Here is a 72,089-nt window from a genome sequence, read left to right on the forward strand (position 1 = left end):
GCCCTGCTCTGATGTCCCTTCTCGTGCAGTATCCAGCCGTCTACCTCTCGTACTTGCCCCTATCCTTTTCCAAGCCTCATGGCCTCCACCTGCAGGCCTTCCTGCCCCTACACCCACCTAGCTCCTTACTTCGAAACCCCCTGAGATTAATTATGCTAGTGTTCTCATGGTTGAGATTAACAGATCCCTGTGGCTATTGATACTTTGCTCCTTATTAAGATTTTTATTGTTTATCAATATTACTACTATTATCAAATAAATATTATTATTGAATTAATAATGTAAGATATTCTTTAAATTATGTAATTGATATTACACAAATATTAAATTACATTTAATATTAAATAATAATTAATACTTATTATTAGTTACATTTAATATTAAATAATAATTAATACTTATTATTAATTATATTGATAATAATAATAGTTAATATTAAACAATAATTACTAGTTATATTGATAATAATAATATTTTTATTGTAATAATATTTTTATTCGTGGTGCCCAAGTGAACGCATGGACGCCATCAAGTACCACATTGTGAGCACCAACCTATACTATTCTTATGGACGCCATCTTTCTTTCCAATGATACGATTCTTATGTAAATTACATAGTTGTATCGGAATTATTAGGGTTAATGCTCTGTTTATGAAGCTTTGTTTTGTTATGTAAATTATGTTGCAGGATTGTATCAGTTCAAATCTGGATGCCACCATCCCACCAAGACACTTGGTATGCCATGCAATGCCATTAAAGTTCAATATGCGTGCTAGATACCTCTACTTACCTTTACTTAGTTCAAATGGCATCCAGGTCTTGCATAATCTAGCTTGGTAGAATTTTTGATAATGATTTGGAGACCTCTTTGCCTGCTCCTAGGGTTTTTTTAATATACTTAATTAATATTATATATATATATATATAGATAGATATTTTAAAAATCCTTTTATCCCATACCATATTAATTTTAATAATTTTAAATCTTAAAAATGATATAATAATTTTTTAAATAAATATAAAACACATTAATATTTCAAAAGCCGGAAAAAAAAAGCTAACATGTTTTCTACCGTTTAGAGGATCTATTTTTCTGACTACCGAAATGGTAATAAAAAGTAGAATTAAAAGAAAGTGAAAAAGAGTTAAAAACGGGACAGTTGCAAAAGCGTTCCCAGAACCGTAACGCTACAATTATTGTCGACGGAGATGAAGAAACAGGTGGGCGGCGAACGTCTAGACGCAAGAATCTCCCATACACGACCATTGCCACGGTTAACTCATGTCCTCAGACTTGTGAATATATATATATATATATATATATATATATATATATATATATATATATATATATATATATATATATATATATATATATATTTGATATATACAAGTACATGAGAAATTAAAAATTAAAAAATCTTGATTTTCAGATTAATAAACACTAATAAAAGGGAGCGCTAAAAACTAGTAATGAAAAATAGCCATTAGCCTACCAGAATTGGAGGTGCTGAGGTTGCCCAGGCTATAAAAGCCTTAACTCTTTTCGTAGAGAACGCAAATAAATAGTCTCGACGAATACAGTAACAGTTGGGGATGAATTGTGCGATTCTTGATATTTAAATTTTCAGGTGGATAATATGCGATGCAAATAATGTGATCATCATTTCCATCTTCTGCGTCAATGAAAATTGAAGTCGTAGAAGATGGAAATGATGAACACAATATTTAGTGATCATCTCATCATCTCTTGCGTGCATAGTTGCAGTGCCTTCAAACCAAATCCAAATCCTGTTTCTGAGTAGAGCACGGATTCTCTGTGTCCCGGGCTACCTAAATAGAGTTTACAGCAGCAGGAGAACCGACTCTCCGAGCACTTCAGTTCCACGCAATGCGGGATAAGTCAGCACTCCAGTGAGATTCTTAGTCTACCTCTCTTTAGTCGCCACGTAGGTCATAGATAGTGATATGGTGTTGTTTAACTACAGTTTCTTTTTAGTTTCACATTCACTTTCTCTCCTCTCCGCATATTTGTTACTTTTAGATATCTTTAAGATAGAAAGCAATTTTATTGCCCCATTCATCGCACCTACTACTAGTTTACATATAATTTATATGCATAATAAATAATTTTAGTGTCTGTTACTACTGGTTTAAGTGAGTTTTTAGTTTCTTATATGTGGAGGAAGTATTAGATATAGAAAAAATATATGAAATATTACTATTGGTTTAGGCTAGTTTATTTGCTTAGTTTTTTATATTTGGTGGAAATATTAGATATAGAAAAAATATATGAAATAAATTATCAAAGTAAAAAGGTTGAAATAAAATTAAATTAAAAGTTAGGTCTAGGACAGCCCCTTAGACCTAGGTTTCTCTCCCGGAGACAACAAGGATACCATTCCAGTAGAAGGTTTTCATTTTCACTCTACCTCCCGAATATTTAAGTTTCATGCATTATTTTTGTTTGTATCAATTTTCTAAAGCCCAAGATCCAAATACTCTTTTTAGTTTTCTAGACTTAGTTGACCGGTTTATGTTTTGGACAAAGACACTTGAAAAAATTGAAATTTTGCATTTGTTCAAGCTCGTCTAATGGAAAACCATATCAATTATAAATTGTAACCTACATTAACAAGAAATACAAATTTTAACTTCATCAAAAAAATAATGGCAGAAGTGTCCTCAGACACGTAATTTTATTAATCAGAAAAAAACAGTTACATAATTGATTTTGCAAGAGTTTACACCCGAACAACACAAACACTCTTGCAATGATCTATTTATAAGCTCCATGTCCTAACTACCCCTAATTATGGATCACTTATTAAATAACAAGTGTCAATTTACAATAAATGCTATTCAAACCAACTAGCTAACTAATCTCCTAAAATAGAGCCTAAGATACGACACATTTGGAGAGTCATATCTAGTTACAACAATATGCTAATTCTAAAAGTCTCCATTAAATAATTAAATATTCTAGAATAATAATTATTAATTATTTTATTCTAATTTTATAACCTATGATAAAATTGTATTTTTGGATCATCTAACATTCCCCCCTATGATCCAAAGATACATTACAACACATACCAAGTTCATCCCTGAACTTAGTAAATTTTATTTTGCCAAGCGGTTTCTTGAAAATGTCGGAGATCTGATCTTCGGAAGGACAATAAACTGGTTTGAGGACATTTTTGGCAATGAGAGACCTGATATGATGATACTTGGTGTCCACGTGCTTTGCCTTTGAATGAAAAACTGGGTTCTTGGCAAGTTTGATGGCTGACTGGCTGTCAATAAATAATGATGTAACTTCTGCCTGAGAAATGCCCAAGTCCTGCAAAATTCTGCGCAACCAAACAATTTCACATGCTGCTTCCCATGTTGAAATGTACTTTGCTTCTGCTGAAGAAGTGGCCACTGTAGCTTGTTTCTTACAACTCCAAGATACTGCTGCTGACCCCATATTCATTAAATAAATTGATGTTGATGCTTGATCATCAATACTCCCAGCAAAGTTGGCATCAGAATATCCACCAACTACAAAATTTTTAGTCTTTGTGTAAAGAAGACCAAAATCTTTTGTTCCTTGCATATATCAAAGAACTCTTTTGGCTGCATTCCAATGGCTGTCTCGTGGTTCCTGCATAAAATGTGAAAGAATACTGACTGCATAAGATAGATCAGGACGAGTATTTGTCAAATAAATCAGGCTGCCAATCAACTGTCTGTAAGTTGTACTGTCCACCTTTTCCCCCCCTTCAAATTTTGAAAGTTTAAAGTTTTGCTCCATGGGGGTAAGAACGGGCTTGCAATCCTGCATGCCAAATCGCTGAAGAACCTCTGCTGCATACTTACTCTGAGAAATGAAAATGTGATGTGGACGTTGGAAGACTTCAACTCCAAGATAGTAATGAAGTAATCCTAAATATGTCATCTTAAAACCTGCTTGTAACTCCTTTTTCACCTGTGCAATATGATCATCATGGTTTCCAGTAATGATCAAATCATCTAAATACATAACGAGAATTACCAGATATTTTCCCTGTTGTCGCACATACAAAGTATCATCAGATTCACTTCGTTGAAAACCAACTTTCTTAAGGTAGTCATCCATCTTTGCATACCAAGCTCGGGGAGCTTGTTTTAATCCATATAAAGCCTTAATCAATTTGCAAACTTTATGTTCTTGTCCTTCAATTTCAAAACCTGGCGATTGGGTCATATACACTTCCTCCTGTAAATATCCGTTGAGAAAAGCACTTTTCACATCCATTTGATGAACTTTCCATCCTTTCTGAGTGGCCAATGCAAGTGTTAATCGGATGGTGTTCCATTTAGCTGTAGGAGCAAAAGTTTCCTCATAATCAATGCCTTCCTGCTGCGAAAAACCTTTTGCGACAAGTCGTGCTTTATACTTTTCAAGTTCTCCCTTTTGATTATACATAATTATGTAAACCCATTTGCATCCTATGGGTTTAACATTTGCTGGACAATCAACAAGTTTCCAAGTGTTGTTATCAATTACTGCTTGATATTCTTCAACCATAGCCTGTTTCCATTCTTTATGTTTTACTGCTTCTTTGTATGTGGAAGGTTCAGTAAAATCATTTGCTATCAAGGCAAAATTGCCTTCACTTCTATGTGCCCTTCTGGTGATTGTTTTATTCTGTTTATCAGGATTTACATCTTTCAAAAGTTGAACTGCCCATTTCGGAAGTTGGTGCTCACTTGTTTGCGCTTCTGTAAAGTCTCCATCATTGTAAAGAGGATTAATATAAACTGATGTTCGTCGTTCAGGTGAAGAATGTGGAGAATCACTGTCAGAAGAACTGTTGCTGCTTGGAGATGCGGATGAACTGCTAGAAGACCCAGATGATGTTGTTGATGTAGATGGACTCATCTTCAGAGGAAGGAAAATCAAGTTCATACCAATTTGGTGAAGTTGGTTGACTTTTCATTTTTCCATTTCTTTTACTTCCTTTAGTTTCTAACTTGTGAAGAAGATTTTCAATTTCTTCAGCACTCTTACTCTCAATTTCATCAAAAATGACATCCCTTCTCACAATGAATTTCTCAAAAAGACGATACCCTTTCTTCTCATCAGAATAGCCAATCATTATGCAAGAGTCAAGCTGAGTTCGAACTTGACACACTTCTAAGATTTTAACTCCCAAACCAAGCTTCATAAGCTGTGATTCCATCTTTGGAGATCTGTTTCTTAAGTAGAGTTGTCTAATATGTTGGACTTAACCTCTTGAAAGTTAACATGGATCTCGCCATTCCTAACAAAGTGCGATTCATTCTTTCGACTACTCATTTTGCTATGGAGTGTAAACATTAGTAAGATGTCGTCTTATGCATTTTCAGTGCAATAAGTTTTGAATTCATTTGAAGTGAATTCTCATTATCTGTCCTGAGAGTACCTAACTTCATTTTCAACAAGTTGGCCAAAATTCAAATGCTTCTGACTTGTTCTTCACCCAAGTCATTCTGCTGAAATTATCAATGAATAGTAAGAAATATTTGCATCCACCAAAGGAAGTTTGTAGTGGTCCACAAAGTGAACTAGTTGTAGCACGCCATGAACTTCTTTCTCAATTTTGTTTGCCATAATAAGCTTCACATTTTGCATTAAAGTGGGAAGTCCTTTAACCATTCCTTGTTTCTGCAATTGACTCTCTTCAAATGTCCAGCCATCTTATAGGTGAAATACCTGTAGTTGCCCCTGTCAAAATGCCTTGGAATAACTGTCCCTTTCGGTCATGACTAAGTTTGCTGAATGACTAAACCATCTTCCATAATCACGTGATGTCCTGCTTGTCGAAACTAACAAATCTTAAAACTCGACATACCATACATTGGAAATCATTAATGCTCTAATAAGGTCATCACCAATCTTGAAAATTCCAGAGCTTCTGATAATCCAAGATCTGGCATGTCATTTCCATATTCTAAAGAATTGCAGTTGTGAAGATCTGCATAATTCTTAAGTAGACAGTTGTTTATTGTATTGCTTATGCTGCCCAATCTTTTGACTTTGAACCTCATGCTGAAAGCTTAACATGGATTTACATCAAAAGTTGAACTGCCCATTCGGAAGTTGGTGCTCACTTGTTTGCGCTTCTGTAAAGTCTCCATCATTGTAAAGAGGATGATGTTCGTCGTTCAGGTGAAGAATGTGGAGAATCACTGTCTGTTGCTGCTTGGAGATGCGGATGAACTGCTAGAAGACCCAGATGATGTTGTTGATGTAGATGGACTGGATGACTCATCTTCAGAGGAAGGAAAATCAAGTTCATACCAATTTGGTGAAGTTGGTTGACTTTTCATTTTTCCATTTCTTTTACTTCCTTTAGTTTCTAACTTGTGAAGAAGATTTTCAATTTCTTCAGCACTCTTACTCTCAATTTCATCAAAAATGACATCCCTTCTCACAATGAATTTCTCATTGGTCAAAAGACGATACCCTTTCTTCTCATCAGAATAGCCAATCATTATGCATTTTAAACTTCTTGAGTCAAGCTGAGTTCGTTTTTCTTTCGGAACTAAGGCATGACACACTGACCCAAAAACTCTAAGATGTTTAACTCAAGGTTTGAAACCAAACCAAGCTTCATAAGCTGTGATTCCATCTAAAGAAGCAGTTGGAGATCTGTTTCTTAAGTAGACAGTTGTATGTATTGCTTCTGCCCAATATGTTGGACTTAACCTCTTGAAAGTTAACATGGATCTCGCCATTCCTAACAAAGTGCGATTCATTCTTTCGACTACTCCATTTTGCTATGGAGTGTAAACATTAGTAAGATGTCGTCTTATGCCATTTTCAGTGCAATAAGTTTTGAATTCATTTGAAGTGAATTCTCCCCCATTATCTGTCCTGAGAGTACCTATCTTTTCTTTGACTTCATTTTCAACAAGTTGGCCAAAATTTTTAAATTTATCAAATGCTTCTGACTTGTTCTTCAAAAATTAAACCCAAGTCATTCTGCTGAAATTATCAATGAATAGTAAGAAATATTTGCATCCACCAAAGGAAGTTTGTAGTGGTCCACAAACATCACTGTGAACTAGTTGTAGCCTCCTGTTTGCACGCCATGAACTTGTTGGAAAACTTTCTCAATTTTGTTTGCCATAAATGCAAGCTTCACATTTTGCATTTTCCCTTTTGAAAGTGGGAAGTCCTTTAACCATTCCTTGTTTCTGCAATTGAGAAAGACTCTCAAAATTCAAATGTCCATATCTTACATGCCATAGTCTTATAGGTGAAATACCTGTAGTCACTGCCCCTGCAAAATCAAAATGCCTTGGAATAACTGTCCCTTTCATCCGTAACAATTTTCCATCTTCATAACCTGTCATGACTGTTTTCAAGTTCTGTTTGACTGAATTAATCTTGACTAAACCATCTTCCATAATCACCTGATGTCCTGCTTGTCGAATCGTGACTAAAGAGAGCAAATTTTTCTTAAAACTCGGTACATACCATACATTGGAAATCATTTTTTCTCCAATGCCAGGGAGAAAAACTTTTACTACTCCTTTTCCATAAGGAGTATGTTTTGTATCATCAGCAAGAAAAATGGAATTAAGTTGGCAATCTTGAAAATTCCAGAAAAATCACGTCGACAAGTCATGTGCTGAGTTGCCCCGGAATCCAAGATCTAGGCATCTTCATAGTCATTTCTAAGATGGGATGAAAGTTGTGATGCTGGTGAGGAAGTAAAAACATATTCTAAGTTATCATCATCTTGATCATTGGAAAATTGTGTTGAATGCTGCTGAAACTCGGGAATTTTATTAAGTGAAGTTCGACAATCTTCAGCATAATGGCCAACTTTGTTACATCTTCGATAGCAGCCCATGAGGTATGTACTCTTTATTTACATATGCCGTTAGTTTATTGTAAAACCTGAAAAATGCTTACAAGTTATGTAAAATTTGATATGGTATATAGCCCTGGGGAAATTTTGAAGTAAATTATGGTGTGGTTGCTTTTGATTTTGTTTTTATCCTGCAATGTTGAATTTTTTAGCCTCTGAATATGGCATGCTTTCTCGTTCAAAACTGCTAGACTCGTGGTATGTACCCTTTATTTATTGATGCGATTAGTTTATTGTAAAACCTAAAAAATACTTACAATTTATGTAAAATTTGATATGGTATACAACCCCTCACGAAATTTTGAAGTAAATTAAGGTGTGGTTGCTTTTGAATTCGTTTTTACCCCAAGTAAATTAAGGCGTGGTTTCTTTTGAATTTATTTTTACCCTACTGCAGTGTTGAATTTGTTAGCCTCTGAATATGACATGATTTCTCGATCAAAACTACTAAATTGGTGATACTAGTGGTATCAGCCTATGAGGTATGTACTCTTTATTTATTGTAAAACCTGAAAAATACATACAAGTTATGTCAAATTTGATATGGTATACAGTCCCTCAGGAAATTTTGAAGTAAATTAAGGCGTGGTTGCTTTATTTACTTATGTAGTTAGTTATTGTAAAACTTGAAAAATACTTACAAGTTATACGTAAATTTTGATATGGTATACAACCCTTCACAAAATTTTGAAGTAAATTAAGGCGTGATTTCTTCCAACCAGCTTGGTGAGCAGCTAATCTATTATGTGTTTTGCAGTTTTATGTTATTTGGTAATTTTCGGAAGTTGAGGATTTTGAATTTTCAAAATTGCAGTGGATAGATCAAAAGAGGTTTAATGTTATTTGGTAGTTTTCTAGAATGGGAAGTTGAAGATTTTGAGTTTTCAAAATTGGAATAGATAAAACATTTCTAAGATATTAGATTTATTTATGAATCAAAATTTTAAAAACATTTTCTTTGATTTCTCTCCAATTTTTTGCATGATGTTCTCGCAATTGTTTTAAGAAGATTTTTAGGTTGACAACCTTGTTAAATAAGGAACTTCATAACTAAGGAGCCTGCCCAAGACTTAGTAATATATCCAAATTCATGGTATGTTAAATTTATTTATTTTGTTTGTTGACTTCTATAATGCTAGTTTCTTTTGAGTATGGTAGTGAGGTGCACAACAATAAATGGCTTCTCCTAAAATCCTGATGATTGATTGAAAACTAATTGTTGTGTTGTATTTTTATTTTTATTTAATTAAGTTAAAAAAATGAAAACCAAATATTTGTTTTCTATTTTTAGTGAGGCATCTTATTTTTTTGGATCTGGAAATTATAATAAAACTAGTTTGAAAACTAACTAATGTTAGTTGTATTTTTATTTTTATTTACTTAAGTTAAAAAAATGGAAAACAAATATTACTTTTTAATTTTAATCAAACTCATTCTATTTTTTTGGATCTAGAAATTGTAATAAAAATAGAATTCGAGTATTTTAGTGAGAGGAGATTGAAAATTTTCATATATAATATATGTATAGACTAGAATAAGTTAAAAATAATGTTTCCAGCTGGACAAATGTATATACTTATAGGCCAAAACATGCTAAAAATAATGTTTCCAGGATGACAAATGTTTGAACATTTTGTCCTCTGTACATTGTTGCACATATGTTGTTATAGTAAAACTACATAAAATATTACAGAAAAATGAAAAATGTGGGTGATTACATAAAATATTACAGAAGAATGAAAAATTTATTAATTGTTAATGGTTAAATTTGTTAATGTGATCTCATAGAAAAATATTGCTTGATAATCATAATAATGAATTTCACTTGTATTGGTTAGGGATTATTCATTTTTAGAATAATCTCGAAAATTAAGCATTCATTCCTCATTAAAGGTGGTAAATAATAAAGCTCTTATAAAGGGATATGTTGTAATTTTTGTAAAATTTATTATTTAGGATTGAAAATGCTTTTTACATTTTGAAATAGGATTAGTAAAATGATATATCTGTATTCATTATCATTGTTGGTAACTTTTCATTATTAATGCGAAGAAATTTTGTACATTAGTAATACATATAAAAATTATTTAATAATTAATTTTAAATATAGTTTTAAATATTTAAACTAGTATAGTTATATAAATTAATTTATTAATAAATATTAATAGTCATTAAAAACGGTTATGTGATATTTAATTTATCAATAACAATTTAATTTATATAATGTTGAGAGTGGAGATCTCAAACACCACATAAGTTTTGGAATAGAAAAAGTGTTTGGAAACTTTTAATTTCACAAGTTAGATTGTGTATACTAATAGAAATATTCACAAACTATTAAGTCCAAACCATTCATATATATCTATATATATATATATATATATATATATATATATATATATATATATATATATATATATATATATATATATATATATATATAATAATAATAAAAATTCTTGAAAACCATACCTAGGTATTGTTGGAAACCTTGAACAATATTGAGAGAGGGAGGGGCAGAGTGTGGCGGGGAAGGTCATGAATCATTATTGTGACTTATGACCAATTTTACCATTTTTTTGTATTTTTTTATCAGAAACCTTGATTCATGCATTCATTAGTAGCATAACAGATAACAAGATCTATGCATAAGTATGAACCATAAACAAAATATCTAAGCACATAACCATGAGAACATCAAAGCAAGTAACCATAATAACAACCATAAAAAATATCACACATAAGGGGCACCAGATGTAAGGTGGAAACCCAAAGGGAGAAAACCATCATCCAATGTTTTCCTTTGCTCTTCTATTATTATAAAATTCTTCTTTTACATAGTCATCGGGCACTACTAGTGCGCAAGCTAGAACTTGTCAAACATGTGAGATGTTACTCACTCTAGGAAACAACCTATATGGACTTTGCAGGCCACCACCAGCAGTAATCCATGACTCCCTCAACTTTGCAAGAAACCACTTATCGCAACCCACCACTCCCAATAAGTGTTACCCAACCACCACTGAATGGAAGCCAGCACTCCCAAGTTCTTATGATACTACGTGAAGGATGTTGCTACACCCTTAATATGCAAGACACCAATTGTTCACTCAAGACCCTAACCTTCAAGCTCTTTCATTGACCATGTTTCACAACGTTTCATACTGGATCCACAATTTCTTCATTCAAACACTTCTGAGGTTCATTTCATAAATTTTCATATTAGACTCACATTAACCACTATGCTCATACAATCGAATGAAATATATAATAAAACAACCAATCTGCATACAAAACTATGGAACACAATCTCAGCCACAATCAATACATCACCTCAACACAGTCAATCTCCTATGGAACTCAAACACCACAGAAACATACAATAATAATCTAAACTTCACACTCAGCCATCACTGCCATACTCTAGCAGACAAACAATACATATCCAAAGACACTACAATAATAAAATCTCCAATGGAACCAGTGCAACACACACATATTAGTAATCTGAACTCTGATCCAAAGTCTCTACTAAAGAAACTACAACAATATCCTCCTCTCCATATCAAAAACATAATATTCAGAGCAATATAATCTACATCACAAACATGTTAAGCACATAGAAATACAATAACTCCATCATCCTCTAAAATATGCTTCAAATTTGAGCTCTGATATGCGCATTATCTATGTAATACTATAGCTAACATTCTCTCTCAATCCAACCCATGTATTACACACTCTCTATCAGTAATGGAAGATGAAATCAATACTCAATAATACTCCTCATCATATTTGACTTGATCACCTTCAAGAATGAAGATTAACTCAAGTCGAAATTATCTACCAAATTACATGGGCAAAAACCATAGTAAATGCCCTTGGAATTCACTAGAGTGTGCATAGAATCGAGGAAATTCAATCTAGGAGTAATGCAAGTTGTCCATTGGCAAAGTGAGTTATAACAAAGGTTTCTCTATTGTGAGTTACCCTATTTTTCAGCCCAAAACACAATCAAACCCTAGTGAATCTGCTCCAAACATCTAACACACCTTCTCCAACACCTACCAAACTTATCCAATCCTTGAAAAGTCTCAATAACACCTCCCTGTTCTCTGTAAACCTTCCTCAACCAATCATGAGAGTCACCTCATGTAAGTGTTTCTTTAACTCCATTTGTAGCTCAGCTTCATAACCATAAAACTGTAAACATCATACAAAGCATAAAACTCATACATTTGTTAACATTAATGGAAACACTACAATGCCAATTGTGTTAAAACATTCACAAAGATATATATATATATATATATATATATATATATATATATATAAATTTCCCCGTATAACTCTGTATATAAAAGAAATAGAAACGACTGGTTTGAATGGACTATTGTGGATAAAAATAACATTGAGATGTATGTCGGATGCTTTCGTAGCCAAGTCCATAAAAGGAACTTTGAGATATACGTTGAAAATAGAAAAATAAAGTGTGTGGTACGATTGTGGATGACAAGCGCTGCTAAAGGAAAATCTATATATACTTTATTCTTTGTCTGTGTTGATTGCCAGAAATAGTTAGAGCTTCACACCTCCGTTATGAAGCTTGATCAGAGAAGACAGATCAGAATTGATATTCATTACCTGCAGAAAATTGCGTAGTTGAGGAATATTATGGAATCTTACACAACTCTTCCAGGGAATCTCACTTTCTGTGAATTTGATAAACCCATGCAAAAAGACATTTTTGAGCATTGCAGAAATTATAAAACTATCTGTCAATGGCATTAGCTTTAATATAGATTTTAATATTTTGAACTTAAAATATTGGAGCTTCCACTAAGACAAGAAAACGCTAAAGAAAAAAAAAAACAAAACATCTTGTTCTAAAATATTCAAGTAAAAGAATCTTGACAGTGAAAGATCTAACCATGAAAACAAAATAAAGAAAGTAAAGTGAAAAGAAATTTGATTTTTTTTAAATAGAGGTGAAATTTTGATTTTTTTTTAAATGGAGGTCAATCATGCGAAAGGCGAGTTGATGACGGTACAGTCCGAATAAGTTTCAAAAATATAAATGGATAAAGCATAGGATCAAAGGCGATTTCGGCGAGGTATTCATCCCAGATATTTGCGATGACAGAAACGTAGGGATTCGTGCTGCAGAGGTTGCCTTTGATCCCTTCTTTGAAGAAAGAATCTTCTAAATTGTTTCTCTATTAAACGTAGGAATTCATGCTGCATGTTTTGATATTTGATTGCTGTGAACTAGTTGTATAATGAGAAACAATATGTTGCATACTGTTAATTTCGGACCTGGAAGCAAAAACTTATTCTTAGTATGTTTTTAATGGAAGCAGGAAATAAGTGATTGTAGCTTGTTCCAATTGTGTAACTATTCTTTTGATTGTAGCTTGTTCCAATTGTGTAACTATTATTTTTCCCAGCTGAGCACGACACCCGAAGCTGGAGGTCCAAGCGAGCGCACAACGAATAATCACAAATAAGAAGCTGATAGGAAGAACATCATTGTCTGCTGGTTGAACCCTGACGATGGACTCAATAACGCCTTTCCTTTCGGATCTTGAAAACACCTGATCTCTACAATCCAAAGACTTTTCATGAAGATTACTATTGTAATCACCGACCCTCAAAATTTCTATGATCCAGCGATCTACGAGTTGAAAATAATTAATATTTTTTTGTATTAATGGAGAAATGGTTACACCAGTTGTAACGTATCTCTTTAATTTAGGATTTGTTCCTAGAGTTTAGGAGTTTGGTTGCAACTTCCTGATCTCTAGTAATGTACTTAATGATGTAATTTCTCATTTGATGGATGTAGAGTGTACGGAGAGAGTTCTCCTTGTTTGAGTGCAGTCTCCAGGTGCAGTACTCACCTGTGAGCTGCAACTCATTTTGCATTTCAAGTCTGATTTTTATCTTGGTATCAGAGCACAGAGTAGGGATAGCCTTAATTTTTTTTAGGATGCATCATTGATTACAACACTGTAGTGGCGATGGAGTGTATAGAAGCATTCGTATAATTTGGTGGACTGCAGTAACACCTGAAGACAGGTCTCAGATGACTGATCATCTCTGAGCGGAAAATAGGGTTGGCGCGGTTTCGTCGCAAACAGTCGCGCCATTTTTGAGCGGAACGAAGGGTTGGCGTGATTTATTAAGAAACAGTAGTGCCATTTGGCATGGTTTTGAGAGATATAGTCACGCCAGTGTGCCAGAAAGTGCTATTGGCACGAAAAATCAAGCCCTAATCGCGCCAATTTCGTAAGATGCATCGCTTTTTTTTCGGCGCAAGTATTTCGCCGTCGAGAAGCACCAGCGTCTTTCTCTTTGGAAAATCTGTAATTTTTTTGCAGATCGATTTTTCTCGGTGCTGGCGCATTGGAGTTCCTCATCTGTTTGGTGGCAGCAGATCGGATTTACCTGGTGGTGGCGCATTGGAGTTCCTGATCTGTTCGGTGGCAGCAGATCGGATTTGCCCGGTGGTGGTGCATTGGAGTTCCTGATCTGTTTGGTGGTAGCAGATCGGATTTTCCCAGTGGCGGTGCATTGGAGTTCCTAATCTGTTCGGTGGTAGCAGATCGGATTTGCCCGGTGGTGGCACATTGGAGTTCCTAATCTATTTGGTGGCAGAAGATCGTACTTTCCCAGTGGTGGCTCATTGCAGACTTATTCATTAGAGGATCAGAAATTTTATCAGTCAAATATGAATAACAGTGATGAGTACTCTCTTAAGCCAGAAAAGACGTGGTCTATTATCAGGCCAGTAGATTATTTGCTCGGGGAGCAGCGACTACTCTTTATTTTGATAGGAATCGCCATCGCATCGACTTTCTTTATCCTTCAGCCTGGTTTTTTGTCTTCTAATGTTAATGAAAATGGAAGGTTTCGTCGCAAACAGTCGCGCCATTTTTGAGCGGAACGAAGGGTTGGCGTGATTTATTAAGAAACAGTAGTGCCATTTGGCGTGGATTTGAGAGATATAGTCGCTCCAGTGCACCAGAAAGTGCTATTGGCGTGGAAAATCAGGCCTTAATCGCGCCAATTTCATAAGATGCATCGCTTTTTTTTTCGGCGCGAGTATTTTGCCATCGAGAAGCACCAGCCTCTTTCTCTTTGGAAAATCTGTAATTTTTTTGCAAATCGATTTTGCTCGGTGGTGGCGCATTGGAGTTCCTGATCTGTTCACTAGCAGAAGATCAGATTTTCCCGGTGGTGGCGCATTGGAGTTCCTGATCTGTTTAGTGGTAGCAGATCGGATTTGCCCGGTGGTAGCGCATTAGAGTTCCTGATCTACTCGGTGGCAGCAGATCGGATTTGCCCAGTGGTGGTGCATTGGAGTTCCTGATCTACTCGGTGGCAGTAGATCGGATTTACCCGGTGGTGGCGCATTAGAGTTCTTGATCTGTTCGGTGGCAGCAGATCGGATTTGCCCGGTGGTGGCGCATTGGAGTTCCTCATCTGTTTGGTCGTAGCAGATCGGATTTTCCCAGTGGCGGCGCATTGGAGTTCCTAATCTATTCGGTGGTAGCAGATCGGATTTGCCCGGTGGTGGTGCATTGGAGTTCCTGATCTGTTTGGTGGCAGCAGATCAGACTTTCCCAGTGGTGGGTCATTGCAGACTTATTCATTAGAGGATCAGAAGTTTTATCAGTCCAATATGAATAACAGTGATGAGTACTCTCTTAAGCCAGAAAAGACGTGGTCTATTATCAGGCCAGTAGATTATTTGCTCAGGGAGCAGCGGCTGCTGTTTATTTTGATAGGAATCGCCATCTTATCGACTATCTTTATCCTTCAGCCTGGTTTTTTTGCTTCTAATGTTAATGAAAATGGAAGGTTTGTGCCCAAAAAACCTCATCGGTTTGTTTATGAGACGCCTGTTTCTCGGTTTGCGCAGTATCATTCAGGTTTGATGGTGAATTCGGGGGCTAAAGTGCCCTAGGTTTGAAGAGAAAGTCCCTGCGAGTTGTCGTGACACGTGGAGTTGGCTTTGTTGGCAGTCATCTACATGACAGGCTCATGGAAAGGGGCGACAGTGTTATTGTTGTCGACAATTTCTTCACAGGAAGGAAGGAGAATGTTTTGCATCATTTTGGCAATCCGATTGAACGGATAAGGCATGATGTTGTGGAACCCTTATTTTTGGAGGCTTGCCCCACTTCGCTTATGCATTACAAACACAATCCTATGAAGAATGTCAAAACTAATGATGTGGGAATCTTGAACATATCCAGACTTGCCAAGCATGTTGGGGCAAATGTTGAGGTTCAGATTGCTCAAATTTTCAATACATATGGTCCGCGAATGTGCCGCGATGATGGTCGGGTTGCAAGTAATTTTGTTTCTCATGCTTAGCGCAAGGAGCCTTTGACAGTCTATGGAAATGGGGAACAAACACGAAGCTTCCAGTTCATTTCTGATCTGGTTGAAGGCCTTATGCGACTTATGGAGGGCGAACATGTTGGTCCTTTCAATCTTGGGAATCATGGGGAATTTACAATGTTAGAACTAGAACAAGTTGAAGAAGGAAAGGATGACTCTAACAGTGATTGGGACATTCCATTGCTAATGGAAGAAAATAGTAAGGAAGATGAAGAGCAAGAGCAGAAACAAGAAGAAGAAGTAACAGGAAATGTAATCAATAATGCAAGCCCAGAAAAGGCTGAAATAAACAGATTTGAGGTAAGTCCCCTACCAAGGAGATCAAGTAGGAATACTCGATTACCTTCTAAATTGAAAGACTATGCATTAATGTCAAAGTTTTTAAACATTGTAGAACCTGCAAATTATGAGGAAGCAAGTAAATCTGATGCATGGAGGGCTGCAATGTATGAGGAAATAGAATCAATAAATAGAAACCATACTTGGTATTTGGTTGAATTGCCTGAAGGTAAAACCCCCATAGTATGAAAATGGCTGTATAAACCAAAAATAAATGCAGATGGGAGTATAGAAAAACTTAAAGCTACACTGGTAGCAAAGGGTTACTCACAACAAGAGGGAATAGATTTCGATGACACCTTTGCTCCTGTAGCCAAATTAAACACCATTAGAATGCTAATTTCCTTAGCAACAAAACACAAATGGCATCTACACCAGCTAGACGTTAAGTCTGCATTTCTGAATGGTGACTTGAAGGAAGAAATTTATTTAGTATAGCCTGAAGGTTTCGTGAAAAAGGAGCAGGAACATCTTGTGTGTAAATTGAAAAAGGTACTTTATGGTTTAAAACAGGCACCCAGGTTGTGGTATGAGAAAATTGACTCATTTTTTGTACAGCATGGCTTTCGTAGGAGCTTGAATGATCCAAATCTGTATACCAAGTTTAATAAACAGAGGCAAATTATTTTGATTTCTTTGTATGTAGATGATATGATCATAACAGGCAATGCTAACAATCTGATCAAAGAAATCAATGTCAAAAGTGTATGAGATGGAAAGACATCGGAAACCTTCATTATTGCTTGGGATTGGAGGTATGGAAAGACTCTAGACAAACCTTTCTTACTCAAGGGAAGTATGCCAGAAGCTTGCTGGAAAGGTTCGAAATGGAGCAGTGCAGATCAACAGCAACACCATTACAGCAGAACTTAAAGTTGACTAGCGACGATGGTACTAAAGAGGTGGATGCAACCATGTACATATTCAGTTAATGTGTTGAGCCAGTTCATGTCAAAACCACTCGAAAGTGACTGGGTCGCAGCAAAAAGTGTGTTGAGGCATCTTAGTGGTACTACTAATTATGGCATTTTGTACATTGACACTTCTGATGTTATTCTAGCAGGTTTTTTCAGATTCCGATTAGGTAGGTAACTTGGATGATAAAAGATCTATCACAGGTTATGCATGCAGCATTGGATCCAGGGTCATAGCATGGAGCAACAAAAAGTAGAGCACTGTAGCTCTGCTTGATCGAGACAAACTACTATCAAAAGAGATATGTGTTGAATATTGTAAAACTTGTGATAACATGGCTGATATTTTTACTAAGCCTCTTGGGCGTGTAAAGTTTGAATTGTTTAGAGGGATGTTAGGAGTTCAGGATAATCCTCTCTCCATTAAGGGGGGGAGTTGAAAATAATTAATATTATTTTGTATTAATGGAGAAATGGTTACACCAGTTGTAACGTATCTCCTTAATTTAGGATTTGTTCCTAGATTTTAGGAGTTTGAGTGCAGTCTCCAGGTGAAATACTCACTTGTGAGGTGAAACTCCTTCTTTTTCAATTCAAGTCTGATTTTTATCTCTACATAAAACAATAGCGCTCGACCAATGAATTTCTCTTCATTTGCAACCTTCGAATAAAGGCGATTATCTGTCCAAAATAATCAAACAGCAGTGTCCACAGATAATTTATCCATGAGGCCTCACAACTTTCCACAGAAATGCCTTCGTTTAGTTGATATCTTGTTTCAAAAAGACCCATTAGTATCCTCATAGAAATAGCCTCAATGCAGTTTTTTACAATACGCATTTCTTCATACAAGGGATGAAATTTTTTATAGTTTTAGAGAACTTCAAGCTTGTCTTCCTGGTTTTTTTTAATATTACTTGATTGAAATAAAACTCACTTTGTTTGCAAAGATAACCTCTGCAATACTCTTTTGTCATATCCAAAAACTCAGTTGTGCATCTTAGAGTAGCAATGCTGAAAGGATTCATGAGGATCGAGGAACCATAACAGTAAGCTTCTACCATTTCAAAAAATTTCGCCCCGCTGGCGAAGGCTTGTGGGAGATAAATCTCATTCCCTTCCATTAGTTGCCTCTTCAAGGAATTTCTTCTTGAAACCAAGGGAAACTAGCCATTCAAAACAATAACAAAAGATAAGGACGTTAAAATCTTTTGTTTCCAGCATTACAAAAAGTTAGTGTTCAGAACAACTTAATGAAATTGAAATTCAGTCAATTTTGAGCTGAAAATAAACTTGTGAATCTTGAAACTGTGGCCTTTATCGTACACTATAATAATTATTGTAAACCCTGTGGTTTCACCCCATGACCAGACGCTTCGTCGTAGAATATCTTGATTAACTGCATATCAAGTGTCATAATGGTTGTTTTTGAGTAAAATGTAGGCGCCACCATTGGGGAAAGCCAGATTCTTGCCATTGTGGCCTGCGTTATTAATCGCATCCCCTAAAGAGTTTGATGAACAATGGTTTCTTCATGATCTTCATATATGGTATCCACAACACCAACTCGCCAATGGATTAAAAATCCTCACGGGAGATGATCATATCGTCCATGTCAACTGATGGCAATAAATCTTTTAAAAACATACAAAATCTTGGAGAAGCATGGTTGGAATATGCAGGGGCCTTTCACGTCGTTGGAATTTTGTTTTTGTGGAAAAAATCTTATAATCCTATTTTGCTCTGAATGCAGCCACATAGCAATTTCGAAGCTTATTCTAGTTGGTTGTGATTGCATGTAGGTTGCATCAGGATTGACATGTAAAACAGAGTTAAATGAATGAATTGAGCCACTCCCTCACACCTCTCATTATCATGTATTTATGGCGTTTGCATGCCTATTGAATGTCATATCGTTCCCCTGCAATGATTTTATTTCACTTGTTTAGACATGGTCCCTTATTCTGAGTCCTAACCATTTTTTTTGCACGCAAAGCTAGATTAACCAGATTTAGAAGGTATCTGATATTCATATGTAGGCTATGTGGGTGAATATGCAGTTAAGTAACTCCCGAAATTCGTGACAGGTCAAGTCTACCCGCTAGACTTCGCTGACATTTGCGACTGTGACTATATATTGGAAATTTCCTTAGTTTAATGGGAAAGGGTATAAATGACGTTTGATAAAAATATCAACCGTCAATAATATGTTTTGCACAACTACAAACACGTTGAGAGAAACGGTCATTAAAAAATTATGAACGTCAAATATGAAAAAAATGCCCTATGATGGGCAAAATTCCTGTCAAATGCGAGAATCTCCCATGGACAATCATTTCCACGAGTAACAGCATGTCCATCAGTCTTGTGGACATATAATAAAAAGAAAAGAAAGAAAACATGTTTATATATATATAGCATGTTTATAATAAAACTATGTTTATATATCAAAAAGTAAATTTGATATATATAAATATATTGAGAAATTAAAAAGAAATTCTTGATTTACAGATAAATAAAAACTAATGAAAGGGAGCCCTAAAAATTACTAATGAAAAAGAGCCATTAGCCTACCAAACTTGGAGTTTCTTAGGTTGTTTAAGCTGTAAACGATTTGACTATTCGAGTAAATAACATGAATAAATAAGATGTGGTGTAATAGTTAAGTGGGGATATTTTGCCTTTACAAATTTTATGGTCTATAAACAAGACTATATATACTTGAGAGCGACTCCAAACAAAATTACTTTAATTGCAAAAAAAACAAAAATAATAAAAAATACAAAAATAACCAACATAATAATTTTTTTCCTTAAAAGCTCACATAATAATATGTACGCATAGCGACAATCAATCTAGTTGTATTGTAATTTACAAACACAATCAATCCACTGAACTTAAATATCAATGTAGAGCACAGCAACGGTTGGGATGAATTATGCCATTCTTGATATCTATGCGATTCTTGATATTTGAAGCTGAGAGTCCTGACACTAGTTTTTTTTAATTTTCCGCGGGATAATATGCAAAGAAAATAATGCGAACATTATTTCCATCTTCTGCTCCATCAAAATTGAAGTCATAGAAGATGGAAATGATGAACACAATATTTACTACTACTGCACTTTTCATGATCATCACAACGTTTCTTTCATGCATAGTTTCAGCACCTTCAAACCAAATCGTGTCTTTCAGTAGAGCACATGTAACAATTATATGACAATTTTATAAAAGAGATTTACAAAATACATCAATAAAAAAAAATTAGTTACATTAACATACAACTATTAGGCATTATGTAATGACCGCTGGTAACAAACGGATACACATAAATATCATTTAAATTTACTTATGGAATCCGGATAGTCTTATATGTCAATATATGTTAAGTTAAATGAACAGGTGAGGAAATCTAGATGGGGACCCTCCTCCTTAATTGTGCACATTTATTTAGGGCATATTATGTTGTATTGGCTCTTGTACGTGGTAACATGCAATGAGCAATTGGACCCTGGGACAATACTCGTGTTCGATCTCGCCATCTATTTCATTCTACCACTGTTGATCTTAACCTGGAAATCTGACAACAAAGTAAGGGTAGGGTTTGGTCCTCTAACCAATTTTTCGCACTCAAGCCTTGAAGGTTTAATTGTTACGGTTGCTCCTGTGTCTCGTAGAGCCCTGGCAATCTGACGACGAAGTAAGGGTAGGGTTTGGTCCTCTAACCAACTCTTCGCACCCAAGCCTTGTAGGTTTAATTGTTACGATTGCTCCTGTGTCTCGCGTTGCTCTGCGATGGCCGGGTCTGTCAAAAGCCACCAACATTATGTTGCGTTCTCTATGGTTTGAAATAATAGAGACATTTTAATTTGTGGTTTGAAACAATAGAGACAGTTGAACCTATCGGCGCAGGTATGCCATAGAGATTGGTAGGCAGTGAGTTTCATTTGCTCAGTTTTGAGGGTTTGACGTTTGTATGGGGTTTCTACCTTAAACTTGTTCTAAAGTTCCATCACTATTATACATAGATGGCCCAAGAGGTTCGGGAGGTCATCAGAGACAAAAAGCACCATGAACCATTTGAGAAAGGTAACCCTTTCGCAGCGAAATTTCATTGCAACAGTTTTCATTCCAGTCACTATTTAGAAAAGGTTTTTCTTCTAATCCATTTTTTTATTTCACTAAGCTTTTTAATTCGTAACTGAGTCCAATCGTTGGTCTACAGGTAGGCAATTCACCGACGATATGTTCTTAAATCAGGTAAGAACCCTCCTAGAGTATCATTCTGCTTATGTATATGAATGAAAGGTTCTAGCTCAATTTGTATCTACTGATTTTCGACCTCTATTACAGGTACGCTTATTCTCGGAAGGTTTGAAGTTCAAGACCATGGCCATTAAACCCTTAATATCTCACAGTGTCCTGGTTGATTTACACATTGGAGCTAAATCTTTTGTTGTTACTGTTCTGGGCTTAGTTGTTTAAGGGTTTCTTTGGAGGGTTTTCTCCTTATAAACGGGTTTAAGTTATTAATATATATACTAGTTTCTTTTGCTTTGTCTGGTCATATGACAAGCTCCAACTGTCAATAGTTCCTTTTTTTGAAATGTAAAGCTATGTGAATTGAATATTTATACTTGGCAATTGTCAGTAGTTTGTTTAAGGACTATGAAATTGTTTCCATTTTGATTTGAAGGATGGATTGTAATAACTTTCTTAATTATTTGAAGGAGAGGCCAAGAATGCCTATATTCGGCTTTTCTGATAGCATCGACCGCTTCATCAATTTCTCCTAGTTTAGGAATACACGCTTTCAATTTATTACTGTGTTAATATGAAGTAAATACATTGTTCCCAATTTCCTTGTGGATCGATATCCTGCGACAGTTATGCAACATTTATGTTATGTAAAATGTACTTAATCAATTGTGATAGTTTATTGCCAAAAATTCTTGTAGTGTTACCTACTATTCATTATATAGTGATTATTCATTACGTATAACCTTTGATGATAAGCTCTACCAAAGGTTTCACTGCCATGTTATGGTTAGCTTTTTTGCTTAACTCAAAATAGGGAATTGTTTAGTATTTGGATGAACTTTAATCTTCTGTTCTACTAATATTTATGGTTAATATGAAGTTTTCCAGAAAGGATATTTACGATTCGCTTTATTTTAATGATAAGTTATATTCGCAATGATACTTTCTAGGATTTATATTAGCATATTCCTATTTCTACTCTGTAAAACAAATAATTATGTTGTAACCATTCAATTAATCCATTATCAATTAAGCATTAGCGTAAGCTCCATGGTTATTAGTTCAGAAGTAAGCCTTCTATCCTACTTATTTGTTTAACCTACAAGTCAATAATAATATCTACAGTCCAATATTAAATCTTTAGAAGCTTTCTATCTTACTTATCTGTTAACCTGCAATGAAAATATATTTCGGAAAGTCTCCCATCCCAGCCACGAGTCTAAAAATCATATCCAGACTCTCCCTCGAGCACTTTCTATCTTTCACACTGGATTATATCCAGTTACAGTCAGTAGCTCCTCTTCCCCTCTCTATATTTTTCTTTCCAGGCAAAGGGTAACTATTTCTTGGTAATCGTTTCTTTTAATTAAACAAAACAGTTTTATTCTTGTTAAAGTATCATTACCAATAATTTAGGTAATGACAATATATCTTTCTTGGCCACTCAGTCAGTTAAGCGATGAATTTATGCAATTCTCCATGCTACCTAAATAGAATTTCCTGAGCTCCCTCCCAATTCAATTAAGAGGATGTCTTTTTTTATCAGGTAAGAGCAGGACCTTCTATTAAGCTTAGCTAAAATACATAATTTACAAGAAACCGCACCCGCTCTGTGAGAGTTCAACAGTTAGCAGGGCAGGCCGAACCAAACCAATTACCCAAAACCAAGAGAAACCTAAACAGGAAAACCGAGGAGAACCGCCAGACAGTTAAGGCACAAGGCCATCTTATAGTGCTGTTGTGCAACAAATGAAACTAGAAATCCTTGGAGAACCAGTCCATCGAACCGAAGGTCACAAAAGGCCACAAATGACTCGTCGTGGGTCCACAAGAGGTCTCACCACATGCTAAGCTGAAAACTATCAAATGGACTCGACGAAAATTGAAAGCATACCACTCTAATATTTTTTCAGGTCTGAACAACTAGCATAAACAAGTCCCCTCCGTTGATTAACTGACTAAGATCCAACGGTCTTCATGAATATTGGGAGGTCGAGAAGCGCGAGAGTTAACTGCCCGATGAGGGCAGTTTTCTCTCACCTCACCCTGCCATGCGTGGATTCAGATTTCTCTCACGTCACCCTGCCACGCATGGAATCAGATCCAATCTCAAAAATACCATAAACCATTCGGACCCCGCCCGATATACCACTTTTGGTTTTGGAATGGTTGTTGCGCGGAAAAACCAAGCACTTCCTTTTGCCACGTGTTGTCCTTCAATTCCGTCCCACGAGCAGATCTTGAGCCAATCCCGTCCACCTAAATTCTCAGTCAAACACCAACTAAGCAAAACAAAAATGGAAACCTCATCCTGTGGTGCTATCCGAATCAGTCCTTTCATCATTCAATCAAAAGAATTCCAGACTATGGGCAACAGTCGAACCAAGGCGGGTTAGACCATGTGGGGTTCCCCATCCACCCGCTGGTTTTCTGAGTCCCTTTGATCTATCTTATTAGTCCATAGTTCCATATCCTGGGTTGCCTGACTGAGACAGTCCTCCCATAATTTTCCTAGAGGTAACAAGTCCTAAGCATACCTAGAATCCCTGTCCTGATTGGTGACTCTTTAATTTGCCAAACGATCCGCTAACATATTAGCTTTCATTTTCACATGAATAAATCTGATAGTTTTAAGGAGGTGAGAGTACATGTGGTAAAAAACCCGCAGAAGCTTCCATTGCTTCGACACTTTATCTGGAGAGGCTCCATTGCTGATTTTCTTAACCGCTTTAATAATTAATTCCAAATCCACTTCAATTATAACATTGTGTGAACTTGAATCCACCAGGATTTTGAAGAATTTCTCTTATGCCATGAGCTCAGCCATGTTATTAGTGGCCTTCCCCAAGTGGGCATGGAAGATTTTATGTATTTGTCCTTCATCATCTCTTATGGCATCCCAAAGCCCGCTAATCCCGGGTTGCTCTTAGCTGCTCCATCAATATTAACCTTTAAGAAACCATAACGAGGGGGCTTCCAGATGTTAACACCTTTATTTATTAGGCTTACTTTCTTTATTATTCCCAGAGGACTGATAGACTAGAGACCCAAGTGAAGTATAATTCTCTCCTCTTGGGGCAGAGCAGGATCTTTAGGAAGGGTCCTCAACAAGCTTCTTATTTTGTCTTTAAGCTGCCTTAGAATTTGATCAATTATGAGTTGGGGCATGCTTGTTTTTTTCTTTGAATATCCAACTGTTGCACTCCTCCCAAATATTCCAGATGACAAATCCTGGAACCAAAATCCAGGCTTTATTAACAATCTCATTCCTTGAGAAGTTTTTCCTCCAGTTCTTAAGAGTGTTGGATATGCTGAGACTATCCCTATGAGTTTGTCTAAAAATGTAGGCCACCCAATCCCACACCGTTGAAGTGAAAGGACAAAGGTTGAGAAGGTGTTCAATCATCTCCTCATGAGCGCCACATAGGTGACATTTGGAAGGCCCAATGAAGCCTTTCTTAAGGAGATTCTCCCAACTTAAGATCTTCCTTTGATGCACTAGCCAGATGAATAACTTTATTTTCATCCAATGTGGACTTTGCCAAAGTTTCTTCCAGCCTTGATCAGGATTCACAAAGTTAAATCCTGTGACTTCCTGTTTAGCCTCTTTGAGGTTAAAGTTACCTTCGGTATTCTTTCCCCATCTTAATTGATCTGGTGAGGAAGATATCAGAATCCTTCTATGATCTAGATCCTGGGTGAGAGCTTCTGCCTTGGTCTTCAGTGGGTTTTCATCACTGTGTCCTAGATCCTTCCACTTCCTCCATTTTCCCTTATTCCTTCCTTGGTCCAGAAGTCTTTTACCAAAGCCATACTTTTGCTATTTGTGTCACTTTTGAGAGCTGCAAGTTCATCCCTATAAAGGTTTGGTTCTTGTTGCCAGTTTTCCTCCCAAAATCGAGCAAGGTCCCCTGCTCGAATTTCCCAAAAACAATGTTGCTGAACAATACTTTTATTATCCCAGGCAAGGTTCCAAATATGGGAGCCCCTGATTTGCCCAGACATTCTAACGTGATCCTTCTCCTGCCAATACTTGGCATACTTTTTTTTCCACAGCTTAGCCTAGGGGGCATTCGGTTCCTTAATCCATCTCCACCAAAGCTTGGCTCCCAAAACTCCGTTGAGGGTCTCAGGATCATGAAGCCCCAATCCACCATGGCTCTTGGTTTGCAGAGCTTGTCCTAGGCTACTAAAGCCCACTTCTTTTTCTCTTCCCCTCCACCCCACAGAAAGTCCCTTTGTATGTTTCTTATCTATTCCTTAATACCTTGAGGAGCAGGAAGAGCTAAAAACATGAAAATGGGAATGGCCTGCAAGACCGCCTGTGTGAGCACAAGGTGCCCTGTCAAATTCAGTGACCTGAATGTCCATTTTCTGACCTTGTCCTGAAGTTTATTTAGTATTGGCTCCCACACTTTCTTGCTTAGAGCTTTGTCAGTAAGAGGAATGCCAAGATATTTGGATGGTAGTTGTTCCCTTTGAAATCCAAGAATTCTGGTAATGTTTCTCTGAATAGCAATATTAGTGTTAAAAAAAAAAATATTTGGACTTGTTGAGGCTTACCTCTGTGCCTGTTGCCATAACAAAGTCATTTAAGATGTTTTTGATTGCTCTAGCTTCCCTAATTGTGGGTATGCCCTACAACATTGTATCATCCACAAATTGTTGATGAGTGTTTGCCTCTCCATCCGTGGTAAGTTTGATACCTTGAATTCGTCCTTCAGCATTTGCCATTTTGAACGCTCTACCTAGCCCTTCCATCATGAGGATGAAGAGGAACGGTGAGAGCAGATCGCCTTGTCTGAGTCCTCTGGAGGGTGTGAAGGTCCTAGATGGAGCTCCATTGAGTAGTATGGAAAAATTGGTCGTGGTAACTAATGCCATCACCCACCTTATGCAATTCTGGTCAAAACCATAGGCTTTTAGAATTGCTCTTATGTAAGACCAGCTTAATTTGTCGTAGGCTTTCGCTAGGTCCAATTAAATGATCATACCAGCTTGTTTGTTGCTTTTGAGAGAGTGTACCACCTCATGAGCTTGGATGATATTGTTGAGGATTTGTCTTCCCTCCACATAGCCTGTTTGCTCCTCTGAGATGAGAAAGGGTAGAAGTGGTTTGAATCGATTGGCTATTACTTTGGAAATAATTTTATACACCACATTACATAAGGCTATGGGCCGAAAACCCTCTGGAGTCATGGCATTTTCCTGCTTTGGGATAAGAGCTATGAAGGATGCATTCAGAGCCTTCAGTACCTTTTGGGATCTTCTTGAGTCTTCCACAACCTCGAGGATGTCATGTTTGACAGTTTCCTAGCAGGATTTAAAGAAGTTTACATTGAATCCATCCAAGCCTGGTGCTTTGCCATTCTGCATTTCATTAATCACTTCACTAACCTCCTCTTCCAATACTGGCTTGTTGAGATTATGGTTGTCTTCTCTGGTAACCAGCTGAGGGATATACTGAATAAAATGGTCAATGAACCTAGATCAGTCCTCCAATGGCTCCTTTGCAATATTGCAGAAGTGTTGTACCAGGACCGATTCCATATCATTGTGAGATACAAGCTCTATACCTTGAGAATCTTTGATCTTAGTGATTCTATTGTGTGCCCTGTGAGCCATAGTGGATTTGTGGAAGAATTTTGTATTTCTTTCTCCCTCTCTAATCCATTGTATCCTTGATTTCTGCCTTTCAAAAATTTCCTCTTGTAAGCATCAATCCTCCCATTCTTCTTGCAGAGAGTCAGTTAGTTTTTGCCGCTCTTCAGTGAAGCCCTCTGTGATGTTGATCTGATTGATCTCCTGGAGCTTCTGCTCAGTTTCTCTTTTGGCTTTGAAGATATCTCCAAATTCCTTTTTGTTCCAAGCTTTAAGACGAGATTTGATATGTTTAAGTTTCTATTGGAGCATGAACATTTTTGTACCCTGAATATTCAGCTCCTCTCTCCACCATTTATCAATGTTACTAGTGAATTTAGGGTGTGAGAGCCAGGCATTTTCAAACCTGAAAGGTCTGTTTCTTGGTGTGCCCATGAAGGTGGCTTCCAGCTGTACAGGCCAATGATATGATCCTCCAAAGGGCATAATGGAGGCTGTCATGGTGGGTCCTGTGAGAAGGAGGTCCTCTGAAATAATAAATCTATCAAGTTTGGAAGCAACTTGAGAAGCCCCTCCCCTTTTGTTGTTCCAAGTGAAGGTTCCATTAATTGTTTCAGTGTCCACTATTCCCATGTTCATAATGAAGTTCTGAAAGGCCATGAAGTCTCTGCCTAGTTGTCTAGTGCCTCCTTCTTTGTCTGAAAGAGATCTTATCATATCGAAATCTCCTGGAACGATCAAGGGCAGAATGGGATGTCTTGCTCTTAAATCTTTCAGGGAGGTGAGAAGCTTGAGTTTGTCTGCTTGCTTTTGAGGTCCATAGAAATTTGTAATCATGTATTTCTCCTTATCCCCTATAGGTTGAAATATCAAGGAGAGGTAGCTCCTGGATGCTTCAGCGTCCAAGGTTCCAAATTTCTATGGATCCCACAACGTGAGAATTCCCCCACTGAGTTATTAGCCTTAACCTCTAAATAATCATATTTGATTCACCACTTATTATGAATATTCCTTATCTTGTCCATTGAACATTTTGTCTCCTGAATAAAAACCATGTCTGGTTTTTCTTCTTTCATTCTGTTACTAAGATTTCTTTGTTTCCTTCTATTCCCAATGCCTCTAATGTTCCAGGTTGTAAGCTTCATTAAGAAAGGTTAGTAAAGGAATAACTGGTAAGATCTTTCATCTTACCTGAGTTAATCAATAGTTTTCCACATTCGTTTAGCAGCTCATTCTGTCTCTTTCTTCCTCTTTTCCTACCTAAGTTCTTTGGAGATTGTGCCTGTAAATTCTCCATCATCTTGACCCCAGTTGGCTCCTGGCTTTCATGATTTCTTTTGACTCCAGCTCCCTTCGCTTGTGACCTCCATAGAAAGAGTTGTTGTACCCTGTCATAATACTCTTTTGGCAGAGAGTCCACACCTATGTTTTTTCCTTGTTCCAGAAATTTCTCTAGATCTAGATTTTTCTTATCCAGAATCTCCTGTAGCTCGTGGTACTCTGTTCTCGCTTAACTTGGAGTCATCTCCTGGTCCCTACTGATCTCCATCAAACTTAGTGTATCATCATCCTTTTGCTGGTTGTTTACTGTGATTTCCTCCATGTCAGTTACCTTATCCACCTCCTTTGTTACATTCTCCATGTCCTGGACTGTCTCCTTGTTCCCCTCTTCTTCCTCCAGGATCTTGAAGCTGTTGTGTCTTGTATGTCTGTCCTCATTTACCTTCTTGTGTGGACGTTTTCCCCCTTTCCTTTTGCTGCCAACCTTGGTGAAACCCTCGTGATCTCTCTCCCCACTGGATTTTTGGTTACCTTCCCTATTGATTGTGGGGCAGTCTCTATATAGATGCCCATATTCATTGAATTTGCAACACCTAAATGGTATGTGCTCATAGTCCACAGTCCGCACCCATTCTTCATCATATACTTCTAAAATTATCGCTTCCGGAAGGGCTCCAGATAGATTCATTTCCACACATATTCGGGCAAAGGAGGTATATCTTCCTTTCAGAGTTGCCTCTAAGATCTTTTGAAAATGCCCCAGCTTGTTGCCTATGGTTTTCAAAGATTCTGGTAGCCAATAATCCAGAGGAAGGGAGTATAGTCTGATCCACAGCGGTACTGATGTAAATGTTTCACGTTCTGGGACAAAGTTCATCATCCACGGCCGCATGTAGAGTCCCGCCGCAGCATAGAAATAGGGCCCCCCTTCAAACACTTTGTCTTTGTCCTCTAGGCTTGTGAACACTGCTGTGAAAAAGCCCTTAGAACCCAGATGTAAATGTATTTCTCCCTTTGGCTTCCAATGGCTCCTTATCCAGACGTGTAACGCCCTCTCCGTCGGCCATACCCCCATAAACTTGCATATGATTGCATGTTCTGTCATATGATCCCTATGTGCTTGTATCGTTGGGTCGCTCAATACAACCCTAGGAATAATGCCTGACTTGGGTTTGCAGAACCCAGTTGTTCTTATGGAAGCGGGTCTTTCACTACTCCCTCCATTCTCCTTTTCTTTACATGCTTCCTGTTGGTTCCCTTTTTGATCCTGAGGTTCACTTCTTCCAGATGTCCCCTGGCTTTGTGCTTCTGAAATCTTCTCCAGAGGTTTCTTGAAATGCTTCTTTCCCACGTCCTTACGTCCTTCTGTGACTGCTTGACTGTAGGAGGGAGCAGCACTCCCCCCTGCGCTCCCCGCCATGGAACCTTGAGTCCAAAACCCTATCTTCAACTCCAACCCTACCTTTATTTATTAGGCTTACTTCCTTTATTATTCCCAGAGGACTGATAGACTAGAGACCCAAGTGAAGTATAATTCTCTCCTCTTGGGGCAGAGTAGGATCTTTAGGAAGGGTCCTCAACAAGCTTCTTATTGTGTCTTTAAGCCACCTTAGAATTTGATCAATTATGAGTTGGGGCATGCTTGTTTTGTTTTTGAAGATCAGACTCTTGCGCTCCTTCCAAATATTCCAGATGACAAAGCCTGCAACCAGAATCCAAGCTTTATTAACAATCTCATTCCCTGAGAAGTTTTTCCTCCAGTTTTTCAGAGTGTTGGATATGCTGAGACTATCCCTATCAGTTTGTCTAAAAATGTAGGCCACCCAATCCCACACCTTTGAAGTGAAAGGACAGAGGTTGAGAAGGTGTTCAATCATCTCCTCATGAGCACCACATAGGTGACATTTGGAAGGCCAAATGAAGCCTTTCTTAAGGAGATTCTCCCAAGTTAAGATCTTCCTTTGATGCACTAGCCAGATGAATAACTTTATTTTCATCCAATGTGGACTTTGCCAAAGTTTCTTCCAACCTTGATGAGGATTCACAAAGTTAAATCCTGTGACTTCCTGTTTAGCCTCTTTGAGGTTAAAGTTTTCTTCGGTATTCTTTCCCCATCTTAATTGATCTGGTGAGGAAGATACCAGAATCCTTCTATCCTCTAGATCCTGGTTGAGAGCTTCTGCCTTGGTCTTCAATGGGTTTTCATCACTGTATCCTAGATCCTTCCACTTCCTCCATTTTCCCTTATTCCTTCCTTGTTCCCAAAAGTATTTTACCAAAGCCATACTTTTTCTATCTGTGTCAATTTTGAGAGCTGCAAGTTCATCCCTATAAAGGTTGGGTTCTTGTTGCAAGTTGTCCTCCCAAAATTGAGCAAGGTCCCCTGCTCGAATTTCCCAAAAAAAATGTTGCTGAACAATACTTTTATTATCCCAGGCAAGGTTCCAAATATGGGAGCCCCTGATTTGCCCTGACATTCTAATGTGATCCTTCTCCTACAGTACTTGGCATAATTTTTTTCCCACAGCTTAGCCCAGGGGGCATTTGGTTCCTTAATCCATCTCCACCAAAGCTTGGCTCCCGAAACTCTGCTGAGGGTCTCAGGATCATGAAGCCATAATCCACCATGGCTCTTGGCTTGCAGAGCTTGTCCCAGACTACTAAAGCCCACTTCATTTTCTCTTCCCCTCTGCCCCACAAAAGGTCCCTTTGTATGTTTCTTATCTATTGCTTAATACCTTGAGGAGCAGGAAGAGCTGAAAACATGAAAATGGGAATGGCCTACAAGACCGCCTGTGTGAGCACAAGGCGCCCTGCCAAATTTAGTGACCTGCATGTCCATTTTCTGACCTTGTCCTGAAGTTTATTTAGTATTGGCTCCCACACTTTCTTTCTTAGAGGTTTGTCAGTAAGAGGAATGCCAAGATATCTGGATGGTAGTTGTTCCCTTTGAAATCCAAGAATTCTGGTAATGTTTCTCTGAATAGTAATATTAGTGTTAAAGAAAAAATCTTTAGACTTGTTGAGGCTTACCTCTGTGCCTGCTGCCATAACAAAGTCATTTAAGATGTTTTTGATTGCTCTGGCTTCCCTGACTGTGGGTATGCCCTGCAACATTGTATCATCCACAAATTGTTGATGAGTTTTTACCTCTCCATCCGTGGTAAGTTTGATACCCTGAATTCGTCCTTCAACATTTTCCATTTTGAACGCTCTACCTAGCCCTTCCATCATGAGGACGAAGAGGAACAGTGAGAGCGGATCGCCTTGTCTGAGTCCTCTGGAGGGTGTGAAGGTCCTAGATGGAGCTCCATTGAGCAGTATGGAAAAACTGGTCGTGGTAACTAATGCCATCACCCACCTTATGCAATTCTGGTCAAAACCATAGGCTTTTAGAATTGCTCTTATGTAAGACCAGCTTAATTTGTTGTAGGCTTTCGCTAGGTCCAATTAAATGATCATACCAGCTCGTTTGTTGCTATTGAGAGAGCGTACCACCTCATGAGCTTGGATGATATTGTTGAGGATTTGTCTTCCCTCCACATTTCCTATTTGCTCCTCTGAGATGAGAAAGGGTAGTTGAATTGGTTGGCTATTACTTTAGAAATAATTTTATACACCACATTACATAAGGCTATGGGCCAAAAACCCTTTGGAGTCATGGAATTTTCTTGCTTTGGGATAAGAGCTATGAAGGATGCATTCAGAGCCTTCAGTACCTTTTGGGATCTTCTTGAGTCTTCCATAACCTCGAGGATGTCATGTTTGACAGTTTCCCAATAGGCTTTGAAGAAGTCTACATTGAATCCATCCGGGCCTGGTGCTTTGCCATTCTGCATTTCATTAATCACTTCACTAACCTCCTCTTCCAATACTGGCTTGTTGAGATTATGGTTGTCCTCTCTGGTAACCAGCTGAGGGATATACTGAATAAAATGGTCAATGAACCTAGATATGTCCTCCAGTGGCTCCTTTGCAATATTGCAGAAGTGTTGTACCAGGATCGATTCCATATCATTGTGAGATACAAGCTCTATACCTTGAGAATCTTTGATCTTAGTGATTCTATTGTGTGCCCTGTGAGCCATAGTGGATTTGTGGAAGAATTTTGTATTTCTTTCTCCCTCTCTAATCCATTGTATCCTTGATTTCTACCTTTCGAAAATTTCCTCTTGTAAGCATCAATCCTCCCATTCTTCTTGTAGAGAGTCAGTTAGTTTTTGCCGCTCTTCAGTGAAGCCCTCTGTGATGTTGATCTGATTGATCTCCTGGAGCTTCTGCTCAGTTTCTCTTTTGGCTTTGAAGATATCTCCAAATTCCTTTTTGTTGCAAGCTTTAAGATGAGATTTGATATGTTTAAGTTTCTGTTGGAGCATGAACATTTTTGTACCCTGAATATTCAGCTCCTCTCTCCACCATTTATCAATGTTAATAATGAATTTAGGGTGTGAGAGCCAGGCATTTTCAAACCTGAAAGGTCTGTTTCTTGGGTGCCCATGAAGGTGGCTTCCAGCTGTGCAGGCCAATGACATGATCCCCTAAAGGGCATAATGGAGGTTGTCATGGTGGGTCCTGTGAGAAGGAGGTCCTCTGAAATAATAAATCTATCAAGTTTGGAAGAAACTTGAGAAGCCCCTCCCCTTTTGTTGTTCCAAGTGAAGGTTCCATTAATTGTTTCAGTGTCCACTAGTCCCATGTTCATAATGAAGTTCTGAAAGGCCATGGATTCGAAATCTCTTGCAACGATCCAGGGCAGAATGGGATGTCTTGCTCTTAAATCCTCTAGGGAGGTGAGAAGCTTGAATTTGTCTGCTTGCTTTTGAGGTCCATAGACATTTGTAATCATGTATTTCTCCTTATCCCCTATAGGTTGAAATATCAAGGAGAGGTAGCTCCTGGATGCTTCAGCGTCCAAGATTCCAAATTTCTATGGATCCCACAACGTGAGAATTCCCCCCGCCGAGTTATTAGCCTTAACCTGTAAATACTCATATTTTATTAACCACTTATTGTGAATATTCCTTATCTTGTCCATCGAACATTTTGCCTCCTGAATAAAAACCATGTCTGGTTTTTCTTCTTTCATTCTGTTACTAAGATTTCTTTGTTTCCTTCTATTCCCAATGCCTCTAATGTTCTAGCTTGTAAGCTTAATTAAGAAAGGTTAGTAAAGGAATAAATGGTAAGATCTTTCATCTTACCTGAGTTAATCAATAGTTTTCCACATTCATTCAGCAGCTCATTCTGTCTCTTTCTTCCTCTTTTCCTACCTAAGTTCTTTGGAGATTGTGCCTGTAAATTCTCCATCATCTTGACCCCAGTTGGCTCCTGGCTTTCATGATTTCTTTTGACTCCAGCTCCCTTCGCTTGTGACCTCCATAGAAAGAGCTGTTGTACCCTGTCATAATCCTCTTTTGGCAGAGAGTCCACACCTATGTTTTTTCCTTGTTCTAGAAATTTCTCTAGATCTAGATTTTTCTTATCCAGAATCTCCTGTAGCTCGTGGTCCTCTGTTCTCGCTTAACTTGGAGTCATCTCCTGATCCCTACTAATCTCCATCAAACTTGGTGTATCATCTTCCTTTTGCTGGTTGTTTACTGTGATTTCCTCCATGTCAGTTACCTTATCCAGCTCCTTCGTTACATTCTCCATGTCTTGGACTGTCTCCTTGTTCCCCTCTTCTTCCTCCAGGATCTTGAAGTTGTCGTGTCTTGTATGTCTGTCCTCATTTACCTTCTTGTGTGGACGTTTTCCCCCTTTCCTTTTGCTCCCAACCTTGGTGAAACCTTCGTGATCTCTCTCCCTAGTGGATTTTTGGTTACTTTCCCTATTGATTGTGGGGCAGTCTCTATATAGATGCCCATGTTCATGGCATTTGCAGCACCTAAATGGTATGTGCTCATGGTCCACAGTCTGCACCCATTCTTAATCATATAGTTCTAAAATTATCGCTTCCAGAAGGGCTCCAGATATATCCATTTCTGCAAATATTCAGGCAAAGGAGGTATATCTTCCTTTCAGAGTTGCCACTGAGATCTTTAGAGAATGCCCCAGCTTGTTGCCTATGGTTTTCAAAGATTCTGGTAGCCAATAATCTAGAGGAAGGGAGTATAGTCTGATCCACACCGGTACTGATGTAAATGTTTCATGTTCCGGGACAAATTTCATCATCCATGGCCGCATGTAGAGTCCTGCCGCAGCATAGAAATAGGGCCCCCCTTCAAACACTTTGTCTTTTTCCTCTAGGCTTGTGAACACTACTGTGAAAAAGCCATTAGAACCCAGATGTAAATGTATTTCTCCCTTTGGCTTACAATGGCTCCTTATCTAGACCTGTAATGCCCTCTCTGTCGGCCATACCCTCATAAAATTGCATATGATTGCATGTTCTGTCATATGATCCCTATGTGATTGTATTGTTGGGTTGTGCAATACAACCCTGGGAATAATGTCTGACTTGGGTTTGCAGAATCCAGTTGTTCTTATGGAAGCAGGTCTTTTGCTGCTCCTTCCATTCTCCTTTTCTTTACTTGTTTCCTGTTGGTTCCCTTTCTGATCCTGAGGTTCGCTTCTTCGAGATGTCCCCTGGCTTCGTGCTTAATGAGGGTTAATGCTCTGTTTATGAAGCTTTGTTTCGTTATGTAAATTATGTGGCTTCCTTCCAGTGATGGGTAGCCCACTCCTGGATGAAATTTGTTGAGTGATTTTTCCCTCTTACCCTTCCAACCAGTGTTAGATCTGCAACTTCTATGGCTTCGTCTATTGGCACATTCATTCCCAGGATCAGGTTTGCAACTGATTCTTTTCTCTTAATTAGCTTGGGGTTTTTCCTCTTCTCCCCTTCTGCCTTTGTCATGACCCTTACGCCATCAAGTACCACATTGTGAGCACCAACCTATACTATTCTGAGGGTTAATGCTCTGTTTATGAAGCTTTGTTTTGTTATGTAAATTATGTTGCAGAATTGTATCAGTTCAAATCTGGATGCCACCATCCCACCAAGACACTTGGTATGCCACGCAATGCCATTAAAGTTTAATCTAGCTTGGTAGAATTTTTATAATGATTTGGAGACCTCTTTACCTGCTCCCAGGGTTTTTTTTAATATATTTAATTAATATTTTATATATTTATATATATATATATATATATATATATATTATAAAAATCCTTTTATCCCATACCATATTAATTTTAATAATTTTAAATCTTAAAAATGATATAATAATTTTTTAAATAAATATAAAACACATTAATATTTCAAAAGCCAGAAAAAAAAAGCTAACATGTTTTCTACCGTTTAGAGGATCTGTTTTTCTGACTACCGAAATGGTTATAAAAAGTAGAATTAAAAGAAAGTGAAAAAGAGTTAAAAACCGGACAGTTGCAAAAGCGTTCCCAGAACCGTAACGCTACAATTATTGTCGACAGAGATGAAGAAACAGGTGGGCGGCGAGCGTCTATACGCAAGAATCTGCCATACACGACCATTGCCACGGTTAACTCCATGTCCTTAGACTTGTGAATATATATATAAATTTGATATATACAAGTACATGAGAAATTAAAAATACAAAAATCTTGATTTACAGAGCAATTAAAAATAAATACCAAAATCTTGATTTTCAGATTAATAAAAACTAATAAAAGGGAGCGCTAAAAACTACTAATGAAAAATAGCCATTAGCCCAGGCTTGGAGGTGCTGAGGTTGCCCAGGCTATAAAAGCCTTAACTCTTTTCGTAGAGAACGCAAATAAATAGTCTCGACGAATACAGTAACAGTTGGGGATGAATTGTGCGATTCTTGATATTTAAATTTTCAGGTGGATAATATGCGATGCAAATAATGTGATCATCATTTCCATCTTCTGCGTCAATGAAAATTGAAGTCGTAGAAGATGGAAATGATGAACACAATATTTAGTGATCATCTCATCATCTCTTGCGTGCATAGTTGCAGCGCCTTCAAACCAAATCCAAATCCTGTTTCTGAGTAGAGCACGGATTCTCCGTGTCCCGGGCTACCTAAATAGAGTTTACAGCAGCAGGAGAACCGACTCTCCGAGCACTTCAGTTCCACGCAATGCGGGAGAAGTCAGCACTCCAGTGAGATGCTTAGTCTACCTCTCTTTAGTCGCCACGTAGGTCATAGATAGTGATATGGTGTTGTTTAGCTACAGTTTCTTTTTAGTTTCACATTCACTTTCTCTCCTCTCCGCATATTTGTTACTTTTAGATATCTTTAAGATAGAAAGAAATTTTATTGCCCCATTCATCGCATTTACTACTAGTTTACATATAATTTATATGCATAATAAATAATTTTAGTTTCTGTTACTATTGGTTTACGTGAGTTTTTAGTTTCTTATATTTGGAGGAAGTTTTAGATATAGAAAAAATATATGAAATATTACTATTGGTTTAGGCTAGTTTATTTGCTTCGTTTTTTTATATTTGGTGGAAATATTAGATATAGAAAAAATATATGAAATAAATTATCAAAGTAAAATAGTTGAAATAAAATTAAAATGTTAAAGAAATAAAATTAAAAGTTAGGTCTAGGGCAGCCCCTTAGACCTAGGTTTCTCTCCCCGAGACAACAAGGATACCATTCCAGTAGAAGGTTTTCATTTTCACTCTACCACCCGAATATTTTTTTGTTAAGTTTCATGCATTATTTTTGTTTGTATCAATTTTCTAAAACCCAAGATCCAAATACTCTTTTTAGTTTTCTATACTTAGTTGACCGGTTTAAGTTTTGGACAAAGACACTTGAAAAAATTGAAATTTTGCATTTGTTCAAGCCCGTCTAATGGAAAACCATATCAAATATAAATTTTAACCTACATTAACAAGAAATACAAATTTTAACTTCACCAAAAAAATTAATTGATAATGATTAATTATGTTTTCAATTTATCAATATATTTAACATTGATTAAATACCAATTAATTATTGTATGTGGGAAAATTGTACCCCAAACCCAAGCCATTATAAACACCAACATTTAAATCTATGAGTTTTATAGCTATATCACATTTTTATTTGAAGCATCAATTGTTAATCCTTATAACTCCAATTTTTTTCAACTAATCCCAAAGCCCTATAAATTTGAGCCTACATGCACTTATAACCCTTAATGCCTATTATCACTAGTGCCCATATGAATTAGCTAGTCCCTTTAACCCCTAATAATTTTAGCTCTCTTTTTGTATAACTCATAATAACACATTTAACTCCTAGCCCACATAGACACAAATTTATTTATCCTATAAAATTTATAGCCACTAACCACTCAATGCATAACTCATTTCCATGATTAACTAATACATCCCCTTAAACTCCTTAGACTTGACACGTAACCCTATCCATTTTTATTTTTTTTAACATGTAATGTATATATCCTTTAATGCTTGTAACCTCAAATCACTTTACTCTATAACTTGTCCATTAAAATCCTTAATCCCCTAGTATATGTATGTATATTTTATCATGGAATGAATCCATGATATCTAATCCATATGAATCCTATTTATATTAATCCTAACAACCCTAATTTCGCTATTACACAACCTATGTAACCATTAAAAAGTCAGCACTATAAAATTATCTCTAGGACTCCTTGTTATTGTGGTCCTTCATTAAAACTATTTTTAGAGAATTTTTATGTGAACACTAAAAATACATAAAAACATAACTCTAAATAAGGAGTTCTCATGCATCAATTTGATATGATATGTAAAATTACATAATATTAAAATTAAATTATTATCATTATTATTTAGAGAAGTTCCACTAGTTGTAATTGTGATTCCCATAAAGGAGATGTTCCATGGTCAAAACTCCTATCAACATAGTGGAAGTTGGAGCTATAACTTCTAACAAAATTCATATTCATGGTAGATTTGGGAAGAATCTTCATTTGAAATTAAAAAATCGTCCACTTTTAACTTATTACATTTTTGAGATACTGAAAATGTGGAATTCATAAAATATTGATTAATTTGAATGCTTGGTTCATTGGTTTCCAATGAATGATAATTGTTGTCATCATCATCATTAAGTAAACTAGAATTGGTTTATATTAATTAAAATATTTATTTTCTTTAGATCCAATAAACTAAAATTGTAATAGATAATAATTATCATCATAATCATGCGTAAATAAACTAAAGCTAATTTTTAATGAACTTTAAATATCATCATTTAATAATTAGGAAAAAATCATTTTTATTAAACCCCTTTTTAAATTTCAAAATACTAAGTACATATTTCTTATTATATTGCAGTTTTTAAATATTACAGTTACTTATAAATATATTTCACTTTATATATCTATATATTGAATTGACCAAGTCCGAACCAAAAAAACTAAATCATGTAGCTAATATCTCTAAAAGATTGTAATTTTATGTATGTTTTAGGTTGTTTGAGGTTTGAATTTAGGTGAGTGGTGTTAGGTTACCCATGGCTATGATGGCTAATATGAATATTGTAAATACGTGAGGGGATCCCACAAGAATTCGTTCTGGGTTAATAGGTGGGTGGGCATTCAATTTTCATAATTTCTGAGCTTTTTTCCACTCCTCTCATTATTGTAATTATAAATAGTGTTATGTAATGAACTTAAACAAGGGAATAACCTTCATCCTTTTCAAAAATATAAGTTGTGCTCATATGGTGAAGTATAAGATGAATAATCAAACGAGTCAAAAAAGAATGAAAATTTTGGAATAAATTCAAATAATTGTTTGATAAATATATGGTATTAATTTTGGAATAAATTCAAATAATTGTTTGATAAATATATGGTATTAATTTTGGAATAAATTCAAATAATTGTTTGATAAATATATGGTATTATCATGAAAATTGAAATTGGAAAAAATGAAAGTTACCCCTCTTTCCTCAATATTAACCACAATCACAATTTTATTGGCTTGAGTAATGTTTCATGCATATCAATTTCCAAGAACCAGAGTCCATTTCAAATTAAAAATAAGTGATAAAAAAAAAGTGTTCTCACCCAAAATGAGATAGATATTTAATCTAAAACATAATAAAATCATTATAAAAGTATATTCCCACTTTTATTCCCTCTCCTCTCCCCCTTGAGGGACACTATCGCATCTTTTCTGAAACGATGTAATGTGGTCAAAATCAAATATTTGTAACACATCTTGGAGCTCTCTAAATTTTCAGTTATAAGAATATTTTCTATTGAAACATAATGAAATACTCAAATTTTTTAGGTTAATTTCAATGATGTCCGATATAACTTCAAAATCTAAAATAAAATACCTTAATTAAAATATTTATTAATCAATGGCCAATTAGTACAACCCTCATTCATTGGATAATGGATAATTGGAAAGAGAGTTGGCCTTGTTATTCCAAGGGTTTTATTGTTTATTTTGAAAATGTTGATGATATGAAATGATTTATGATTCTAAGATGAGATATATTAATTATGCATTCTTGAATTTAATCTAGTCGCTATGAAATCATACTCAACTCCAGGGTGTAATGTTTTCAAAGCTCTAGTTTTATTTCATAGAATAATGTATTGGAAGGTTATAATGAAGGTGTTTCATATTATCATATAGTTGTTTATATTTAACGTTATGAATGAGTATTTTATTTATTAGCCTTTGCCTCGTCATGGATTATACTATTCACTTCATGCTCAAGTTGGATTGATTGTGCATTATTTGGCTGTGTTTTTGCAATTTTAACCAAACTTTCGCGAAAATGCTTAATATTTATATTTGTACATAAATTCAAAAATAATTTTCGTATTTTTAGTAAATGTTATTTGTAATTTATGATTGGATGAGAAAGCTCTAATGGGAAATAATTCCCCTAGTGTAGGGTCTTTTATTTTTGTTTTTTCCAATACCTGACAATTCATTTTAAAAATAAAATAAAAGTAATTTTGTAAGTGGTCATTGCGTTGGTGACTGCTTTGACATTATCACTGTTATCTTAGCACTGTATTCAATGGTGCAAGGATGGATGCAATTGTAGGACACCTTTATGGTAGTACTTTGTTCAATGATGCGATAATTGATGCACTTGCAAGTTGTTTGCATATGCCACAGGGGGTGGGGGAGGTGAACAATGTTGAATTAATATTATAATGTTTCCTTGTGTGGAGGATAGAGTATGTGCAAGAGAATTGAATTCCTTTACATAGTAAGTTTTGTGATACTATGAACGATGAGGTAATTGGTACGGTTTCATTATGTTAAACATTTACTATGTGGAGGAAAGAGTATGCACAGTAGAATTGGGGTCTTTTGCATATACGTGGGTGCTACGAGACTGACGGGGTGTAGAGGGGGCTTGTATGTTAGTGCTCTAGTCAATGATGTGAGAATTGATGCGGTTGAAGGTTTTTTTGTATCGTGTTGAACAAATATGCTATTGATATTATTAAGGACTATGTGTGGGAAAACTAGGGTTCTTTTGCATAGAAGGGGGCGCGATTTTTTTTTTTTTTCAATCCCTATGAAGGCAAAGCACTGTTCAAACAAGAAAAAATTGTGGAAGGCTTTATGGAAGGTTTATTAAAATAGGTTTTTCACAACTAGAGAAGTAGTTGTGTGAAGCTTGAGAGCCTTTTCCACACAATGGAAATTCTTTTCCGAAGGTAGTATTTTTTCCAACATTTATTTATGAACAAATGCTTAGTGCCTATGATATATGGGACCCACATTTATTAATATTAGTTTCAAATGTCAATGGCTAATGGAAGGGCATTGTTGGGTCCGAAAGTGGTTGTGTCGACGATGATGTTGTGTGGAGATGGTTGTGTGTGAGAGATTTTAGTTCATAAATGGATTTTTTAACTGTCCAACTATTATTAAAAGAAGAAAAGGGGAAAGGAAGGGAATGCTCCATGCAGGAAACCCAAGGAAAATAATACATTTCCACTCATCACCAGATTGTCAGTTGACATATTGCATGGTGATATGAATTGAAAGTGGCATCCACCCATGGTATTGTAATCAAATTATGGTATTTATCCACCTATAGAATTTACCCATGGTATTCATTCACCTATAGAATTTACCCATGGTATTTTAAGTGGCATCCACCCATGGTATTGTAAGTGGCATCCACCCATGGTATTCATTCACCCATGGTATTTACCCACCCATGGAATTTACATGTGGTATTGTAACTAGAAAATAACTATAAGTAACAAGTCACATTTTGTAAAAAGAAACATTGTCCACCATAATGGTGTTTTTATAATTATTTTGTATTTTAATAAAAAGTTTCTTGGTGGTTTTTTCTCATCTTCAATTCAATATTTTAGAACTTGGGGGCTTGCCCCCATGATCAGAGTCAATGGTATTAGGGAAGGTTATGGCTCCATGGGAATGAGGGTTTGAAGTGCAATGATGGATGAAACGCAAAGCAACAATCTTCAACAAAGTTCATACAAGTCCTACAAACTCCACATATAATTTCAGAAGGTAAAAAAAAAATAGCTCGTTTGAAAGGATTTTTTGTTAGCTTAAATGGTTTTTTTTAGAAAATGATTTTGTTTCCCGGCTTGAGAGATATGAGCAATTGAAGTTACATATGTCTGTATTGTTGCGCAAACGCACATAGTATGTGTTTTAGGAATATTTTTCTCACTCCACGGGTCATCAAAGTTCAAGTGTCTTATATCAATGGAAATATCTCTTCAATACCTCAAGTAGGACTTTTATAGAATTTCATTTGATAACATGTAGCATAAGTTATTAGCAAAGTTACAGTAAGAGATTTATAACTCAAAAACAAACAAAATAATGTGAAAGAAGCCTTTACAACATCTCATTGGATAGGAGAATATATTATACAAGCCACCATACTTTTACTAAGCAGATTGACAAACATCATGGTTATGGACCACCCACAAACCCAAGGTTATGAGTGAACCACACAACACCCTTGTCATTCAAGTCCATTTGTTAGGCCTCATATTGACAATGTATCTCTATCTTCATAAAATCATTTGTCACGGTTATGGGTCATCCACAAACCCATGCTTCATCCAAGTCTATTTGCTAGGATGAACATTGTTAGCATTACACTTGGTCATAAGCATTATAGGGTATCTCTATCCTCGTATCTTCGTTCATCACGATGATGATTTAATAACACAATGGTCCACCTTCAGTGGCTCTTCATATTCAACAAAGGCTTCTCAGGAGGGAACTTCATGCAATGGGGACCATTGCTTCTTAATGAGGGAATACTGATCTAAATGGAAAGTGGCATCCACCCATGGTATTTATCCACCCATATTATTTATGCACCAATGGTATTGTAAGTGGCGTCCAGCCATGATATTCATTCATGCATGGTATTTAACCATGGTATTGTAAGTGGCATCCACCCATGGAATTTACACATGGTATTGTAAGTGACACTCACTGATGGTATTCATTCACCCATGATATTTACTCACCCATGTAATTTAATTGTGGTATTATGACTAAAACATAGCTATAAGTAACAAGTCACATTTTTTAAAAGGACAAATTGTCCACCATAATGTAGCTTTTACAGTTATTCTCCATTTTAATAGAAAGTTTGTTAGTTCTCATCATTTTTTGGCATTTCAATTTTTTTGATTCATTTTAATAAAAAGTTTCTTAGTTCTTATCCTTTTCTAGCATTTCAATTTTTCTGACCTTGGTGGCCTCCCCCAATGATCCGGATCACATGGTGTCACAGTGGCTACAATGTTGGATCCTAGTTCAATTCATGGGCTAAAATTAAGTAGATTAAAAGTAAGTAGATTCATAGTGATAGCATAATAAAGAAAATGCATGGAAAGAGATTAGAAAGATATGTAACCATACCATCTATGATAAACAACTATCAATGGATGTGATGAATAAATTTAAGAGGAAAAGCTAGCAACATGGTTCACCAAGAAAAATCCACATTCCCAAATAAATGCATTTATAGAACATTTGATGTTGCAAAACAAAGAAGATTTCAACAAAAAGTGACATTGAATTTTGATCAGGCCTGGAAATTGACGTCTTACAAGACGTATTTTAAGTTTCAGCACGTATTTTACAATTGGTGAAATTTTTTTCACGTGAAATCTGACGTCTAAAATATATTGAGGTCTTGTCATTCTGACGTTTAATTAAAAATACAAACTGTAAAAATCTATTGTACCGGAATTTACTTGTCCCCAAAATTATTTATTATAACTAAGGTTGATTTTACAAAAATCTAATCATGGGTGATCCAATTGGATTGCTATGTACCTACGGAGTTTGGACTAGAGGGCTATGGCTAGCGTGCTATATTCTTTCAAGATTTGGTTGTTGAGAAATAATGGAACATTATGGGCATTCTTTGAAGATCTCATTGTTGAGAATTAATGGAAAACTATGGTCATTGGGCAATGGGGACTACAGGGCTATGGCACGCTGCACAACTAGATAGGGTGCTCTATTCTTTCAAGATCTGATTGTTGATGACATAATTTAATGACCTATTTACTAGCATTGGATTTCACTCTCTTGCGAAACAATTTTAGAATTTACTAGGGTCTAGTTACCACTTTCGCCATTAGAATTTACGAGGGTCCAGTTACCACTTTAGCCTTTGGCATCTAACCATATGTGGTTTGATGAATTATGTGTTTTATGGTCTTACATTTTCCTCTGTGATTTCTCTTTCTTGCTAATTGGGAAAAGCTGCAATCTTTTAATTTACACTACTGCACTGTTGAATTTGTTTTTACACTATTGCAGTGTGTGTTGAATTTCTTAGCCTCTGAATATGGCATGCTTAAAAACTGCTAGACTGGTGGTATCAGCCTGAGGTATGTACTCTTTATTTACTTATGCCGTTAGTTTATTGTAAAACCTCAAAAATGCTTACAAGTTATGTAAAATTTGATATGGTATACAGCCCTGGGAAATTTTGAAGTAAACTATTGTTAGTTTATTGTAAAACCTGAAAAATGCTGACAAGTTATGTAAAATTTGATATGGTATACAACCCTGGGGAAATTTTGAAGTAAATTATGGTGTGGTTGTTTTGATTTTGTTTTTATCCTGCAGTGTTGAATTTGTTAGCCTCTGAATATGGCATGCTTTCTCGTTCAAAACTGCTAGACTCGTGATATGTACTCTTTATTTATTGATGTCATTAGTTTATTGTAAAACCTGAAAAATACTTACAATTTATGTAAAATTTGATATGGTATACAACCCCTCAGGAAATTTTGAAGTAAATTAAGGTGTGGTTGCTTTTGAATTCATTTTTACCCCAAGTAAATTAAGGCGTGGTTTCTTTTGAATTTATTTTTACCCTACTGCAGTGTTGAATTTGTTAGCCTCTAAATATGACATGATTTCTCGTTCAAAACTACTAAATTGGTGATACTAGTGGTATCAACCTATGAGGTATGTACTCTTTATTTATTGTAAAACCTAAAAAATACATACAAGTTATGTAAAATTTGATATGGTATACAGTCCCTCAGGAAATTTTGAAGTTAAAGCGTGGTTGCTTTATTTACTTATGTAGTTAGTTATTGTAAAACTTGAAAAATACTTACAAGTTATACGTAAATTTTGATATGGTATACAACCCTTCACGAAATTTTGAAGTAAATTAAGGCGTGATTTTTTCCAACCAGCTTAGGGAGCCCCCAAAGAAATTTTGAGGTAAATTAAGGCGTGATTTCTTCCAACCAGCTTGGCGAGCAGCTAATCTATTATGTGTTTTGTAGTTTTATGTTATTTGGTAATTTTGTATTCCTTTGCTCTTCTATTATTATAAAATTCTTCTTTTACATAGTCATCGGGAACCACTAGTGCGCAAGCTAGAACTTGTCAAACATGTGAGATGTTACTCACTCTAGGAAACAACCTGTATGGACTTTGCAGGCCACCACCAGCAGTAAGCCATGACTCCCTCAACTTTGCAAGAAACCACTTATCGGAACCCACCACTCCCAATAAGTGGTACCCAACCACCACTGAATGGAAGCCACCACTCCCAAGTTCTTAGGATACTACGTGAAGGATGTTGCTACACCCTTAATATGCAAGACACCACTTGTTCACTCAAGACCCTAACCTTCAAGCTCTTTCATTGACCATGTTTCACAACATTTCATACTAGATCCACAATTTCTTCATTCAAACACTTTTGAGGTTGATTTCATAAATTTTCATACTAGACTCACATTAACCACTATGCTCATACAATCGAATGAAAGCTATAATACAACAACCAATCTGCATACAAAACTATGGAACACAATCTCAGCCACAATCAATACATCACCTCAACACAGTCAATCTCCTATGGAACTCAAACACCACAGAAACATACAATAATAATATAAACTTCACATTCAGCCATCACTGTCATACTCTAGCAGACAAACAATACATATCCAAAGACACTACAATAATAAAATCTCCAATGGAACCAGTGCAACACAAACATATTAGTAATCTAAACTCTGATCCAAAGTCTCTACTAAAGCAACTACAACAATATCCTCCTCTCCATATCAACAACATAATATTCGGAGCAATATAATTTACATCACAAACATGTTAAGCACATAGAAATACAATAACTCCATCATCCTCTAAAATATGCTTCAAATTTGAGCTCTGATATGCGCATTATCTCTGTAATACTATAGCTAACATTCTCTCTCAATCCAACCTGTATTACACACTGTCTATCAGTAATGGAAGATGAAATCAATACTCAATAATACTCCTCATCATATTTGACTTGATCACCTTCAAGAATGAAGATTAACTCAAGTCGAATTTATCTACCAAATGACATGGGCAAAAACCATAGTAAATGCCCTTGGAATTCACTAGAGTGTGCATAGAATCGAGGAAATTCAATCTAGGAGTAACGCAAGTTGTCCATTGGAAAAGTGAGTTATAACAAAGGTTTCTCTATTGTGAGTTACCCTATTTTTCAGCCCAAAACTCAATCAAACCCTAGTGAATCTGCTCCAAACATCTAACACACCTTCTCCAACACCTACCGAACTTATCCAATCCTTGAAAAGTCTCAATAACACCTCCCTGTTCTCAGTAAACCTTCCTCAACCAATCATGAGAGTCACCACATGTAAGTGTTTCTTTAACTCCATTTGTAGCTCAGCTTCATAACCATAAGACTGTAAACATCATACAAAGCATAAAACTCATACATTTGTTAACATTAATGGAAACAGTACAATGCCAATTGTGTTAAAACATTCACAAAGATATATATATATATATATATATATATATATATATATATATAATTTCCCCGTATAACTCTGTATATAAAAGAAATAGAAGCGACTGGTTTGAATGGACTATTGTGGATAAAAATAACATTGAGATGTATGTCAAAAGTAGAGAAACAAAATAAGTATAAAAATTCATGTATATATATATATATATATATATATATATAGATATATATATATATATATGACCAGTTGGATGCTTTCGTAGCCAAGTCCATAAAAGGAACTTTGAGATATACGTTGAAAATAGAAAAATAAAGCATGTGGTACGATTGTGGATGACAAGCGCTGCAAAAGGAAAATCTATATATACTTTATTCTTTGTCTGTGCTGATTGCCAGAAATAGTTAGAGCTTCACACCTCCGTTATGAAGCTCGATCAGAGAAGACAGATCGGAATTGATATTCATTACCCGCAGAAAAATGCGTAGTTGAGGAATATTATAGAATGTTACACAACTCTTCCAGGGAATCTCACTTTCTGTGAATTTGATAAACCAATGCAAAAAGACATTTTTGAGCATTGCAGAAATTATAAAACTATCTGTCAATGGCATTAGCTTTAATATAGATTTTAAGATTTTGAACTTAAAATATTGGAGCTTCCACTAAGACAAGAAAACGCTAAAGAAAAAAAAAACAAAACATCTTGTTCTAAAATCTTCAAGTAAAAGAATCTTGACAGTGAAAGATCTAACCATGAAAACAAAATAAAGAAAGTAAAGTGAAAAGAAATTTGATTTTTTTTAAATAGAGGTGAAATTTTGAATTTTTTTTAAATGGAGGTCGATCATGCGAATGGCGAGCTGATGACGGTACAGTCTGAATAAGTTTCAAAAATATAAATGGATAAAGCATAGGATCAAAGGTGATTTCGGCGAGGTATTCATCCCAGATATTTGCGATGACAGAAACGTAGGGATTCGTGCTGCAGAGGCTGCCTTTGATCCCTTCTTTGAAGAAAGAATCTTCTAAATTGTTTCTCTATTAAACGTAGGAATTCGTGCTGCATGTTTTGATATTTGATTGTTGTGAACTAGCTGTATAATGAGAAACAATATGTTGCATACTGTTAATTTCAGACCTGGAAGCAAAAACTTATTCTTAGTATGTTTTTAATGGAAGCAGGAAATAAGTGATTGTAGCTTGTTCCAATTGTGTAACTATTCTTTTGATTGTAGCTTGTTCCAATTGTGTAACTATTATTTTTCCCAGCTGAGCACAACACCCGAAGCTGGAGGTCCAAGCGAGCGCACAACGAATAATCACAAATAAGAAGCTGATAGGAAGAACATCATTGTCTGCTGGTTGAACCCTGACGATGGACTCAATAACGCCTTTCCTTTCGGATCTTGAAAACACCTGATCTCTACAATCCAAAGACTTTTCATGAAGATTACTATTATAATCACCGACCCTCAAAATGTCTATGATCCAGCGATCTACGAGTTGAAAATAATTAATATTATTTTGTATTAATGGAGAAATGGTTACACCAGTTGTAACGTATCTCTTTAATTTAGGATTTGTTCCTAGAGTTTAGGAGTTTGGTTGCAACTTCCTGATCTCTAGTAATGTACTTAATGATGTAATTGCTCATTTGATGGATGTAGAGTGTACGGAGAGAGTTCTCTTTGTTTGAGTGAAGTCTCTAGGTGCAGTACTCACCTGTGAGCTGCAACTCCTTTTGCAATTCAAGTCTAATTTTTATCTTGGTATCAGAGCACAGAGTAGGGATAACCTTAATTTTTTTTAGGATGCATCATTGATTACAGCACTGTAGTGGCGGTGGAGTGTATAGAAGCATTCGTAGAATTAGGTGGACTGCAGTAACACCTGAAAACAGGTCTCAGATGACTGATCATCTTTGAGCGGAAAATAGGGTTGGCGCGGTTTCGTTGCAAACAGTCGCGCCATTTTTGAGCGGAACAAAGGGTTGGCATGATTTATTAAGAAAAAGTAGTGCCATTTGGCATGGTTTTGAGAGATATAGTCACGCCAGTGCGCCAGAAAGTGCTATTGGCGCGGAAAATCAAGCCTTAATCGCGCCAATTTCGTAAGATGCATCGCTTTTTTTTTGGCGCGAGTATTTCGCCGTCGAGAAGCACCAGCCTCTTTCTCTTTGGAAAATCTGTAATTTTTTTGCAGATCGATTTTTCTCGGTGGTGGCGCATTGGAGTTCCTGATTTGTTTGGTGGCAGCAGATCGGATTTGCCCAATGGTGGCGCATTGGAGTTCCTGATCTGTTCGGTGGTAGCAAATCATATTTGCCCGGTGGTAGCGCATTAGAGTTCCTGATCTACTCGGTGGCAGCAGATCAGATTTTCCCAGTGGTGGTGCGTTGGAGTTCCTGATCTACGCGGTGGCAGCAGATCGGATTTACCTGGTGGTGGCACATTGGAGTTCCTGATCTGTTCGGTGGCAGCAGATCGGATTTGCCCGGTGGTGGCGCATTGGAGTTCCTGATCTGTTTGGTGGTAGTAGATCGGATTTGCTCAGTGGCGGTGCATTGGAGTTCCTAATCTGTTCTGTGGTAGCAGATCGGATTTGCCCGGTGGTGGCACATTGGAGTTCCTAATCTGTTTGGTGACAGCAGATCGGACTTTCCCCGTGGTGGCTCATTGCAGACTTATGCATTAGAGGATCTGAAATTTTATCAGTCCAATATGAATAATAGTGATGAGTACTCTCTTAAGCCGGAAAAGACGTGGTCTATTACCAGGCCAGTAGATTATTTGCTCAGGGAGCAGCGGCTACTCTTTATTTTGATAGGAATCGCCATCGCATCGACTTTCTTTATCCTTCAGCCTGGTTTTTTGGCTTCTAATGTTAATGAAAATGGAAGGTTTCATCGCAAATAGTCGCGCCATTTTTGAGCAGAACGAAGGGTTGGCGTGATTTATTAAGAAACATTAGTGCAATTTGGCGTGGTTTTGAGAGATATAGTCACGCCAGTGCGCCAGAAAGTGCTATTGGCGTGGAAAATCAGGCCTTAATCGCGCCAATTTCATAAGATGAATCGCTTTTTTTTTCAGCGCGACTATTTCGCCGTCGAGAAGCACCAACCTCTTTCTCTTTGGAAAATCTGTAATTTTTTTGCAAATCGATTTTGCTCGGTGGTGGCGCATTGGAGTTCCTGATCTGTTCACTGGTAGCAGATCGGATTTGCCCGGTGGTGGCGCATTGGAGTTCCTGATCTGTTCGGTGGTAGCAGATCGGATTTGCCCGGTGGTAGCGCATTGGAGTTCCTGATCTACTCGGTGGCAGCAGATCTGATTTGCCCAGTGGTGGTGCATTGGAGTTCCTGATCTACTCGGTGGCAGCAGATCGGATTTACCCGGTGGTGGTGCATTAGAGTTCTTGATCTGTTCAGTGGCAGCAGATCAGATTTGCCCGGTGGTGGCGCATTGGAGTTCCTCATCTGTTTGGTGGTAGCAGATCGGATTTGCCCGGTGGCGGCGCATTGGAGTTCCTAATCTATTCGGTGGTAGCAGAACAAATTTGCCCGGTGGTGGCGCATTGGAGTTCCTGATCTGTTTGGTGGCAGTAGATCGGAATTTCCCAGTGGTGGCTCATTGCAGACTTATTCATTAGAGGATCAGAAATTTTATCAGTCCAATATGAATAACAGTGATGAGTACTCTCTTAAGCCAGAAAAGACATGGTCTATTATCAGGCCAGTAGATTATTTGCTCAGGGAGCAGCAGCTGCTGTTTATTTTGATAGGAATCGCCATCGCATCGACTATCTTTACCTTCAGCCTGGTTTTTTGTTTTCTAATGTTAATGAAAATAGAAGGTTTGTGCCCGAAAAACCTCATCGAGTTGTTTATGAGATGCTTGTTTCTCGGTTTGCGCAGTATCATTCAGGTTCGATGGTGAATTCGGGGGCTAAAGTGCCCTAGGTTTGAAGAGAAAGTCCCTGTGAGTTGTCGTGACGCGTGGAGCTGGCTTTGTTGGCAGTCATCTACATGACAGGCTCATGGCAAGGGGCAACAGTGTTATTGTTGTCGACAATTTCTTCACAGGAAGGAAGGAGAATGTTTTGCATCATTTTGGCAATCCGATTGAACGGATAAGGCATGATGTTGTGGAACCCTTATTTTTGGAGGCTTGCCCCACTTCGCCTGTGCATTACAAACACAATCCTGTGAAGAATGTCAAAACTAATGATGTGGGAATCTTGAACATATCCAGACTTGCCAAGCATGTTGGGGCAAATGTTGAGGTTTGGATTGCTCAAATTTTCAATACATATGGTCCGCGAATGTGCCATGATGATGGTCGGGTTGCAAGTAATTTTGTTGCTCATGCTTGGCGCAAGGAGCCTTTGACAGTCTATGGAAATGGGGAACAAACACGAAGCTTCCAGTTCATTTCTGATCTGGTTGAAGGCCTTATGCAACTTATGGAGGGCGAACATGTTGGTCCTTTCAATCTTGGGAATCCTGGGGAATTTACAATGTTAGAACTAGAACAAGTTGAAGAAGGAAAGGATGACTCTAACAGTGATTGGGACATTCCATTGCTAATGGAAGAAAACAGTAAGGAAGATGAAGAGCAAGAGCAGAAACAAGAAGAAGAAGTAACAGGAAATGTAATCAATAATGCAAGCCCAGAAAAGGCTGAAATAGACAGATTTGAGGTAAGTCCCCTACCAAGGAGATCAAGTAGGAATACTCGATTACCTTATAAATTGAAAGACTATGCATTAATGTCAAAGTTTTTGAACATTGTAGAACCTGCAAATTATGAGGAAGCAAGTAAATCTGATGCATGGAGGGCTGCAATGTATGAGGAAATAGATACAATAAATAGAAACCATACTTGGTATTTGGTTGAATTGCCTGAAGGTAAAACCCCCATAGTATGAAAATGGTTGTATAAACCAAAAATAAATGCAGATGGGAGTATAGAAAAACTTAAAGCTAGACTGGTAGCAAAGGGTTACTCACAACAAGAGGGAATAGATTTCAATGACACCTTTGCTCCTGTAGCCAAATTAAACACCATTAGAATGCTAATTTCCTTAGCAACAAAACACAAATGGCATCTACACCAGCTAGACGTTAAGTCTGCATTTATGAATGGTGACTTGAAGGAAGAAATTTATTTAGTATAGCCTGAAGGTTTCGTGAAAAAGGAGCAGGAACATCTTGTGTGTAAATTGAAAAAGGTACTTTATGGTTTAAAACAGGCACCCAGGTTGTGGTATGAGAAAATTGACTCATTTTTTGTACAGCATGGCTTTCGTAGGAGCTTGAATGATACAAATCTGTATACCAAGTTTAATAAACAGAGGAAAATTATTTTGATTTCTTTGTATGTAGATGATATGATCATAACAGGCAATGCTAACAATCTGATCAAAGAAATCAGATGTCAAAAGTGTATGAGATGGAAAGACATCGGAAACCTTCATTATTGCTTGGGATTGGAGGTATGGAAAGACTCTAGACAAACCTTTCTTACTAAAGGGAAGTATGCCATAAGCTTGCTGGAAAGGTTCGAAATGGAGCAGTGCAGATCAACAGCAACACCATTACAGCAGAACTTAAAGTTGACTAGTGACGACGGTACTAAAGAGGTGGATGCAACCATGTACAGACAGCTAGTTGGCAGTTTGATATATCTGACTACAACTAGACCAGATTTGGCATATTCTGTTAATGTGTTGAGCCAGTTCATGTCAAAACCACTCGAAAGTCACTGGGTCGCAGCAAAAAGTGTGTTGAGGTATCTTAGTGGTACTACTAATTATGGCATTTTGTACACTGACACTTCTGATGTTATTCTAGCAGGTTTTTTCAGATTCCAATTAGGTAGGTAACTTGGATGATCGAAGATCTATCACAGGTTATGCATTCAGCATTGGATCCAGGGTCATAGCATGGAGCAACAAAAGGCAGAGCACTGTAGCTCTGCTTCATCGAGACAAACTACTGTCAAAAGAGATATGTGTTGAATATTGTAAAACTTGTGATAACATGGCTGATATTTTTACTAAGCCTCTTGGGCGTGTAAAGTTTGAATTGTTTAGAGGGATGTTAGGAGTTCAGGATAATCCTCTCTCCATTAAGGGGGGGAGTTGAAAATAATTAATATTATTTTGTATTAATGGAGAAATGGTTACACCAGTTGTAATGTATCTCCTTAATTTAGGATTTGTTCCTAGAGTTTATGAGTTTGAGTGCAGTCTCCAGGTGAAATACTCACCTGTGAGGTGCAACTCCTTCTTTTTCAATTCAAGTCTGATTTTTATCTCTACGTAAAACAATAGCGCTCGACCAATGAATTTCTCTTCATTCGCAACCTTCGAATAAAGGCGATTATCTGTCCAAAATAATCAAACAGCAGTGTCCACAGATCATTTATCCACGAGGCCTCACAACTTTCCACAGAAATGCCTTCGTTTAGTTGATATCTTGTTTCAAAAAGACCCATTAGTATCCTCATAGAAATAGCCTCAATGCAGTTGTTTACAATACGCATTTCTTCAGACAAGGGATGAAATTTTTTATAGTTTTAGAGAAATTCAAGCTCGTCTTCCTGGTTTCTTTTAGTATTACTTGATTGAAATAAAACTAACTTTGTTTGCAAAGATAACCTTTGCAATACTCTTTTGTCATATCCAAAAACTCAGTTGTGCATCTTAGAGTAGCAATGTTGAAAGGATTCATGAGGATTGAGGAACCATAACAGTAAGCTTCTATCATTTCAAAAAATTTTGTCCTGCCGGGGAAGGCTTGTGGGAGATAAATCTCATTCCCTTCCATTAGTTGCCGCTTCAAGGAATTTCTTCTTGAAACCAAGGGAAACTAGCCATTCAAAACAATAACAAAAGATAAGGACGTTAAAATCTTTTGTTTCCAGCATTACAAAAAGTTAGTGTTCAGAACAACTTAATGAAATTGAAATTCAGTCCATTTTGAGCTGAAAATAAACTTGTGAATCTTGAAACTGTGCCGTTTATCGTACACTATAACAATTATTCTAAACCCTGTGGTTTCACCCCATGACCAGACGCTTCGTCGTAGAATATCTTCATTAACTACATATGAAGTGTCATAATGGTCGTTTTTGAGTAAAATGTAGGCGCCACCATTGGGGAAAGCCAGATTCTTGCCATTGTGGCCTGTGTTATTAATCGCATCCCCTAAAGAGTTTGATGAACAATGGTTTCTTCATCATCTTCATATATGGTATCCACAACACCAACTCGCCAATGGATTAAAAATCCTCACGGGAGATGATCATATCGTCCATGGCAACTGATGGCAATAAATCTTTTAAAAACATACAAAATCTTGGAGAAGCATGGTTGGAATATGCAGGGGCCTTTCACGTCGTTGGAATTTTGTTTTGGTGGAAAAATTCTTATAATCCTATTTTGCTCTGAATGCAGCCACATAGCAATTTCAAAGCTTATTCTAGTTGGTTGTGATTGCATGTAGGTTGCATCAGGATTGACATGGAAAACAGAGTTAAATGAATGAATTGAGCCACTCCCTCACACCTCTCATTATCATGTATTTATGGCGTTTGTGCACCTATTGAATGTCATATCGTTCCCCTGCAATGATTTTATTTCACTTGTTTAGACATGGTCCCTTATTCTGAGTCCTAACCATTTTTTTTGCACGCAAAGATAGATTAACTAGATTTACAAGGTATCTGATATTCATATGTAGGCTATGTGGGTGAATATGCAGTTAAGTAACTCCCGAAATTCGTGACAGGTCAAGTCTACCCGCTAGACTTCGCTGACATTTGCGACTGTGACTATATATTGGAAATTTCATTAGTTTAATGGGAAAGGGTATAAATGACGTTTTGATAAAAATATCAACCGTCAATAATATTTTTTGCACAACTACAAACACATTGAGAGAAACGGTCATTAAAAAATTATGAACGTCAAATATGGAAAAAATGCCCTATGATGGGCAAAATTCCCGTCAAATGCGAGAATCTCCCATGGACAATCATTTCCACGAGTAACAGCATGTCCATCAGACTTGTGGACATATAATAAAAAGAAAAGAAAGAAAACATGTTTATATATATATATATATATATATATATATATATATATATATATATATATATATATATATATATATAGATATATATAGCATGTTTATAATAAAACTATGTTTATATATCAAAAAGTAAATTTGATATATATAAATATTTTGAGAAATTAAAAAGAAATTTTGATTTACAGATAAATAAAAACTAATGAAAGGGAGCCCTAAAAATTACTAATGAAAAAGAGCCATTAGCCTACCAAACTTGGAGTTTCTTAGGTTGTTTAAGCTGTAAACGATTTGACTATTCGAGTAAATAACATGAATAAATAAGATGTGGTGTAATAGTTAAGTGGGGATATTTTGCCTTTACAAATTTTATGGTCTATAAACAAGACTATATATACTTGAGAGCGACTCCAAAAAAAATTACTTTAATTGAAAAAAAAACAAAAATAATAAAAAATACAAAAATAACCAACATAATAATTTTTTTTCATAAAATCTCACATAATAATATGTACGCATAGCGACAATCAATCTAGTTGTATTGTAATTTACAAATACAATCAATCCACTGAACTTAAATATCAATGTAGAGCAAAACAATGGTTGGGATGAATTATGCCATTCTTGATATCTATGCGATTCTTGATATTTGAAGCTGAGAGTCCTGACACTAGTTTTTTTTTAATTTTCCACGGGATAATATGCAAAGAAAATAATGCGAACATTATTTCCATCTTCTGTTTCCATAAAAATTGAATTCATAGAAGATGGAAATGATGAACACAATATTTACTACTGCTGCACTTTTCATGATCATCACAACGTTTCTTTCATGCATAGTTTCAGCACCTTCAAACCAAATCGTGTCTTTCAGTAGAGCACATGTAACAATTATATGACAATTTTATAAAAAAGATTTACAAAATACATCAATAAAAAAAAATTAGTTACATTAACATACAACTATTAGGCATTATGTAATGACCGCTGGTAACAAACGGATACACATAAATATCATTTAAATTTACTTATGGAATCCGGATAGTCTTATATGTCAATATATGTTAAATTAAATGAACAGGTGAGGAAATCTAGATGGGGACCCTCCTACTTAATTGTGCACATTTATTTAGGGCATATTATGTTGTATTGGCTCTTGTACGTGGTAACATGAAATGAGCAGTTGGACCCTGGGACAATACTCGTGTTCGACCTCGCCATCTATTTCATTCTACCACCGTTGATCTTAACCTGGAAATCTGACAACAAAGTAAGGGTAGGGTTTGGTCCTCTAACCAATTTTTTGCACTCAAGCCTTGGAGGTTTAATTGTTACGGTTGCTCCTGTGTCTCATAGAGCCCTGGCAATCTGACGACGAAGTAAGGGTAGGGTTTGTTCCTCTAACCAACTCTTTGCACCCAAGACTTGGAGGTTTAATTGTTACGATTGCTCCTGCGTCTCGCACTGCTCTGCGATGGCCAGGTCTGTCAAAAGCCACCAACAGTATGCTGCGTTATCTATGGTTTGAAATAATAGAGACATTTGAATTTGTGGTTTGAAACAATAGAGACAGTTGAACCTACTGGCGCAGGTATGCCATAGAGATTGGTAGACAGTGAGTTTCATTCGCTCAGTTTTGAGGGTTTGACGTTTGTATGGGGTTTCTACCTTAAACTTGTTCTAAAGGTCCATCACTATTATACATAGATGGCCCAAGAGGTTTGGGAGGTCATCGGAGACAAAAAGCACCATGAACCATTTGAAAAAGGTAACCCTTTCGCAGCGAAATTTCATTGCAACAGTTTTCATTCCAGTCTCTATTTAGATAAGGTTTTTCTTCTAATCCATTTTTTTTTCACTAAGCTTTTTAATTCGTAACTGAGTCCAATCGTTGGTCTACAGGTAGGCAATTCACCGACGATATGTTCTTAAATCAGGTAAGAACCCTCCTAGAGTATCATTCTGCTTATGTATATGAATGAAAGGTTCTAGCTCAATTTGTATCTACTGATTTTCGACCTCTATTACAGGTACGCTTATTCTCAGAAGGTTTGAAGTTCAAGACCATGTCCATTAAACCCTTAATATCTCACAGTGTCCTGGTTGATTTACACGTTGGAGCTAAATCTTTTGTTGTTACTGTTCTGGGCTTAGTTGTTTAAGGGTTTCTTTGGAGGGTTTTCTCCTTATAAACGGGTTTAAGTTATTAATATATATACTAGTTTCTTTTGCTTTGTCTGGTCATATGACAAGCTCCAACTGTCAATAGTTCCTTTTTTTGAAATGTAAAGCTATGTGAGTTGAATATTTATACTTGGCAATTGTCAGTAGTTTGTTTAAGAAGGACTATGAAATTGTTTCCATTTTGATTTGAAGGATGGATTGTAATAACTTTCTTAATTATTTGAAGGAGAGGCCAAGAATGCCTATATTTGGCTTTTCTGATAGCATCGACCGCTTCATCGATTGCTCCTAGTTTAGGAATACACGCTTTCAGTTTATTACTGTGTTAATATGAAGTAAATACATTGTTCCCAATTTCCTTGTGGATCGATATCCTGCGACAGTTATGCAACATTTATGTTATGTAAACTGTACTTAATCAGTTGTGATAGTTTATTGCCAAAAATTCTTGTAGTGTTACCTACTATTCATTATATAGTGATTATTCATTATGTACAACCTTTGATGATAAGCTCTACCAAAGGTTTCACTGTCGTGTTATGGTTAGCTGTTTTGCTTAACTCAGAATAGGGAATTGTTTAGTATTTGGATGAAATTTAATCTTCTGTTCTACTAATATTTATGGTTAATATGAAGTTTTCCAGAAAGGATATTTACGATTCCCTTTATTTTAATGATAAGTTATATTCACAATGATACTTTCTAGGATTTATATTAGCATATTCCTATTTCTACTCTGTAAAACAAATAATTATGTTGTAACCGTTCAATTAATCCATTATCAATTAAGCATTAGCGTAAGCTCCATGATTATTAGTTCAGAAGTAAGCCTTCTATCCTACTTATTTGTTTAACCTACAAGTCAATAATAATATCTACAGTCCAATATTAAATCTTTAGAAGCTTTCTATCTTACTTATCTGTTAACCTGCAATGAAAATATATTTCGGAAAGTCTCCCATCCCAGCCACGAGTCTAAAAATCACATCCAGACTCTCCCTCGAGCACTTTCTATCTTTCACACTGGATTATATCCAGTTACAGTCAGTAGCTCCTCTTCCCCTCTCTATATTTTTCTTTCCAGGAAAAGGGTAACTATTTCTTGGTAACCGTTTCTTTTAATTAAACAAAACAGTTTTATTCTTGTTAAAGTATCATTACCAATAATTTAGGTAATGACAATATATCTTTCTTGGCCACTCAGTCAGTTAAGCGATGAATTTATGCAATTCTCCATGCTACCTAAATAGAATTTCCTGAGCTCCCTCCCAATTCAATTAAGAGGATGTCTTTTTTTATCAGGTAAGAGCAGGACCTTCTATTAAGCTTAGCTAAAATACATAATTTACAAGAAACCGCACCCGCTCTGTGAGAGTTCAACAGTTAGCAGGGCAGGCCGAACCAAACCAATTACCCAAAACCAAGAGAAACCTAAACAGGAAAACCGAGGAGAACCGCCAGACAGTTAAGGCACAAGGCCATCTTATAGTGCTGTTGTGCAACAAATGAAACTAGAAATCCTTGGAGAACCAGTCCATCGAACCGGAGGTCACAAAAGGCCACAAATGACTCGTCGTGGGTCCACAAGAGGTCTCACCACATGCTAAGCTGAAAACTATCAAATGGACTCGACGAAAATTAAAAGCATACCACTCTAATATTTTTTCAGGTCTGACCAACTAGCATAAACAAATCCCCACCGTTGATTAACTGACTAAGATCCAACGGTCTTCGTGAATATTGGGAGGTCGAGAAGCGCGAGAGTTAACTGCCCGATGAGGGCAGTTTTCTCTCACCTCACCCTGCCATGCGTGGAATCAGATCCAATCTCAAAAATACCATAAACCATTCGGACCCCGCCCGATATACCACTTTTGGTTTTGGAATGGTTGTTGCGCGGAAAAACCAAACACTTCCTTTTGCCACGTGTTGTCCTTCAATTCCGTCCCGCGAGCAGATCTTGAGCCAATCCCGTCCACCTAAATTCTCAGTCAAACACCAACTAAGCAAAACAAAAATGGAAACCTCATCCTGTGGTGCTATCCGAATCAGTCCTTTCATCATTCAATCAAAAGAATTCCAGACTATGGGCAACAGTCGAACCAAGGCGGGTTAGACCGTGTGGGGTTCTCCATCCACCCGCTGGTCTTCTGAGTCCCTTTGATCTATCCTATTAGTCCATAGTTCCATATCCTGGGTTGCCTGACTGAGACAGTCCTCCCATAATTTGCCTGGAGGTAACAAGTCCCAAGCATACCTAGAATCCCTGTCCCGATTGGTGACTCCTTCATTTGCCAAACGATCCGCTAACATATTAGCTTTCATTTTCACATGAATAAATCTGATAGTTTTAAGGAGGTGAGAGTACATGCGGTAAAAAACCCGCAGAAGCTTCCATTGCTTCGACACTTTATCTGGAGAGGCTCCATTGCTGATTTTCTTAACCGCTTTAATAATTAATTCCAAATCCACTTCAATTATAAAATTGTGTGAACTTGAATCCACCAGGATTTTGAAGAATTTCTCTTATGCCATGAGCTTAGCCATGTTATTAGTGGCCTTCCCCAAGTGGGCATGGAAGATTTTATGTATTTGTCCTTGATCATCTCTTATGGCATCCCAAAGCCCGCTAATCGCGGTTTGCCCTTAGCTGCTCCATCAATATTAACCTTTAAGAAACCATAACGAGGGGGCTTTTAGATGTTAACACCTTTATTTATTAGGCTTACTTTCTTTATTATTCCCAGAGGACTGATAGACTAGAGACCCAAGTGAAGTATAATTCTCTCCTCTTGGGGCAGAGCAGGATCTTTAGGAAGGGTCCTCAACAAGCTTCTTATTGTGTCTTTGAGCTGCCTTAGAATTTGATCAATTATGAGTTGGGGCATGCTTGTTTTTTTCTTTGAATATCCAACTGTTGCACTCCTTCCAAATATTCCAGATGACAAAGCCTGGAACCAAAATCCAGGCTTTATTAACAATCTCATTCCTTGAGAAGTTTTTCCTCCAGTTCTTAAGAGTGTTGGATATGCTGAGACTATCCCTATGAGTTTGTCTAAAAATGTAGGCCACCCAATCCCACACCGTTGAAGTGAAAGGACAAAGGTTGAGAAGGTGTTCAATCATCTCCTCATGAGCGCCACATAGGTGACATTTGGAAGGCCCAATGAAGCCTTTCTTAAGGAGATTCTCCCAACTTAAGATCTTCCTTTGATGCACTAGCCAGATGAATAACTTTATTTTCATCCAATGTGGACTTTGCCAAAGTTTCTTCCAGCCTTGATCAGGATTCACAAAGTTAAATCCTGTGACTTCCTGTTTAGCCTCTTTGAGGTTAAAGTTACCTTCGGTATTCTTTCCCCATCTTAATTGATCTGGTGAGGAAGATATCAGAATCCTTCTATGATCTAGATCCTGGGTGAGAGCTTCTGCCTTGGTCTTCAGTGGGTTTTCATCATTGTGTCCTAGATCCTTCCACTTCCTCCATTTTCCCTTATTCCTTCCTTGCTCCCAGAAGTCTTTTACCAAAGCCATACTTTTGCTATTTGTGTCACTTTTGAGAGCTGCAAGTTCATCCCTATAAAGGTTGGGTTCTTGTTGCCAGTTTTCCTCCCAAAATCGAGCAAGGTCCCCTGCTCGAATTTCCCAAAAACAATGTTGCTGAACAATACTTTTATTATCTCAGGCAAAGTTCCAAATATGGGAGCCCCTGATTTGCCCAGACATTCTAACGTGATCCTTCTCCTGCCAATACTTGGCATACTTTTTTTTCCACAGCTTAGCCTAGGGGGCATTGGTTCCTTAATCCATCTCCACCAAAGCTTGGCTCCCAAAACTCCGTTGAGGGTCTCAGGATCATGAAGCCCCAATCCACCATGGCTCTTGGTTTGCAGAGCTTGTCCTAGGCTACTAAAGCGCACTTCATTTTCTTTTCCCCTCCACCCCACAGAAAGTCCCTTTGTATGTTTCTTATCTGTTCCTTAATACCTTGAGGATTAGGAAGAGCTAAAAACATGAAAATGGGAATGGCCTGCAAGACTGCCTGTGTGAGCACAAGGTGCCCTATCAAATTCAGTGACCTGAATGTCCATTTTCTGACCTTGTCCTGAATTTCATTTAGTATTGGCTCCCACACTTTTTTGCTTAGAGCTTTGTCAGTAAGAGGAATGCCAAGATATTTGGATGGTAGCTGTTCCCTTTGAAATCCAAGAATTCTGGTAATGTTTCTCTGAATAGCAATATTAGTGTTAAAAAAAAAAATATTTGGACTTGTTGAGTCTTACCTCTGTGCCTGTTGCCATAACAAAGTCATTTAAGATGTTTTTGATTGCTCTAGCTTCCCTAATTGTGGGTATGCCCTACAACATTGTATCATCCACAAATTGTTGATGAGTGTTTGCCTCTCCATCCGTGGTAAGTTTGATACCCTGAATTCATCCTTCAGCATTTCCATTTTGATCGCTCTACCTAGCCCTTCCATCATGAGGATGAAGAGGAATGGTGAGAGCAGATCACCTTGTCTGAGTCCTCTGGAGGGTGTGAAGGTCCTAGATGGAGCTCCATTGAGTAGTATGGAAAAATTGGTCGTGGTAACTAATGCCATCACCCACCTTATGCAATTCTGGTCAAAACCATAGGCTTTTAGAATTGCTCTTATGTAATACCAGCTTAATTTGTCGTAGGCATTCGCTAGGTCCAATTAAATGATCATACCAGCTTGTTTGTTGCTTTTGAGAGAGTGTACCACCTCATGAGCTTGGATGATATTGTTGAGGATTTGTCTTCCCTCCACATAGCCTGTTTGTTCCTCTGGGATGAGAAAGGGTAGAAGTGGTTTGAATCGATTGGCTATTACTTTGGAAATAATTTTATACACCACATTACATAAGGCTATGGGCCGAAAACCCTCTGGAGTCATGGCATTTTCCTCCTTTGGGATAAGAGCTATGAAGGATGCAGTCAAAGCCTTCAGTACCTTTTGGGATCTTCTTGAGTCTTCCACAACCTCGAGGATGTCATGTTTGACAGTTTCCCAGCAGGCTTTAAAGAAGTTTACATTGAATCCATCCGGGCCTGGTGCTTTGCCATTCTGCATTTCATTAATCACTTCACTAACCTCCTCTTCCAATACTGGCTTGTTGAGATTATGGTTGTCTTCTCTGGTAACCAGCTGAGGGATATACTGAATAAAATGGTCAATGAACCTAGATCTGTCCTCCAATGGCTCCTTTGCAATATTGCAAAAGTGTTGTACCAGGACCGATTCCATATCATTGTGAGATACAAGCTCTATACCTTGAGAATCTTTGATCTTAGTGATTCTATTGTGTGCCCTGTGAGCCATAGTGGATTTGTGGAAGAATTTTGTATTTCTTTCTCCCTCTCTAATCCATTGTATCCTTGATTTATGCCTTTCAAAAATTTCCTCTTGTAAGCATCAATCCTCCCATTCTTCTTGCAGAGAGTCAGTTAGTTTTTGCCGCTCTTCAGTGAAGCCCTCTGTGATGTTGATCTGATTGATCTCCTGGAGCTTCTGCTCAGTTTCTCTTTTGGCTTTGAAGATATATCCAAATTCCTTTTTGTTCCAAGCTTTAAGACGAGATTTGATATGTTTAAGTTTCTATTGGAGCATGAACATTTTTGTACCCTGAATATTCAGCTCCTCTCTCCACCATTTATCAATGTTACTAGTGAATTTAGGGTGTGAGAGCCAGGCATTTTCAAACCTGAAAGGTTTGTTTCTTGGTGTGCCCATGAAGGTGGCTTCCAGCTGTACAACCCAATGATATGATCCTCCAAAGGGCATAATGGAGGCTGTCATGGTGGGTCCTGTGAGAAGGAGGTCCTTTGAAATAATAAATCTATCAAGTTTGGAAGCAACTTGAGAAGTCCCTCCCCTTTTGTTGTTCCAAGTGAAGGTTCCATTAATTGTTTCAGTGTCCACTAGTCCCATGTTCATAATGAAGTTCTGAAAGGCCATGAAGTCTCTGCCTAGTTGTCTAGTGCCTCCTTTTTTTTCTGAAAGAGATCTTATCATATCGAAATCTCTTGGAACGATCCAGGGCAGAATGGGATGTCTTGCTCTTAAATCTTTCAGGGAGGTGAGAAGCTTGAGTTTGTCTGCTTGCTTTTGAGGTCCATAGACATTTGTAATCATGTATTTCTCCTTATCCCCTATAGGTTGAAATATCAAGGAGAGGTAGCTCCTGGATGCTTCAGCGTCCAAGATTCCAAATTTCTATGGATCCCACAACGTGAGAATTCCCCCCGCTGAGTTATTAGCCTTAAACTCTAAATAATCATATTTGATTAACCACTTATTATGAATATTCCTTATCTTGTCCATCGAAAATTTTGTCTCCTGAATAAAAACCATGTCTGGTTTTTCTTCTTTCATTCTGTTACTAAGATTTCTTTGTTTCCTTCTATTCCCAATGCCTCTAATGTTCCAGGTTGTAAGCTTCATTAAGAAAGGTTAGTAAAGGAATAACTGGTAAGATCTTTCATCTTACCTGAGTTAATCAATAGTTTTCCACATTCATTTAGCAGCTCATTCTGTCTCTTTCTTCCTCTTTTCCTACCTAAGTTCTTTGGAGATTGTGCCTGTAAATTCTCCATCATCTTGACCCCAGTTGGCTCCTGGATTTCATGATTTCTTTTGACTCCAGCTCCCTTCGCTTGTGACCTCCATAGAAAGAGTTGTTGTACCCTGTCATAATACTCTTTTGGCAGAGAGTCCACACCTATGTTTTTTCCTTGTTCCAGAAATTTCTCTAGATCTAGATTTTTCTTATCCAGAATCTCCTGTAGCTCGTGGTAGTCTGTTCTCGCTTAACTTGGAGTCATCTCCTGGTCCCTACTGATCTCCATCAAACTTAGTGTATCATCATCCTTTTGCTAGTTGTTTACTGTGATTTCCTCCATGTCAGTTACCTTATCCACCTCCTTTGTTACATTCTCCATATCTTGGACTGTCTCCTTGTTCCCCTCTTCTTCCTCCAGGATCTTGAAGCTGTTGTGTCTTGTATGTCTGTCCTCATTTACCTTCTTGTGTGGACATTTTCCCCCTTTCCTTTTGCTGCCAACCTTGGTGAAACCCTCGTGATCTCTCTCCCCACTGGATTTCTGGTTACCTTCCCTATTGATTGTGTGGCAGTCTCTATATAGATGCCCATATTCATTGAATTTGCAACACCTAAATCGTATGTGCTCATAGTCCACAGTCCGCACCCATTCTCCATCATATACTTCTAAAATTATCGCTTCCAGAAGGGCTCCAGATAGATTCATTTCCACACATATTCGGGCAAAGGAGGTATATCTTCCTTTCAGAGTTAACTCTAAGGTCTTTTGAAAATGCCCCAGCTTGTTGCCTATGGTTTTCAAAGATTCTGGTAGCGAATAATCCAGAGGAAGGGAGTATAGTTTGATCCATAGCAGTACTGATGTAAATGTTTCACGTTCTGGGACAAAGTTCATCATCCATGGCCGCATGTAGAGTCCCGCCGCAGCATAGAAATAGGGCCCCCCTTCAAACACTTTGTCTTTGTCCTCTAGGCTTGTGAACACTACTGTGAAAAAGCCCTTAGAACCCAAATGTAAATGTATTTCTCCCTTTGGCTTCCAATGGCTCCTTTTCCAGACGTGTAACGCCCTCTCCGTCGTCCATACCCCCATAAACTTGCATATGATTGCATGTTCCGTCATATGATCCCTATGTGCTTGTATTGTTGGGTTGCTCAATACAACCCTAGGAATAATGCCTGACTTGGGTTTGCAGAACCCACTTGTTCTTATGGAAGCGAGTCTTTCACTACTCCCTCCATTCTCCTTTTCTTTACATGCTTCCTGTTGGTTCCCTTTTTGATCCTCAGTTTCACTTCTTCCAGATGTCCCCTGGCTTTGTGCTTCTGAAATCTTCTCCAGAGGTTTCTTGAAATGCTTCTTTCCCACATCCTTACGGCCTTCTGTGATTGCTTGACTGTAGGAGGGAGCAGCACTCCCCCCTACGCTCCCTGCCATGGAACCTTGAGTCCAAAACCCTATCTTCAACTCCAACCCTACCTTTATTTATTAGGCTTACTTCCTTTATTATTCCCAGAGGACTGATAGACTAGAGACCCAAGTGAAGTATAATTCTCTCCTCTTGGGGCAGAGTAGGATCTTTAGGAAGGGTCCTGAACAAGCTTCTTATTGTGTCTTTAAGCCGCCTTAGAATTTTATCAATTATGAGTTGGGGCATGCTTGTTTTGTTTTTGAAGATCAGACTCTTGCGCTCCTTCCAAATATTCCAGATGACAAAGCCTGCAACCAGAATCCAAGCTTTATTAACAATCTCATTCCCTGAGAAGTTTTTCCTCCAGTTTTTCAGAGTGTTGGATATGCTGAGACTATCCCTATCAGTTTGTATAAAAATGTAGGCCACCCAATCCCACACCTTTGAAGTGAAAGGACAGAGGTTGAGAAGGTGTTCAATAATCTCTTCATGAGCACCACATAGGTGACATTTGGAAGGCCAAATGAAGCCTTTCTTAAGGGGATTCTCCCAAGTTAAGATCTTCCTTTGATGCACTAGCCAGATGAATAACTTTATTTTCATCCAATGTGGACTTTGCCAAAGTTTCTTCCAGCCTTGATGAGGATTCACAAAGTTAAATCCTGTGACTTCCTGTTTAGCCTCTTTGAGGTTAAAGTTTTCTTCGGTATTCTTTCCCCATCTTAATTGATCTAGTGAGGAAGATACCAGAATCCTTCTATCCTCTAGATCCTGGTTGAGAGCTTCTGCCTTGGTCTTCAATGGGTTTTCATCACTGTATCCTAGATCCTTCCACTTCCTCCATTTTCCCTTATTCCTTCCTTGTTCCCAAAAGTATTTTACCAAAGCCATACTTTTTCTATCTGTGTCAATTTTGAGAGCTGCAAGTTCATCCCTATAAAGGTTGGGTTCTTGTTGCAAGTTGTCCTCCCAAAATTGAGCAAGGTCCCTTGCTCGAATTTCCCAAAAACAATGTTGCTGAACAATACTTTTATTATCCCAGGCAAGATTCCAAATATGGGAGCCCCTGATTTTCCCTGACATTCTAATGTGATCCTTCTCCTGCAGTACTTGGCATAATTTTTTTCCCACAGCTTAGCCCAGGGGGCATTTGGTTCCTTAATCCATCTCCACCAAAGCTTGGCTCCCGAAACTCTGCTGAGGGTCTCAGGATCATGGAGCCATAATCCACCATGGCTCTTGGCTTGCAGAGCTTGTCCCAGACTACTAAAGCCCAATTCATTTTCTCTTCCCCTCTGCCCCACAAAAAGTCCCTTTGTATGTTTCTTATCTATTGGTTAATACCTTGAGGAGCAGGAAGAGCTGAAAACATGAAAATGGGAATGGCCTACAAGACTGCCTGTGTGAGCACAAGGTGCCCTGCCAAATTTAGTGACCTGCATGTCCATTTTCTGACCTTGTCCTGAAGTTTATTTAGTATTGGCTCCCACACTTTCTTTCTTAGAGGTTTGTCAGTAAGAGGAATGCCAAGATATCTGGATGGTAGTTATTCCCTTTGAAATCCAAGAATTCTGGTAATGTTTCTTTGAATAGTATTATTAGTGTTAAAGAAAAAATCTTTAGACTTGTTGAGGCTTACCTCTGTGCCTGCTGCCATAACAAAGTCATTTAAGATGTTTTTGATTGCTCTGGCTTCCCTGACTGTGGGTATGCCCTGCAACATTGTATCATCCACAAATTGTTGATGAGTTTTTACCTCTCCATCCGCGGTAAGTTTGATACCTTGAATTCGTCCTTCAACATTTTCCATTTTGAACGCTCTACCTATCCCTTCCATCATGAGGACGAAGAGGAACAGTGAGAGCGGATCGCCTTGTCTAAGCCCTCTGGAGAGTGTGAAGTTCCTAGATGGAGCTCGATTGAGCAATATGGAAAAACCGGTCGTGGTAACTAATGCCATCACCCACCTTATGCAATTCTAGTCAAAACCATAGGCTTTTAGAATTGATCTTATGTAAGACCAGCTTAATTTGTTGTAGGCTTTCGCTAGGTCCAATTAAATGATCATACCAACTCGTTTGTTGCTATTGAGAGAGCGTACCACCTGATGAGCTTGGATGATATTGTTGAGGATTTGTCTTCCCTCCACATTGCCTATTTGCTCCTCTGAGATGAGAAAGGGTAGAAGTGGTTTGAATTGGTTGGCTATTACTTTAGAAATAATTTTATACACCACATTACATAAGGCTATGGGCCAAAAACGCTTTGGAGTCATGGAATTTTCTTGCTTTGGGATAAGAGCTATGAAGGATGCATTCAGAGCCTTCAGTACCTTTTGTGATCTTCTTGAGTCTTCCATAACCTCGAGGATGTCATGTTTGAAAGTTTCCCAACAGGCTTTGAAGAAGTCTACATTGAATCCATCCGGGCCTGGTGCTTTGCCATTCTGCATTTCATTAATCACTTCACTAACCTCCTCTTCCAATATTGGCTTGTTGAGATTATGGTTGTCCTCTTTGGTAACCAGCTAAGGGATATACTGAATAAAATGGTCAATGAACCTAGATCTATCCTCTAGTGGCTCCTTTGCAATATTGCAGAAGTGTTGTACCAGTATCGATTCCATATCATTGTGAGATACAAGCTCTATACCTTGAGAATCTTTGATCTTAGTGATTCTATTGTGTGCCCTGTGAGCCATAGTGGATTTGTGGAAGAATTTTGTATTTCTTTCTCCCTCTCTAATCCATTGTATCCTTGATTTCTACCTTTCGAAAATTTCCTCTTGTAAGCATCAATCCTCCCATTCTTCTTGTAAAGAGTCAGTTAGTTTTTGTCGCTCTTCAGTGAAGCCCTCTGTGATGTTGATCTGATTGATCTCCTGGAGCTTCTGCTCAGTTTCTCTTTTGGCTTTGAAGATATCTCCAAATTCCTTTTTGTTGCAAGCTTTAAGATGAGATTTGATATGTTTAAGTTTCTGTTGGAGCATGAACATTTTTGTACCCTGAATATTCAGCTCCTCTCTCCACCATTTATCAATGTTACTAGTGAATGTAGGGTGTGAGAGCCAGGCATTTTCAAACCTGAAAGGTCTGTTTCTTGGTGTGCCCATGAAGGTGGCTTCCAGCTGTACAGGCCAATGATATGATCCTCTAAAGGGCATAATTGAGGTTGTCATGGTGTGTCCTGTGAGAAGGAGGTCCTCTGAAATAATAAATCTATCAAGTTTGGAAGCAACTTGAGAAGCCCCTCCCCTTTTGTTGTTCCAAGTGAAGGTTCCATTAATTGTTTCAGTGTCCACTAGTCCCATGTTCATAATGAAGTTCTGAAAGGCTATGGAGTCTCTGCCTAGTTGTCTAGTGCCTCCTTTTTTTTCTGAAAGAGATCTTATCATATCGAAATCTCCTGCAACGATCCAGGGCAGAATGGGATGTCTTGCTCTTAAATCCTCGAGGGAGGTGAGAAGCTTGAATTTGTCTGCTTGCTTTTGAGGTCCATAGACATTTGTAATCATGTATTTCTCCTTATCCCCTATAGGTTGAAATATTAAGGAGAGGTAGCTCCTGGATGCTTCAGCGTCCAAGATTCCAAATTTCTATGGATCCCACAACGTGAGAATTCCCCCCGCCGAGTTATTAGCCTTAACCTGTAAATACTCATATTTTATTAACCACTTATTGTGAATATTCCTTATCTTGTCCATCGAACATTTTGCCTCCTGAATAAAAACCATGTCTCGTTTTTCTTCTTTCATTCTGTTACTAAGATTTCTTTGTTTCCTTCTATTCCCAATGCCTCTAATGTTCTAGCTTGTAAGCTTAATTAAGAAAGGTTAGTAAAGGAATAAATGGTAAGATCTTTCATCTTGACCCCAGTTGGCTCCTGGCTTTCATGATTTCTTTTGACTCCAGCTCCCTTCACTTGTGACCTCCATAGAAAGAGTTGTTGTACCCTGTCATAATCCTCTTTTGGCAGAGAGTCCACACCTATGTTTTCTCCTTGTTCTAGAAATTTCTCTAGATCTAGATTTTTCTTATCCAGAATCTCCTGTAGCTCGTGGTCCTCTGTTCCCGCTTAACTTGGAGTCATCTCCTGATCCCTACTAATCTCCATCAAACTTGGTGTATCATCTTCCTTTTGCTGGTTGTTTACTGTGATTTCCTCCATGTCAGTTACCTTATCCACCTCCTTCGTTACATTCTCCATGTCTTGGATTGTCTCCTTGTTCCCCTCTTCTTCCTCCAGGATCTTGAAGTTGTCGTGTCTTGTATGTCTGTCCTCATTTACCTTCTTGTGTGGACGTTTTCCCCCCTTCCTTTTTCTCCCAACCTTGGTGAAACCTTCGTGATCTCTCTCCCTAGTGGATTTTTGGTTACTTTCCCTATTGATTGTGGGGCAGTCTCTATATAGATGCCCATGTTCATGGCATTTGCAGCACCTAAATGGTATGTGCTCATGGTCCATAGTCTGCACCCATTCTTAATCATATAGTTCTAAAATTATCGCTTACGGAAGGGCTCCAGATATATCCATTTCCGCAAATATTCAGGCAAAGGAGGTATATCTTCCTTTCAGAGTTGCCACTGAGATCTTTAGAGAATGCCCCAGCTTTTTTCCTATGGTTTTCAAAGATTCTGGTAGCAAATAATCTATAGGAAGGGAGTATAGTCTGATCCACACTGGTACTGATGTAAATGTTTCACGTTCCGGGACAAATTTCATCATCCATGGCCGCATGTAGAGTCCTGCCGCAACATAGAAATAGGGCCCCCCTTCAAACACTTTGTCTTTGTCCTCTAGGCTTGTGAACACTACTGTGAAAAAGTCATTAGAACCCAGATGTAAATGTATTTCTCCCTTTGGCTTCCAATGGCACCTTATCTAGACGTGTAACGCCCTCTCTATCGGCCATACCCCCATAAACTTGCATATGATTGCATGTTCCGTCATATGATCCCTATGTGCTTGTATTGCTGGGTCGTTCAATACAACCCTGGGAATAATGTCTGACTTGGGTTTGTAGAATCCAGTTGTTCTTATGGAAGCAGGTCTTTCACTGCTCCTTCCATTCTCCTTTTCTTTACCTGTTTCCTGTTGGTTCCCTTTCTGATCCTGAGGTTCGCTTCTTCCAGATGTCCCCTGGCTTCGTGCTTGTGAAATCTTCTCCACAGATTTCTTGAAATGCTTCTTTCCCACGTCCTTACTTCCTTCTATGACTGCTTGACTGTAGGAGGGAGCAACACTCCCCCCTGTGCTCCACACCATGGATCCCTGAGTCCAAAACCCTATCTTCAACTCCAAACCTACCTTCTTAGAGCTGTCCGCAACCCCAACTTTGAATCACATGGACAATTAAGAGGATGTTGATGGTTAAAGAAATTTTCAATTAATTAAGAGGATGTTGATGTTTAAAGAACTTTTCTGTTGTAACTAAATCTCTTAGGAAAATAATATTTTTTATTTAAATAGTAAGACTTAATTGTTAGTTCAAATTATTTTAAATCAAAATGTTTCTAAGAAATTAGTAAGACAGTTAGTTAATTGATAGTTCAAATTATTTTAAATCACAATATTTTTAGGCAATATTTTAGAAAATATTAATATTAAACAAATCTAAATTATATTTAAAATTTATTTAAAAATAAAAAACCAAATAATTAGTTTAGTCATTTCTAGTCGTATCTAACATTTATTTAATAATAAAAGAAACAACAATTAACTGCTAGTTTAAATGGTTTCTAATAAAAATGTTTTAAAAATTTAATATTTTAGGAAATTTATTTAATAATTAATGAAAAAGAAACAATGAGCTGTTAGTTTAAATTATTCCTTTTGGCTATTCTAGTAAGCACATCAAGTACCACATTGTGAGCACCAACCTATACTATTGCCATCTTTCTCTCCAATGATACGATTCTTATGTAAATTACATAATTGTATTAGAATTATGAGGGTTAATGCTCTGTTTATGAAGCTTTGTTTCATTATGTAAATTATGTGGTTTCCTTCCAGTGATGGGAAGCCCACTCCTGGATGAAATTTGTTGAGTGATTTTTCCCTCTTACCCTCCCAACCAGTGTCAGATCCGCAACTTCTATGGCTTCGTCTATTGACACATTCATTCCCAAGATGAGGTTTGCAACCGATTCTTTTCTCTTAATTAGCTTGGGTTTTTCCTCTTCTCCCCCATCTGCCTTTGTCATGACCCTTCCTCCCTGCCCTGAGTGGTCGTTTCCACATCTGCCACTTCTACTTGGAGCGTGCTAGTTCTCCTCTCTTCCTGGGTGAACCCTCTTCCGCCTTTTGCACAACCTTCTGTTTGTCCCTTTTCACTTCTTCCCTCTGCCCCTTCGAGTGTTAATTCCTCCCCTTGCTTTAGACCCCCCTTCATTGTCTTCTCCTCTTCCTCCACCCCATCCGCTAGGTTTAAGATCCCCGCAAAGCCAAACCTCAGGCTCGGAACTTGTTATTTCGTCTGCCTACAGCTGGATGTATTTTGGGGTTTTGCGGCCTAATCTAGGCTCCAACTCGACTGTCCATTTCTTACTTGGGTCACTTTCGGCTTCAGAGCTGAGCTATTTCCTTCAATGCCTCCCAACCCACAGCTTATCACGACATCTTATAACCCTCTGGAAAAGAATAGGCCAAGGGGATGGGGGTTTGCTTGACTTACTTGCGGGTTTTTTGCTGCCACTGTGATCGATTCTTCCTGAGTCTGTGCCTCTTGGATGAAAGGGAATTCCTTTCGACTGTTTAGGAATGACAGGCCTAGGTTGTCCTCCAGTCGCCCAAGGGTTCCCTTCAAATCCCAAACCTCCTCCAAACCTCGCGTTTCCTTCCCAAAACTTCCAGTTGGACGAATATA

At 37.5% G+C, this 72,089-nt stretch overlaps 2 pseudogenes; both read left to right on the forward strand.

The window, feature by feature from the left end:
- The first annotated feature begins 15,574 nt into the window (after positions 1-15,574).
- LOC149207289 (UDP-glucuronic acid decarboxylase 2-like) lies at positions 15,575-49,867 on the forward strand (annotated as a pseudogene).
- An 800-nt stretch (positions 49,868-50,667) lies between these two features.
- On the forward strand, positions 50,668-57,206 carry LOC149207290 (UDP-glucuronic acid decarboxylase 2 pseudogene; annotated as a pseudogene).
- The last annotated feature ends 14,883 nt before the right edge of the window (positions 57,207-72,089 follow it).

This window comes from Pinus tabuliformis, chromosome 1_2, assembly GCF_031772625.1.
Source record: "Pinus tabuliformis cultivar Carrire ecotype Pingquan chromosome 1_2, CPIR1, whole genome shotgun sequence".
In the NCBI taxonomy this organism is placed as follows: Eukaryota; Viridiplantae; Streptophyta; class Pinopsida; order Pinales; family Pinaceae; genus Pinus; species Pinus tabuliformis.